The following is a 72089-nucleotide window of genomic DNA, read 5'->3' on the forward strand; positions in this document are numbered from 1 at the left end:
GACCTGTGGTGAGTACAGCCATCTCTCACAGTCACAACCAATCACAAACACAGCTCAGAGGTCACATGGTCTCTCAGAGCCAATCACAAACGCAGCTCAGTGGTCATTGTTTCTCTCAGCCACTACTCACTCACAATCCTCACTCAGGAGTCACATCTCTCAGAACCAATCACAACCCCACCTCAGAGATGTTAATCTCTCCTACAATGTGTACCGGTAGTTTGCTGATTCACAGCGCAGACATCCCAAGTCTCCCGGAAGTTCCGGGAGTCTCCCGCATATTGATAGCGGCTCCCTGACGCCCGCAAATTAGATAAAATCTCCCGGAATCTAGAGTGAGCGATCAAGAGCGCTGCGATGCGAGACCGCATGTGCATCTAAGTGTAGCGCATTACCCAGGGAGAGAGAGAGAGAGGTGGTGCGTGTGTGTCTGAGCGCATCAAAGACAGAGATTATCCTGATTGGCCTGTTTCGCTAAATCAACCAATCAGTTTTCAGTGTAGGCGGGCTTTTATGTCTTTTCTCCCGAACTTAATTAATCAGTTCAGTAGAAACAGGAGCGTCATGGTAGAGTCAGTGCCTCAAAAAAAAGGAAAATGTAAGACCCATTTCAAAGTGTAGGCTACCCTTGTCTCATAAGAGTAAAACATAATGATGGACCTAGTCTTGCACGCTGCACTGTTTGTAAACAGTGACTTTAGCATTGCCCACAGCGGGTTAAATGATTGCAAAAGACATGTTGAGGTGAGTTTAACAAGTGTCAATTCATGTGCATATTATTCAGGCCTATAGCCTACTAGATGGCTAGTTGCCAAGGCTACATGAAAAGACCAAACTACCAAATCTACATATTTTATTTTCACAATTTCTATCTATAGGCCTTCCTTATTTGTTGTACTGACATTATTGTATAGGCTAAAGTTTTTATAGGCTTCGTGATGCCTCCCTGAAATGACTTTTTGCAAGTTGGGATGTCTGACAGCGTAAACATCTCTCTTTTTACCCATCAGAAACTGGACAGATCGTTGTTTACGCGGCTAACTACGGACGAACAGACGCAACCACGTGCCCAGGTGGACCTATTCAAACCACCAACTGTGCTGCCTCAAACAGTCTCTCCATCATGGAAAACAGGTCAGTTATTCCTAGCGTAACTGCCTGCAAACAGTCTCTCGATCATGGAAAACAGGTCAGTTACTCCTAGCGTAACTGCCTCAAACAGTCTCTCAATCATGGAAAACAGGTCAGTTACTCTTAGCATAAATGCCTGCAAACAGTCTCTCGATCATGGAAAACAGGTCAGTTACTCCTAGCATAAATGCCTGCATACAGTCTGTCGATCATGGAGAACAGGTCAGTTACTTCTAGCGTAATTCCCTCAATCAGTCTCTCAATCATGGAAAACAGGTCAGTTACTCCTAGCATAAATGCCTGCAAAAGTATCAACAACTTAGAAGAGAACCATCAAAAGTACACTGTTCAAAAAAAATAAAGGAACACTTCAGTCACAGATTCTTGAAAGTAGCCCAATTGTAGCCACATATACTGTATTCCTTTATTTATGGCCCAAAGTGCAGTGATTAATAGTCCCAAGTTAGCTTCAGAGAAGCCTGACAGAGCAGTGATGCCCAATAGTCCCAAGTTAGCTTCAGAGAAGCCTGATAGAGCAGTGATGCCCAATAGTCCCAAGTTAGCTTCAGAGAAGCCTGATAGAGCAGTGATGCCCAATAGTCCCAAGTTAGCTTCAGAGAAGCCTGATGGAGCAGTGATGCCCAATAGTCCCAAGTTAGCTTCAGAGAAGCCTGATGGAGAATGCTAGAGCAGTGATGCCCAATAGTCCCAAGTTAGCTTCAGAGAAACCTGATGGAGGATGCTAGCCCAGCTCCTTATCCACTACGTTACCACTGTCAGTGTTGGGGAAGTTACTTTTAAAAAGTAGTGTTTGCTCGTTACTCTTTACTTCTCAAAAAAGTAACCCGTTACTTTACTTAGTTACCCTCTATGGAAAGTAACTTATTACGTTACTCGTTACTTTTATGTTACTTTTACGTTGCTCGACTTTGGGCAGAACCCATTATCTGTTCCTAAATGTGTAGGCCTACATAAAGTTCTACTATGGAGGACATAACAGGTATTTATTTTGTGCTCTTTATTATAAAAAATGCCACAAACAGAGCACTTGACAAGAAAACATTGGGCTTATAGGCTTCAACACCACCACTAAGCCCTATGAAACAATATCAAATATAACATAGCCTCGATACATCTTGGGCAAATAGGTGAACACAAAATATATAAGGGCTTATTTTATAGCCTTATACTCTTTCATTAAAGAGGCGCTCCTCCAAAATTTGGTGCAAAACTAGTGCAAATCGTATCAATAGCTGGCAGTTGAGTTAACGGCAGTAGACAAAAAAAAACCAGTGGCGCAAAAAGTGGGTATGCGCTATATGCGGCGCAGCACCATGGGGGCGCCAAAGCGATGGTAAAAATAAATAAATAATATATTTGGTATTTTCTATATGTAGCTACTGCTGTCCGTTTCTAAATCATTATAGAACATTTTCTCAATGTTCTATAACATTTTAGAGGACTAACAGGCTAGAGGACGCCCTATCTCATAAGATTCCATCATAGAATTTTGACATAGAAGAGGGAGTGGGGGCGCCGTCAGCGCTGAGCGAGCAGGGAGGCCTACGAGTAGTGAGGTGCCGTCTATGGAAAATGATGGATACAGCAAAAAAAAGCTGTTGACGACTAAAAATAGAAAAAGAAAGAGGGAAAAGGAGATGGCATGTCAAGGGATGCAACAGCAGTTAAATAAGTGGACGGTGAAAGGCAACAGGTAGGATTTAAAGCGATGACGTCTGTGCTTGGAGGCTTGCAAATATGAATGTTACAGCAGACTAACTAGCGTTAGCCTATTCCATTCAGATAGCTAGGTGGCTACCATGCTCATACTGCACTTTTAATGGCCAACTGCAAACAGAAATGTCACGCTAGCAGCAACTCATTACATGTTTCCATATCCTAACAATGAAGGCTCCTTGTAATAACTTAATATTGCGTTGTCAATGTGGTGCAAACAAACAAGGCTAGTTGGATCAGCCTTATCCATTGTGAACAATAGCTGGCAAAAGGACATTATGAGAACCGTTTAGACAATGCAAGTGGCAATGCACCATTAATCAATACTTATCAAGTATAACATCAAGTTAAGCATAAAATTGGCAGCATTTCTTTAAAAACATATCCAATACACACTAATGCACAATAATAGTGTAAATTATTGGCCTTTTGTTTTGCTTTAGTTGTTTGTGTTTTTTTTTTTTTTTTTTTTTTGACGGGGCAATATTGTTGTTGCATACCCCTTAAAAATGGGTAGCTGCACCCCTGCAGGGGACAGTGTAGGCTAGGCTACAACTACTCACATTCCTCCCCTTAGTTTCAACGAGTTCGAGTAATGTGAATAGGCTACCTCCATCCCTCAGAAGTTAGCGTTGGCTCCGTCTCGTTTGCTATGATTGCTCTTCATTGTCACCAGCCTCTGTCACGTACCATGTGGAGCTATAATTGCATTTCATGCTACCAGCCTCTGTCATGTAGGCTGCCGTGTGGAGCTTGTGCCTATTGCACAAGCACGCAGCTGAGAAAGCAGCGTCACTGTCAAATCTGTCCCTGGGAAAAGTAACGTTGCGCAGATATGAAAAAGGAACTACGTTACGTTACCAAATTTTCAGTAGTAGTGCGTTACATTACTTTTTACTCGAAAAAGTAGTTACGTTACTGTAACTCGTTACTTTGTAACGCGTTACACACAACACTGACCACTGTACAGGCTGCTGGTCCAATCTGCCGCTCTTTTTTCAACAGGTGTGATGGAAAGACTTCCTGCTCGGTGCAGGCCTCCAACAGCATCTTCACTGACCCATGCATTGACACCTTCAAGTACCTGAACATCTCATATAGCTGCATCAATACCAGTGAGTACAAACAAACACACACACACACACACACACACACACAAGCACACACACATGCACACACACCTTAATGTCTCCACAGCTGTGTTTTGTCTGGATGTTAAAACGCCTAGGGGCATAAGGCTGCGTAACTAGTTAACTTAAATAAAGGAGAGCATAAAACAGAAACAAGGAAGTAAATGATTGAGATGACCGGTTTATTGATTGTTTATTAAAATAAAAGTTTAAACAGACAATCACACTAAAAGTAGGAAGATGGCTAGGCCTAAGCCAAATAGAAACAAACAAACACATACACATGCAAACACACAACCTCCCCGCTGGGAGTAGTTTTGCCGAACCCGGCACACCCTGGCCACACTAGGCCAGTAATTTGCTACATCGTAGCCACTCTCCCCACTGGAAATGAGCAGGTCAAGATCACACTCAGAAGCTCAAGCTCAGAACAATACACAAAATAAACACAATACACACAGCCATCCACGGCTCTGGATGCTGGCAGGCTCAAAGGCACTGAACTAACGCCATCTTGGGTCTTTTAAGGGCCGTCCAATCAACCCCAATTAGTAACTCCCTTTCCGGCAATCAGCAGTAGGTGGGACCTAAACAAGGGCAAAGGCAAACCAGAGACAGACGGCCGAAACACACTAGGGCCGTAACAAGCTGCATCAATGCCAGTGAGTACACACAATAAAAACTGATCTGGTCCAGAATGCAGTGGTTAGTGGAAAGACAGGTCTCGCATGTACTGACACAGTGGAGACGGAATGAATTCTACAGCCCCCAGCGCCTGAGCTGATACATTCTACAGCCCCCAGCGCCTGAGCTGATACATTCTACAGCCCAAGCGTCTGAGCCAGATACATTCTACAGCCCCCAGCGTCTGAGCCAGATACATTCTACAGCCCCCAGCGCCTGAGCTGATATATTCTACAGCCCAAGCATCTGAGCCGATACATTCTACAGCCCAAGTGTCTGAGCCAGATACAGCCCAAGGGTCTGAGCCAGATACAGCCTAAGCGTCTGAGCCACATACTTCCGCCCAAGCTTCTGAGCCAGATACATTCTACAGCCCAAGCGTCTGAGCCGATACATTCTACAGCCCAATCATCTGAGTCAGATTAACTTTAGGCACCACAGGGCAGAGGATGAGGATGAGGGACAGACTAGGGCAGTTGGCAGTCAACTCCCAAACACGCCACAGGATCAGTATCAATCCCACAAAGACTTTAGGAAGAGTGGACACATCTCAAACAAAACCTCTATGCCTTCCTTCTCAAGAACACACTACTAGTGTTCCAAAGACACTCCATCAGTAGAACAAGAACACACTACTAGAACAGTGTTCCAATGCCACCCTGTCAGCAGAACAAGAACACACTACTAGTGTTCCAATGCCACCCCATCAGTAGAACAAGAACACACTACTAGTGTTCCAATGCCACTCCATCAGTAGAACAAGAACACACTACTAGAACAGTGTTCCAATGCCACCCCGTCAGCAGAACAAGAACACACTACTAGTGTTCCAATGCCACCCCATCAGTAGAACAAGAACACACTACTAGAACAGTGTTCCAATCCCACCCCGTCAGCAGAACAAGAACACACTACTAGTGTTCCAATGCCACCCCATCAGTAGAACAAGAACACACTACTAGAACAGTGTTCCAATGCCACCCCGTCAGCAGAACAAGAACACACTACTAGTGTTCCAATGCCACCCCATCAGCAGAACAAGAACACCCTACTAGAACAGTGTTCTAATGCCACTCCATCAGCAGAACAAGAACACACTACAAGAACAGTGTTCCAATGCCACCCCATCAGCAGAACAGCAGGGCAGTTAAAAAAAAGAAGAGGGAAACGGTACCATCCATGATTCAATATTTCTGTCACAACAAAATTATGACCGTGATCTGAGTTGTGTGAAATGCCAGTAAGTTGATTGTGATGAATCTTAAATTGTTATAACATTTCAATGATACTCAAACACCTAAAGTAATTCTAACTATTATAATTTACAGACCGTTACTGTGTGTTTTTAAACATTAATGGCTGAAGAAATGCTGTTTGACTAATAAATGGTGCCTTGTCTGTGCACACTCTACTCCAACGGCACCCACGTACTCGCCAACACGTCCCTCAGCACATGTGGCACACAGATGGAGGTGAGACATACACACGCACTCACACTAGAGATGCGCGGATGGGCTATTATTTCAACCGTAACTGCATAGCAAAACTTATCATCCATCCGCCATCCATCCGCATCAACGTTTTTTGACCAATTTTCAAAACCGCACCCGCCCGCCATCCGCTGGTTGTTTTAATGTATATGGGTGATGCGGCGCTGCTGACGTGAGGCTAGAAAGCTCTTGCCTGTTCTAGAAAGACTGATCCAATGCAGCAAATATATTAAAAGGCTAAAGTCCTACATTGGCTATGTTGTAGCCTATCCCCAGAATATCAGCAGCAAACTCTGTCTCGCAAAACAGTCTCCAAATAAAACGCACATCGGCCTGTAGCCTACAATTTCCCCATCCGCCATCTCTGTCCACGCTAACCGCTAACACCCTCCCCATCCCCCATCTCTGTCTTGGCCAGGATGATGGGGAGAGCCTCATCTTCAGTAACGAGGTAGTGTCCTTTGATGACCTGACGGACGTCATCACCAGGAGACACGACGTGGAGATCCAGTTCTCCTGTAAGTATCCGAAGCGCACCAACGTGACAGTCCAGTTCGACGCCCACCGACGCCCCTCACCTTCATGCAGCGTGGATTCGGCACGATCACGTACCGCTTCGAGTTCTTCAGCTCCAACGGCTTCAGCCAGATGCGCGACCCCAACTCCTACCCGCTGGAGTTTGACCTGGGGGACATGATGTTCATGCAGATCGAGTCCATCTCCTCCATCCCCAACACCGAGTTGTTCGCCGAGTCCTGCACCGCAGCTCCCAGCGATGACCCCCAGGAGGCGCTGTCCTACCCCATCATCCAGAACGGGTAAGACCTACTGCCCCCTCTTAGGTATCATATTTTGGGATCATAGGATCATATTTTGGGATTCTACCCCATCAACCAGTAAGAAAACAAATAGTTCGCCACACAAATAGAACTTTACAGTTAAAGGTGTTGTGTAGCAAGACAAATAGAACTTGACAGTTAAAGGTGTTGTGTAGCAAGACTGAAACTGAAACCAACCATATTTAGCAAGATCAGACCCCCCAAGCGACTTTTTTTGTAAAAAGCGACTAGCGACAAATCTAGCTACTTTTATCTAGCTGATAGTCATTTAATCTAGCTGATATCATCACGGGTGACGGGACGGATCTGGTACTGAACTTGGCAGGGGCGGGTCTCCAAAAATGGACCCGTGCAGGACTCTGCTGCCAACATTGGGAAGGCCCATTCATGTGAACGGAACATTGGGAAGGCCCATTCATGTGAACGGAACTTTGGGAAGGCCCATTCATGTGAACGGAACTTTCTGCAGCAGTCTGAAGAGCCATATATTAATTGAATATAATACATGAAACAGAGTCGTCATTTCAGCATAAAATGTGATGAAACTCTTGGTTAAACTTGTTAAGGTCTCTCTCTCCCTAAGTTTGGTTTGTGAAGGTCTGTCTCTCTCTCTCTTTCTTTCTCTCTCTCTCTCTCTCTCTTTGCACACAGGTGTGAGGTGGATGACACGGTAGAGTTCTACTCGGGCCATCAGTCGAAGGTCCAGTTTGGGATGAAGGCTTTTAAGTTCATTGGACTACATGACCATGTGAGAAATACTGCCAGCCTGTTAGTATCGCGCTTAAAGGGTGGTGAAGACACTGGCACCCTCCTGACCAATCAGCACTGTGTATTACCTTTACATGTATCCATTTAGCAGATACTTTCCATCAAATCAGCACAGGCTATTACACTTGTCATCCAATCAGCACGATGTATTACACTTTTCATCCAATCAGCACGATGTATTACACTTTTCATCCAATCAGCATGATGTATTACACTTTTCATCCAATCAGCACAGGGTATTGTCTCTACATGTATCTATTTAGCAGCAGCTTGGGGTTAGGTGCCTTGCTCAAGGGCACAACAGAGGATGGTGGGATTTGAACCAACATCTTTTCAGGTTACTGCATACTAGCCCAGTCCCTTAACTACTGCACTACCACCACCCCAATTCCACTGTGTAATACGAGTCATAATGAAATGCCCTGAAAGAGCAGTGTCCATCCGGAAGCTGAATGACTCACCTGTCAATCATGTGACTCACCTGTGTGACTCTCCTGTGCTCAGGTGTTCATCACCTGCTCAGTGATCCTGTGTGAGGCTGGCGTACCTGGCAGCAGGTGTTCCCAGGGCTGCACCAACGGCTCGGTCTCTGGACACCAGATCCACAAGAGGGACGTCCCTGTCCAGACAGCCAACCACTTCATCTCCCAGGGTCCTCTGCGCCTCAGACGGGCCCTCGTCAACGCCAACAACGGAGCTAACACAGGTGATAGAGTTAACACAAACCAGCTAACACACATCAACCAGCTAACACAGGTGATAGAGCTAACACACATCAACCAGCAAATACAAACCAGCTAACACAGGTGATACAGCTAGCACACATCAACCAGCTAACACAAACCAGCTAACACACATCAACCAGCTAACACAGGTGATACAGCTAACACAAGTGACACAGCTAACAGACATAAACCAGCTAACCCAGGTGACACAGCTAACACACATAAACCAGCTAACACAGGTGATACAGCTACTGTAACACACATCAAACAGGTAATAGAGGTCTCTAAGGTAACACATCTAACAAACTTCACACAGGTAACACCTCACACAGGTAGGAGATTTAACACAGCCAACACACCTCATTCAACTAAAACTGATAACACAACTAATCCAGGCAACACAGGTAAAACACCGCATTCAGATAACACTGCTGACACTGCCAGCAGAGCTAACACAGCTAATCTAATTGTATTTGGGTTCAGTTTGGTCAGTAATCCAGCTAAAACAGCTAATCCAGGGGGTATTCCATCAACCTCGCTAAAGGCCAAACCTGGCTTATTTCGATAAGTCTCGCTAATTTTAGTGAGAAGTCCGTTCCATTAATGAGGTTAACGTGAATCCCAGCTTGGTAACCATGGGAATTTATGCCACAGAACTAACCTGCTCCGTAGCAGGTTAACTTTCAAGCTAAATTAAGCTGTGTTGCTAAAAAAAACAATCAGTCGGAAAACAAGTCCAAAAAGATGGTTCCGTCAACCTGTGCTCTCGTCACCTGTAGCCTACAACTTCAAAAATAGAAGTAGGCCTATAGAAATGTTTTTTTTCCGACAGTGCACCAAGCATGGATTTACACATTCACTACCTCCAAAGAATGTATGAAGATTATACGATTAAACATGTTTTAACTTCACATGCGTGTGGTTCTAGGAATCGTGCTACTCTGCGTCACTACGTTCGGTGGTGGTGTAACGTGCAGCGAGATGGTATAGTAAAGGAATTACATTCTTGCGTGTTCGCAGGTTCGCTTCCCATACGAAGTCTTAAGGCTACATTGTTTATCACCTTGATGATGGCATTTTTAGTTATAATCTTTGATGAAAGACATATCTCTACTGCTGATAAAGGGTCATGCACATTTGGTAAGCTGTTCAGTGACATCTTATATCTGATGCAAGCCAAAGGATAATTATTCTGTAGCCTAGGCAGCGACTAATTAAAACTGCTTCATGTGTCGACGATTGTTCATGAATGTCAAATCAACTGTGTGCCACATAGATCAAAAACTAGGCATAAATTGAATTGAAAGCCATTGCATTTCAGATCATTTTATTTCAAACACTTTGGGACTTATGGGAGACAATAGGCTATTATGTTGATACTAATTTATTTTATGACCACCTACACCTAGACAATAATTTGGAGTGAACTCTTTTAATATAAGAACGTAGGCTATTGGTAGTTTTGAATATATGGCAAAGTTGTTTTTGAGTTACTATTTATTCATTCACTCGTTTTGTTCAAGCATAGACTGTAGGCTATAGTCTATGTGTTCAAGAGTGAAGCCAATCAAACTCACAATTGATTTCAAACCATTAGCATTGTTGTTTTAAATGTATGCTTTCATTATTCTCCAATTTCTGTAGGCAATCTATTTTTTTCTCTCGATGTTAAATTTGATGACTTTCTATGAAAATCCTGTAGATGGCGCTTGCCTATCGAACAGAAATCATCTAGTATTGTCTTAATTTTACGACATATATCGTCTTTTCGTCAATCTACTGTTTTGGTCTACTTTTCTACCTCATGCACGAGCAGAGATGAAGCTGAACTAAACCTCGCTTGAATAAACGAGGCCAAGATGCCGCTAACTTGAGTTAATGGAACGGCTTCAGCCCCAAGTGAAAGTCTACGCTAGTTCATGCCAGGCTATTTCTGTTAAGCGCCGCCTTCATTAGCGAGGTTGATGGAATACCCCCCCAGTTAACACAGCTAATCTAATCGTATTTGGGTTCAGTCTGGTCAGTAATCCAACTAACACAGCTAATCCAGCTAACACAGCTAATCTAATCGTATTTGTGTTCAGTTTGATCAGTAACACAGCTAATCTAATCGTATTTGGTATTAGTTTGGTGACTGAACTTACGCGTCTCTTCTGTTTTCCAGGAGTGGCCAACAAAGGCCTGAGTCTGAACTTGGTGTTCGTTATTGGGGGTCTCCTGGCAGCTGTTGCTATGGTGTGTGGAGTCCTAATCCACAGGAACAGGAGCCCCGACATCAGATACGATAAACTGCCCTCCACTGACATCTGAGATCATCTCTGCTGAGAGTTTAACAATCAATGGGGGATTTCCCCCTGATTTTTGTCGTGTGTCTCCAACCATCCTCCATGAAGTGATTTTTATGATCATCGTGACAATAAAGATGCTCTTAGCAATATTATTGTGTGTGTGAGAGAGAATTGTTCTTCAATAAATATATCAAACACAGCACCCTAAAACATATAGTTCATCACTAGTTCATTTGAATGATATCTTAAACATAATGGCAAAAGTCTAACAGGTAGTTTATCAGCATAGTTAATCAGCATCGTTTGAATGATAACTTTAAAGGGCCGTTCTGTAACTCCAGTTTTCTTTGCTGATTTTTGTTGTTGCATTTTTCTCTACGGAGCTCCCCCTACAGCTTTGGGGTGCATATTTCACAACCGTATTTTCACTGGCTCTGCCATGATGAACATGTAAAAATGAGGCCATCTAATAGCTAGCCGGCATGGCTAACTTGTGCTTGAGCTAGCCGGCATGGCTAACCGGTGCTTGAGCTAGCCGGCATGGCTAACTGGTGCTTGAAGGTGCTCGTCACAACAGGTCATTTTACCATCACAATAATTTCTAAACTGTGTTATTAAGTTGAAAATGTTGCATAGTCAGGGCTCTCAAATTTTGAGGACAGGCAAGAGGGACATTCCCTGTCGATAACTCTGTCAGTACATCACAAACAAAAATTGCAGTGTCTTAGCTTTCCAAAGAGGTCAGGCATTTGATTACAGGCCAAAGTATGTAGGAGCAATGCCCTCCTAAGTGTATGATGTGCAATATTGGGCAAAACAATCAAAATGGGGCATAAGTATAATTTATAATTGCTCAGAATTGCAGAAGAAAATATTTGACACATGACACTGACGATTCAATAATGGGCCTACCCTTTCCCCACCTTCTCTGTGCAAGCATCCACTAACCTGGACTTTTTAGGGGGCTTTCCTCAGGGCAAATGAGAGGATGCTTAATTGCTTTCTACCTAACATTTTTGAAAGACAGATGCAATGATTAATGCATCCATGGCCAGGATATAATTATGATAAAATATTATTATTATATTATTATTATTATAACATATGACAATATTTTAAAAGTGACCTATAACATCGACTATGCAATACACTTTAATTGATTTAGTATTTATTTACTTTTATTTATTTAGTGATAATAAAATGATTAAGCATATTTGGTGAGAGAGAGTTGTTTATAATGCAGGGCTTAAAGCAGGGGTCTCAAACTCAAATGAGCTGGGGGCCAATTCTGCCAACGTCATCTGATTGGAGGGCCGGCTATTTCTGAAAATGCAATGTTCTTTTTTTCAAATACCACACAAAACTGCAAACAGAAAGTGCAAGTGTTTTATCTAGTTTTAGACACCTGTGCTATCAACCTTAGCTTATAAATAAAAATATTTTAACATTTTTAAACCTGGCAAACTATAAGAAAGCAACACCATTGGATTTTTATATCAAAATGTCAAAAGGCCATGGCTTGAAAGTGGTCAGAGATAAAGTCCTACTGTAAATGTAAAAATCTTTGAGTAAAACAAAAGTTTATGAAGGGGGTAAATGTACCCATCTAATTTGCCACTGCATGGCAAGCACCTCAAATTATGCACCTTTCAGTAAATACTGGATGAACATATTTGAGCAGGTTTACTTTCCTTTTTTCATATTACCCACATAACAAATTAACAGGAAAACATCTAAGATGTATACCAACACATAAGATGTATATGGTTTCTAAACCACAAGGCCTACAATAAAGTATTCTGGTCAAATCAGTTCCTATCTTGAAGGGTAATCTGAGTACCCAGAAGTTTGCATCATATTGCGGGTGACTTTGTAGTTTAGAGCCCTATTTCTACTAGCCTTGCTGTCTGTACCACGTCCATTACGGACACTATCATCACGATTACCACTGCAACCTCCAAGCTATGTTGGGCAGAGGGTCGAAATAAGCATTGGTATGCTTAGTGCACAGGACACCGTCGTATAGGCTACATGCAGACGCACCTCCATTCAATAGACGATGGATCATAATCTCCAAAAGGATATTCTTCTTCAGATTTAGAATAGGTGAATAACATAGCCTAAGACCTCATCACACTTAAACGTTTTTCAACATTTGGTGTAGGCCTATTTCTGCTTAATTTCTGCTTCAATTTCTGCAACACTATAGGGAGGGAAAGTGAAAACCAGCGCCCCAAGTGGTTGTGTTCCTATCGAAGAGCAGCTCCAATGTTAAGTCCCATAGACCTATTTTAAAAAAAAATATTGTGAAGCCAAATCAGCCATGTTATCCACCAAAAATATTGTTCAGTGTCTATACAGTAATAATATTCTAACTGTGAAAATGTCAGACCCTATTTTGCCTTATTTAAGAAAATCGAAATTGCTCCTTTTGTTTCATAAACGAACTACAAAAGAAGTCACGTGACTTTACCCTTCAACGTTACTCAAGGTAGCATGGTTTGTTTATTAGCCTGGTTAGCATTGACACTTAACACTTTGAGCTAGCTCTTCATGTGAGTAGAAGCACAACACCAGTTATCCTGAGATAAAGGTTATCACCACGCGGTTTACATCACGATCCGTTATTACAAAAATATGTTAAGCCAGTTAAGCAAATTGCGTATTGATCAGTTAGAGATTAAGCGCCCAAACATGTGGCGTCACATGCAGCTGTAGTTCCTTATCACCGTGTTCACGACAAAACTCAAAACAATTCAACTGATCCTAAAAAATAAGGTATGACCACTTGAAGCAATAGAGGTGACCCCAGTGCCTAACATATGGAAGGCATTAAATTAAGATCCCAATGTGCACCGAGATATATTTTTTCTAAAAAAAAATCCCATCCACTCCGCTAAACTCTAGGAACGCAACCACTAGATGGCGATGAGATTACTTTCCCTCCCTCATTACAAATGCATGTCTTTGTGTTTCTCGCGTGTAGCCTAATACAAGTATTTTCTGAAAACTTTGCGCAGCGATTTTGGGTTTGAATGAAGCTCTGGATGTCTAGCACATAGTGGAGCAGAGTACAAATGAGATTTGTCACCGTACTTGGAACTATCGACTATTTTAATCAGTATCGTTGTTTGTCGCAAATTAAAATAGTCTCAAGGGGCGGATTACATTATTATTTTGACATCGCCGCGGGGCGAATTGGGAGCCGGACGCGGACGATTTTTTGGCCCTTGGGCCAGGTGTTTGAGACCCCTGGCTTAAAGCAATAATCTGTGCCTGAAGTTATCAGACATTTATGAGGACGTCAGGCACGGTTCCTGAACACTTTAAGCCTGATAATGTGACAATATGTCAGTCATCGTGTGATAACGAAAATGTGTTCTAAGCAGGTAACTGTTGGTTAAGTTTCAGACATGAACAACTGATGCTAATTATCTGGGAAACATTCTCTAACAGGAGTCAAGTTGTCATTGTTTGTGTCCAACAAGTTGTGAATTTGTTGTAACACTAAAAGATGACTTCATCTCAAAGTGATGCTCGAAGCTCCATTGCTCTGAGGGTGAACGAAACTTCGGTAGCAGAATCACGTGAACAATTCCAGGGTATGCTTTTTTTCATTGGTTGTTGTGTTAAATCTTACCCAGATACAATAGTACTATTTTCTGATTGGCTATTGTGCAGCCCCTTTCTTTTTTTTTGATTGGCTGATTAGTGGCAGACTCGTCTAAGAACTCCAGGGGAGACGCGCTTGATCCCTGTCTGTTCCACAGTAAGTTCGGCGCAGCCATAGAAATTTTGGGCGCTGCGACATATATTAGTAGTTTTTCTGCGTGAGCAATACAATGTGTGGCGGTAGTGCGTGACTAAAGACCGAAATGAGTGACTGTCACGCTCAATGCGTGACACTTGAGAGCCCTGCATAGTTCTCCTTTAACAGTAGAACATATAGTTTAACTGTGCTTAATCAGAAAGATTTCACTCCCACAGCACACTATAACCATGACATTAGTGAGACAGTTGGACCATCTTTGGTCCCCTTACAGAGAAGAGACGCTGCTGAGCCTTCTTGATCAGGGTAGAGGTGTTCAAGAGAGGTCCTCAGAGATGTGGACACCCAGAAACTTGAAAGCTGGTGACATGCTCCACGTCAGTCTCATGGATGAGGATGGGGTGTGTGACTGTCACAGCCACACCAAGCTCTCCATCAACCACGCCCACTCTTGACTCTACTGAAAACACTGCTTCCCGCTCACTCTCCCGTCTACTAACAGGCCACACCTGCCCTCGTTTGTCCTAATTGCCAGCACTATGTAAACCCCTGTGTTTGTTCACTCATTGTCTGGCTTCACACTGAGCTACACGGACTTCAGCTCCTTGCTGCTTGAATCTTGCAGAGAAGAAACCCACGAGTTAAGTTGACTTTTGTGTTTGCCTTTTGGACCTTTGCATTTCTGTGACATCGTTGGACTCTTGCCTTGTTTCCCTTTGAATTGATCCAGTAACTCCTATGTTTGAAACTACTCCTTCCTCTGAGAATTGAAGAGTCCTGTTTTCAGTTTCTATGTTTGAATTCCTGCAAACCAACAAGTAAAATCTCCGAACTTGACTTCTCTGTGCCTTGAGTCTGTGTCTCGTAACAGTGACCTTTATGATATGATTATATTATATTCAGGGCTTTGAACCGATTTTTTTTTTTTTTTTTTTTCCCCAATCGGTTCGTTCGAACAGAAACGAATTATAACGTTTCCGGTTATGAGTTCCACCAATAAATTGACGTTCCCGAACCGGTTAGAACAAAAAAATACTGTTCCCGGAACGGTTAATTTCGTTCCTGTCAGCTGTTTAATGCTATAGAATTATGTCACATCTTTCTCCTCCAACTTAAACCAAATGTAATAATATTACAACCATTATTAAATAATAATAATTATATTATTATTAATAATAATAAATAGGCTTACAATTATTTGAAATGTGTAGTTTATTGTTAAAAGAGAATTTCCACACAACCGTAACCACGTTATTAAGACACGTGGTTATGCCACTCGGGCAACAACAAATTCCAACTGTCGGGGGAAAGGCCATTTAGCCAAATGTTCACTAGTCCATCATTAACGTGGAGTCGACAAATATAGCTATTGATATTGTGTTTGGAATGAGCGTTTTAATTAACGATGGATCGTAATTTACCTCTTATTTAAGATGTGGAGTGGAGACTTTGTAATCCACCGCTCTCTCTCCATTCAGTCAGCGAATGTCTGATGTGATGTCACACAGGAAGTGAACCACAGCCGTCATGGTAACGTGCGCAGGAAAATAATTGCTTTTTTTTTTTTAATTAATTAGGCAACGAGGAATGAAATAAAACCGGTATTAACCGGTTACCATTATTTTTTAAATAAGTGTTCCTGTTCCAGAACATAAAAAATAATAACGTTTCCGGTTTCGTTTCTGTTCCCTGTAAAATACAAAAAGTTCCCGGTTTTCGTTCCTTGAACCGGTTCAAAGCCCTGATTATATTACATTTACAGTTTTGGCTTATTGTCTTTAAAATCCATAGATGAATAGAAAGAACATTCCCATATCAAATAACAAATTTTTTTACTTTCACAAAATACTGCTGCTGCATAAATTTGAGTGAGAGCAGGGCAGCTGCAGTTCTCTTATCACCACTAAGTGGCGACATATCCCCTGCTCCTGTACCTCCTGAGGAGGCCTGTTTACTGACTCCTCAGACAAGCTCTCTCTGCAGCGGCCAAACCGTCACTACTGATGTGAACACCTCGGAAATCAATGCAAACCATCACTGCTGATGTGAACACCTCGGAAATCAATGCAAACCATCACTGCTGATGTGAACACCTCGGAAATCAATGCAAACCGTCACTGCTGATGTGAACACCTCGAAATCAATGCAAACCGTCACTGCTGATGTGAACACCTCCGAAATCAATGCAAACCATCACTGCTGATGTGATTGTGGGTCTAAAAAAATAGAATATTGTGAAAACGTTATTTTGTCCCCCCAGTGTATTATTGCATTACTTTATTATTTCCCCAGTCCCTCCCTCACACAGCATATTGGGCCAGATGCCAGTCAGTCCCTCCCTCACACAGCATATTGGGCCAGATGCCAGTCAGTCCCTCCCTCACACACAGCATATTGGGCCAGATGCCAGTCAGTCCCTCCCTCACACAGCATATTGGGCCAGATGCCATGTCAGTCCCTCCCTCACACAGCATATTGGGCCAGATGCCAGTCAGTCCCTCCCCTCACACAGCATATTGGGCCAGATGCCAGTCAGTCCCTCCCTCACACAGCATATTGGGCCAGATGCCAGTCAGTCCCTCCCTCACACAGCATATTGGGCCAGATGCCAGTCAGTCCCTCCCTCACACAGCATATTGGGCCAGATGCCAGTCAGTCCCTCCCTCACACTGCATATTGTGCCAGATGCCAGTCAGTCCCTCACACAGCATATTGGGCCAGATGCCACACTCATGTCTGCAGACACCAGAGACGCCCTACGAACTTGTCTGTTCCTCTGCAGTTTTGATGACAATAAATAGAAGGCTGACATTAATGATGTGCTTACCTGCATCTCCTTGCCTTAAAGGGGTGATAGAATGATATAGGGTATTTGGTGCTGGTCCTTAAGGTCTCTGAATAGGGTGTGTAACATTGGTTGGGCTGAAAATGGCATATGTGCTGTTCTATGCGCCCTAATGCAAGCCTGGTTAAAAGCCCTAGAATGAAACGAGAGGTTTTCTTCCTTTATGGTATGCTCATGAATATTTAGATAACCTGCGTGCTGATTGGTTGGTTTACAACGAGTTTAAGTTCGGAACAAAGGCATAAACATGGCCGACAGCCCTCACTGAAACAGCCAAGGTGGAAATACTATGGAGACATAGGTGTTGAACAGCATATTTGAGCCTGAATCAGAGGAAGAATCTGAAATAGAGGGCAACAACCATTAAGCCCATAGATTGGAAATGACTACTTCAGAGTGGTAAGTTTTGTCATTTACTTGAGTTTGCCACACGTAGCCCAGTTAGCTAGCTGTAATACTCATGCGTTAGTGTCGTAGACTAAGCTAAACATTGCATTAGGTTCGTTTTAGCATTGTAAGCAACAGAAGTTATTAATTTGCACACAAACCGATGTTTTACAACTTGTACCCTTGTGCATTTCTTGTCAAGATGTCCAGTTAGAAACTAGCTGCAAAAGCGAAAGGCCCTGTAGCAAACTGACACCTTGGATGAGCGAAAATATCCATGATCTAAAAGATCATGTAGGAAAGCTGAGAGAACATGGAGAAAAACTAAGTTACAGGTTCACCGTGCCATTCTAAAAAGAAAAAATTGCAAATTATAATAGAGCTATTCGGAATGAGAGGGAGGAACCACTTCTCTAAGGTAATTGCTGAAAACAGTAGAAACTCTAGGGTGTTGTTCTCTACCATTGATAGGCTATTGCACCAAACACCTTTGACACACACTCAGTCAGGCATCCTCTCTAAGATCACGAAGAATTTGCAGACTTCTTCAAAACAAAAGTCATTTCTATAAGGGAGGCTATTGGTAACACAAGTAATATGTTTGATAGTACACCCAAAAACAGCCCCCAAAAATTAAGGTCCTTTAGCACTATTACTCAATCTGAGCTTGGTAAAATTATAACTCAAACCGGCTCTTCAACATGTGTTTTAGATCCAATCCCTACTACATTCCTCAAAAAAAGTATATGAAGGCTTAGCTCCTTTTTTCTCAAGGTAATAAATACCTCATTAGAAACAGGTATATTTCAACTGCTTTTAAAACCGCTGTTGTGAAACCTTTACTTAAAAAGTCAAAACTTGACCATACCAATCTGAGCAACTACAGGCCTATATCAAATCTATCGTTTTGAGCAAAAGTACTTGAAAAAGTTGTTTGCAATCAGTTAAATACCTTCCTCAACGAAAACAGTATCCGGAAAAAAATTCAATCAGGTTTTAGATCAAATCACAGCACAGAAACGGCTCTAGTAAGATAGTCAATGATCTCAGACTAGCTACCGACTCAAACAAAGTCTCAATCCTTATTCTTCTGGATTTGAGTGCGGCATTTGACACCATTGATCATAGCATCCTAATTCACCGCCTTGCAAAGTGGGTGGGTCTCTCTGATAATGCTCTAAACTGGTTTCAAACCTACATTACTGGCAGATTTTTTTTATATCAGTCTAGGAGATCATGTATCTGAAAACATGACTTGCCTTTTTGGTGGCCCAGGAGCTGCCTTGGTCCCCTGCTATTTTCTCTATATATGCTCCCATTGGGAAGCGTCATAAGTCAGCATAATGTAAACTTCCACAGCTACATGAATGATACCCAATTGTATCTTTCTGTGGAGCCAACTAACCAGATGGCCTTTGCTCCCTCACTGCATGCCTAACCTCCATTAATCAGTGGATGAGCAAAAACTTTTGAGAAACTAAATGATGACAAAACAGAGGTACTTCTGGTTGGACCAAAACTAAAAGCGAGATATTATTCTTAGTAATCTGGGGAACTTGGCACACCAGGTCAAACCAAAAGTAACAAACCTGGTGTCATCTTAGATGCAGAGTTAAGTTTTAAAGCCCCCATATCAGTAAAGTTACTCAGACAGCCTATTTCCACTTGAGAAACATTGCCAAAGTCACGGCCCTTTTTAACTCAACAAGATGCAGAAAAGCTAATTCCTTTATCACTAGCAGGTTAGACTACTGCAATGCACTTTTCACTGGTCTTCCCAAAAAACATCTAAAGAAATTGGCACTCATACAGAACTCTGCGGCTAGACTTTTAACTAAGACTAAGAAGAGAGAACACATCACCCTGTGTTGGCTGAACTGCACTGGCTCCTATTTCCTATAGAATTGATTTTAAGGTTATGTTAATTACTTACAAAGCTCTGAATGGCATAGCACCTTCATATATCTCTGAGCTTTTAATATCTTATCAACCACAAAGGAAACTTAGATCATCCAATTCTAATCTTTTAATGCATTACCCAAAGTGCTCCACAAACAAAGTGGAGAAGCTGCGTTTATCCATTATGCCCCCAAACTATGGAACACCCTGCCTCTGTACATCAAGCAGGCGAGTTCAGTAAATATTTTAAAAAGATCTGAAAACATACCTGTACAGGAAAGCTTTTAGTTAACTCATCTTATCCTGTAGACTACATTTTCAGATTATTCTACATCTGCTACTATTGGGAGCCAGCCAGAAGCGGATGGGCTCCCCTATTAAGTCAGGTTCTGCTCAAGGTTTCTTCCTGGAATATGGGAGTTTTTCCTTGCCACAGTTGCCATATGGCGTGCTTGTGGGGGTAAGAGGGTTAAGGCTGCCAGTCTTATGGCGTCATTTTCTATATTTTTTTTGATATGTTGCTGAGTATAACATAAACAGCAAAGAAAAAGTGATTGATAATGACTGACTGACTATTATTGTGTTACATGTTTCAAATGTAAAGCACTTTGAGCTGCATTCTGTGTATGAAAGGTGCTATACAAATAAAGCTTTATTATTATTATTATTATTATAGCTGAAAAGTTTGTAGCCCGTCGTGGGCAGTTCAGGCTATGCTGTAGTGAAAGGAGTGCTGCTTGCAAGGAAAGTACTCGTTTTAGTCAGTAAGTATATTCTCCTGGTGAATAGGTCATCTGATTAGGAGTTACATACATTATTGTAGTGGTAATATGCGATCTTACAACAGGACGTCCAGTTAGCTGGGCAGGAGCTCTGTGCAGTTCGTAGGCTATTCACCCCTTGCAGACACGTGACTTATACATGAAGTGAGCTTCCGGATACTTCAGGGCAGTACGTTGGATTCAGACCCCTTTTCGACTGAACCGTGACACATGTTCAGCAACCGCATCCTCCATGGAAGGTCTGTCAAGCTGAGCACACAAGTCCTGGGGCACAGGAATCCGCTGGACAGCATCCTAATAAGGAAGAGGGTCTTTGATTATCTCGAAGAGGACAAGAAAGAGGACTTATTTTGGATACTGTAATACAGTGCATTGTAGGCTGTTTACTGTACAATAAACAAATTGTATGGCCCTGAACTTTGTTTACAGTACTGATGATTTTGACACCAGTAGCATCAGGTCTAAGACAGCCTGTTGTGTGTGAATCGATAAGTTCTTTTTAGTGCCTATACTGTTGCACATTTTGATTTGTTGTTTGTAATAAAAAACATATTTTATTAAACTTACAAATTGTTTGGCAAGTCTGTACATAGTTTCTCATTGGCTGTCTTCTGTTGTGGGTACTCAGCATTCTCATTGAAGTGCATGGCTGCTAGATAAAACCTAAACCAAACAACATAGCACAAGTGAAAGTCACTTTTGCATGCACACACCAAGCTGTTATCTCACAGCAAAAGCATTTGCTAATATTCTAAGCCCTGCAAGATGCCACACTTGGGGCATCTGTTTGGCATGCTGCCGTTCTTGTAATATTCTAAAATAAGAACGTGCAAATAAATCCATTGTATCTAGACAACACGGTTTTCAACATATCGACTAGATATCATTTGAATTGATAACGTGAAGTTGTTTCCACTTCTGACGTCAAAAACGTATGTGTTATATGGGTATGGGTTATATTACAGGTTAGCAACCAAAACTATCGTGTTACTCAGCTTCAGTTAGTTAGATTTATCCGAATGACACACAGGACAATTAAATAGCCTTGCCAATGAACTAAATCACACATTCTACTTGCTAGATACACGTTAGCATGGTTAATAACTGCTTAGCGACAGAATAATACTTACAGCATGCGGTTGTGATGACCTTACGGTCGGAACAGCCCCTCGTTTCAGTAACAGCAGCTTAGCAAATCCTGCTTAACTGTACAAGGTTTTGAAAACTGCCTTCGGTGAAATGTTTTGCAAATTAATAACGGAGTGTCAAACTTTGCAGGGATCTTCTGGTAGAAAAACATTATCCATGCCCCTCGAACTTTTGAATCCTTGGGAAGACTATGGAAAGTCTCAGCTTTATTTGTATTTGCTTTATTTAAGTTTCAGCCTGGAACACTGCATTTACGACCGTGGCTCATTTTCGATATCCTTGAAGAACTGTCTGCTTTATAATTCCTGTGGAAGTAAACCAGAGCCATAGAGAGAAAGAGTTGCGACACTCTTTGATGTCACCGCCAGTGCAGTCACGTGGTTCGTGTAAACTGCTATAGTTCCAAAACATACGCTGGCTGTCATGTTCTTCTATGGGACAGACAGCAGCGATTGCGTTATTTAACGGTATATATATATAACATACACCCTACTACTTTTTCAGCTGACATCGCATGATTGCATATTTGTTAATGTCAGTTTTGCATTTTGAGAGGCAGGGTGACAACGAAAAAGCTGTATATTACTTAGATACGTTTTACATTTTTGGAGGGAAAATTATGTTCATGTTCGCATGGACAGAAGTACAGGCTAGAACGGCTCTAACTTAAGTTTTCTTTTCCATATCATTCATGTGATGACCGATGTCTCATGATTTTCATTTTATCGCAACTGGGCTGTATTATTGGTTACCGTGATTTTGCTTATAAATTCCGATTCAGCCATTAGCTTACCTTCGTGGTAGCGTCTGCCGTTGTCCATTCAGCATTCGCCTAGCAGCTAGCTCACTTCTGATAAGTGGTCACCCCCCGACCACAATGTTAAAACTAAGAATATAATTTTAAGATTAAGCCATTCACATATTATCAAAAGCATTATGCTTATATGTTTGGGTCTATAGGTAAGTGCAGAGCTATTAAGATTTTCTCTACGGCTCTGGGTTAATGCACAGAGTAAGAGTAGCCTAAGGTTAGCTGCAGAGAGAGTGATAGAGAACAGTGACAGGCGACACTCCCATTGGACTCCGTTGTACCTTTTTGCTTTTTTGAGAAAGAACAGTCCATTCAGCATTTACACCCACTTCTTCTGATGAGGCAGGAGTTGACCACACAACCATGATAATTTTAATACTAAGCCATGCACAAAGAATCAAATATATTAAAGAATAACAATTCATTAAGCTTGGATGAATGAATCAAATATTGTTTAATAAAAAATATTGAGTGAGACAACAAGATGTGTGTGTGTGTGTGTGTGTAAATGTGTGTATCTAACTGGAAAAACAAGAACAAAGTGAAGGAACAGGGAGGAATATTATAAGTGATTAATTAATACATTAAAAAAATCCTCCACATACATCAGGCTTCAGAATGCATCAGGGCTGAAAGGAAGGACAACATTCATAATAAAGGTACCTGGCATAAGATAAAAATGAACAGTGTGGAACAAAAAAATGGGAACAAGCATGAACAAGGAACAAGCATGAATAATATCAACAAACATACGTACAGTGGCCACAACAACGATACTGGTGGTCCAGCAAGATCTGTTGAGACAGGGGCACAAATATATTCTAACAAGCCAGTTCACTCAGGATTGCCTAGAAAATACTTTCTCTTGCATACATCAGACTCACACCTGTGGAGTTCCACTATGCACTATGGCCAGTCACTGTAGGGCAGTTCCTCTCGACAACGCATACTAACATCCTCTTCATCTGTGTCCTGGACACTAAAAAGCAGATAAAGCGAAATAGGGCGACAATAGATTCAACAATGGACACTGCAGGTAACACTATATAAGCCGCCAGCACCAGCCACCATTAACAGCAGCAGCAGCCGCCAGCACCAGCAGCCGCTACCAGCAACAGCCACCACCAGCAGCAGCCGCCACCAGCAACAGCCGCCACCAGCAGTAGCAGCTACCAGCAGCAGCCGCCACCAACAGCCGCCACCAGCAGTAGCTACCAGCAGCAGCCGCCACCAGCAGCAACAGCCACCATTACCTGAAGCCACCACCATTACCAGCAGCAGCCGCCATCACCATCCTTCGCCAACACCAGCCAGCTCAAGCAGTCATTGCCTCCAGCAGCAGCCGCCTGCAGCAGCAGTGTTTGGGAAACAAATTAGTCACACTACTGTCTGAGTAATAAACATTTTAAAGCTCATTATGGCTTATGATCATTTTTTGTGTAAAATAATTTGAATTCCTACATGCAATCCAACAGCCCTTTCAAGGGTGTAATTAAACAAACCTTATTTCTACTAGCATCAGATACACAGTACACAGCTGACTAGCTAACACTGCCAGGTTCAGCAGATACAACCTAAAAAAAAACGTCCTTAATCAACCTTAATGATCCTAGTAATCTAACATCAATAATTTACTAAATAAAATATGTCAGAGATTCACTACTGAACTTCATAATTTTTGGTGTAGCGATACCTTCTTCACAGCTCGCAAAATCGAGATAACTAAGTAGCAGGCAATGACTGAAAATCGGTTGTCTACCAAGTTAAGAAAATATATATAAATTGCACTGTGCACATACAAATAAATATAAGCATATGCACCATAAAGGGCCTATTTATATAATATACAGAGTTGACCATTCAAAAGAGGTAGCTATTTAATGAATTTACGCCTGGATATAACGTTAACGTTACCTTTACAGCGGGCGAAGTCAAGCTAACAAACTAGCAGGCAATCGGTGGTCTACCAAGATAAAACATATATATAATTACGCTGTGTACATACAAATAAAGATCAGTATATGCATCATAAAGGGCCTCTGATAAAATATAGACAGTTGACAGTTCAAAAGAGGTAGCTATTTAATCAACTTACCTCAGAAGTTACTCGACAGTCAGCAATGGAAGTGAATGATGTCCAACGCCATAGAATGGCTTTTTGGAACTACGCGAGGCTGCATACCCCGGAAGTAGGCGGCAAAAAGTGTACAACGGAGTCCAATGGGAGTGTCGCAACTCTTTCTCTCTATGGCTCTGAAGTAAACGAGCAGGCAGCTAAACTAGTGTTTGTCTCATCTTCGCTCTCCATTCACGTTCCTGGGCTCAGAGCACCAGTGGGCTGGTCTGTATGTAAATTTTGAGGCGTGACAAATGTACAGGCCAGAGCCAAATAAGGGTACCACCTGAAGTTTCGTAAACTCGCAGCCGTTTTGATTCGCCCGTTTTATGGCGGGAGTTTCGAATTGTGAGATTTGCATAGGAAGGAGGTGTCGGTGGGGTTTTGAAGTTCTCTGTATGTCCATTTCACCCACTGAACTATCACTATTCATCTATGACAAAGTAAACTCGGTTTTGCATTCTATGACCCCTTTAACTTTATAACTAGGCTACCCAGATAACGTGTAGCCTATTTGAAGCTTATGTGATGTAGGCTACTTCCCCATCATTAATGTGTAAATTGCCATGAACACAATCATCTACGATAGGCTACTAGAATAAGGCTTGGTTAATAACTAACTTGTCGAGAACCTAGACCGTTTGATAACATTAGACTCACCCTCGATTACGGTCTTGATTACTGTTTGACTCGTTTGACAGCCACGGTTATGACACCCAGAGCCATACAGGCTCATCATAGTTTGACTGATTATACTACCACTCCAGTAGAGGCGCTAATACGCGATTCATGAAAGAGTAGCGACAAGAACACACGAGCACAGCCAATCAAGCCAGTGTTGCTCTATGTGAAAATGAATGATGTTAGGAACACTGAGTCGGTTTTTGACGTTTGGCACTCGATTCTCCCGGCTCAGTGACACGAACCGGGTTATTTAACCGACACTTCGGCCAGTTCGTCAACACTACCTACTGGACGGGAGGAAAAGCGGCGATGATGAGTTTCCTGCCAAGACGGCTCTTCGACAGCGCGCTCGCCCATGGCCACCTGCTGGCCCCTGCAGCGTGACCGTAACGAAGAGACCTGCCCCCGGCCACAGGAGGAGACGAACCGGGCTGATGGCAGCATCACGCCACTGGAACCCGCTCCACACGGGAGCGATGGAAACCGGCCGGTCCCCGGTGCGACGGCGGCGGTAGAAGGGCGGCCCAGCGTAAAGTTGCCCCACTGCAATGGCGAAAGGCCACTGGCGACATACCTGGTCTAGCCATAGCCGTGGCCTACTGGTTAGCGCTTCAGACTCGGTACTGGAGCGTTGCCGGTTCGAACCCTGACCAGTAGGCACGACTGAAGTGCCCTTGAGCAAGGCACCTAACCCCTCACTGCTCCCCAAGTGCCGATGTTGTTGCATTTCCACAGAATTCTTTTTGGAATCTGATCCCTAAGCCCCCCTCCCCCACCCCCTTCTTTCACAAGCAGTGCAGCTTTCTGAAACGGTGCTTTCTGAAGCTAATGTAACAACAAATACCATCAATATTGTTTTGTGGCAATAAAAGTATCCAGGGTTTGCGCAAGTAATAAATATAAATATATAAATAAATGAAAAAGCGTAGCTCAATGTCCCAAAACGCAAAACAAGTCATTTTACTCCACAAGTCATGTATGCGCTCATTATAAAGAAAGTTTAACGTGTCCCAAAAACAGCTATCAACTAATCACCAAACGTCTTATAAACTCTTGCCAGGATCATCACCTTGTAAAAAAAAATATATAAAAAATAAAAATAGGTCTAGGCCTAATAATGGTTGGAATGGACAGATGTAAGTTATGTTTTAAAAGCAAATGCTCCCGTTACCCCGCAGAAGTTTCAAAGTAGCCTACACCCAGCCTAAGCCTACTTCAGAACACCTAATCGACTGTCTGTAGTAGACTACAACTTCGATTCAATAAAAAGATTTCTAAAGAAAAATGTTGCATCATTACTCCTGCCTGGATTCGAACTTAGGACTGCCTGAAAGAACAGACCTGTTCTGGAAACACGTACATTAACCCACTCGACTGTCAGATAACAGTAGCTGCATCAAGTATTGGGTAGGACTGAAGACTGGTTGCTGTGGCCCAGCCTTGAGTGACCGAATTCATTTTCCTTCGTCATATCAATGCTGTCATTTTGTTAACATTACTGTTAAAGGAGAATTCCGGTGTGATATTGACCTAAAGTGTATTGAAACATGATACCGAGTGTGAACGTATGTCTCATAGCCCATCGCGGCTTGTCCCCCTGCACTCCAAAAATCTGGCTTAGTTAATGATGCTACCAACAGCTTTTTTCAATAGTGGCATCGGGCTAGCCATGCAAATAAATCACTGTTTTACACCCATTTACGAGGCTCAATGTATCTCCACACTTCATTGGTAGACTTCCGAGGGCCCTGACATTTAAAACGAGACATTGAGAACTTTGAAAAAGCACTGGTAGTTTACTTACAAGACGATTTATACAGACAGTATCTTCATGAAGTTTAGCGTTTGCAGCCATCTTGAATTTAGTCACGATAAGTCGAAAGGCGACAGTAAGAATGAACAGGTATGATAAGGGGATCAGATTCCAAAAATAATTCAGTGGAAATGCATGGATTCCAGTTGCTGCTACTGGAAGAAACTGGAATCCATGCATTTCCACTTAATTATTTTTGGAATCTGACCTTTGATTGGACAACTGTGTGAGTCGCATTCAATCGTTACACTATGTTTGACATTATGTACAAATAGGCTACTGTACAGTGGACTAGCATGTTGCAGGGGCTGCTAAAAACACCGACAAACACACTGAAAACTCGGCCAGTCACAGTCGACCACGGAACGCCTCAGCTGACTTATGCTGCCCCCAAGCGGCTGCAGTTGTACTTACATTTCACGCAGCTGCGTGAATCATGTTTTTCGTGAATGAAGTGTCTATTTTTAACTAGTACCCACTGTAGCTCGCAACGCTGTGGCGCCCCTGGTAGTTTGCCGCCCAGGGCAATTGCCCAGAATGCCCATGCCCTCCGCCGGCCGTGATGTTTGCGTTACGAACTAACCCCATACATTTCTATGATTATTTGAGTGCTGTGTCTCCTCATTAGAAAGTCTCTGCCTGTATGGGGTTAGGTGTTTATGAACAGGTGTTCACACATTAGACAAGGTGTTTATGAACAGGTGTTCACACATTAGACGAGGTGTGGATGGCAGAACTTTAGCAAAACTGTTAAAAATGATTAGCTAAGTAATATGGTTAGCATGCTAGCATGTTAGTTAGCATAGTTAGCATGACTACTAAAAATGATTAGCTAGGTTAGCTAAGTCACACGATTAGCATGCTAGCATGTTAGTTAGCATAACTGGTAAAAATAATTAGCTAGGTTAGCTAAGTAACATGGTTAACATAGTTAGCATGTTAGCATGCTAGTTAAAATAGTTAGCATACTTACTAAAAATGATTAGCTAAGTCAGATGGTTAGCATACTTAACATGTTAGCATGCTAGTTAGCATACCTACTAAAAATGATTAGCTAGGTTAGCTAAGTCACATGGTTAACATAGTTAGCTAGTTAGCATAACTACTAAAAATGAAAACATTAGCTAAGTTATAGCCTGGGTGTTCCCATGCTGCCTTGCGCGCGATTTGATTCACGCTGCTAAGGCAGCCTGGAGACCATGGAGCAAATTTTCGCCTGAGATAGGGAACCAATCACAGAACAGGTGGGAAAGCAAGACGATGATGAGCTATGCACAGACGCATTTGATAGACATCCGTGGCACCCAATAAACGGATCTGGGCATTTTTTTCAAATACGAGAAAATGAACGTTTGGTTCCCAGACCACGTCTCATTGAGAAGTGGTGGCGCTAGCCAGGCTAGCTAAGTTAAGTAACTTGGTTAACATTATTATCTTTGATAACATAGTTAGCATAACTACTAGCAAACATTAGAGCCATTCCAACTGTCAGTTATCGTCAATTATCTACCTAAATAATTTAACCATTTAAATTATCCACCTATTTAACCGTTCAATCATTCCAACTATATTAAACCTTATCTACCAAGTAAATCATTTAACTATATAAACTATCCACCTATTTAACTGTTCAGTCGTTCCAACTATATCAAACCTCATCTACCTAGCAACCAATATAGTTTGTTTTTACTCTGTATGATATTTTACATCATATTTTTTGCATTTTCATGCACTGTATTTCCTTCAGGAAATGCTTTTCTAGTTTATATTGTTGGTTGGTTTAATACTGTTACTATTGTCCTACACCATAGGTATGTGGGATAATTTGTATATGTTTCTCACTGAATGTATTATATGTGCTTATTTATACAGATATGTTGTGAAATCTGGTTACCATCCTTTAACTTAGGAATGTTAAGATAACCCCTGTGTTATAACATTAAAATATCATTATCACGAAATAATGTGATACATATCTTGTTAAAACAGGAAAAAGATATTGTTATAACAAGAAACCTTTCACGTAATTATGTAATACTGAGCCTTTTTATTTATTTTAGTGTGGCAGCAATACGCTTCCGTATATATGTGTTTTTTATAACTTTTATTACTAGGGATGAGTCGCGATCTTTGAAAATTCGAATAGTCAAACTGCGTGTGAACTTCGATCTTGAAATATCTTTTTTGAATATAGTTATTATCGCGCAGTTCCAATGGGCTACATAATTCACGCCGAGCCAACTGTCACTTCCCTGTCGCTGACATGAGTGAAACCTGAGTGAAACCCCCCTAGGCTATTGCCCGATCTAGGCTACCTGCGTTGTGTAGGCTACATAGCAAACAAACAACAAAAGAAAAGCATTGTCATGACCTTGTGACTGTTAACTCTGCAGCTTTGTGTGTGATTGATTACAGGATATAACTGAATGCTTTATTACATGTTTTTTTGTGGTTGATTACAGGATTTTTGGGTCCGGGGTTTGCCAAGGCCTCAACCGGAAAGATGTTTCAAGTTGAACTACAAACCACAAGTGCCTCCATCACCAGTAAGAATAAGTATGAATAAGTTGAATTCCAAATTCCAAATAAACATTGCCACCCAGCAGGTTTGATCAGTCTATCTGATTCATAAGAGAACGTCTGATTCTGCATGATGTAAAGCAGCTCGTGTTATAAAGCTGAACATTGAAAACAAAAAACGTAATGGTCCTACATAAATCAAACAGAATGTTTATAAATCAAACTGAATTCATTACAAATCAAACAGAATGTACTACAAATCAAACAGAATATATTACAAATCAAACTGAATTCATTACAAATCAAACAGAATGTTTACAAATCAAACTGAATTAATTACAAATCAAACTAAATTAATTACAAATCAAACAGAATGTTTACAAATCAAACTGAATTTATTACAAATCAAGCTGAATGTTTATGAATCAAATGTTATTGTATTAGTACTATGTTGACTACTGACAGCATTCATCCACCCAACCCAACAGGTTTAGATCAGGGTATTTGCTTGGTAAGAGAACAGTATTACTGGATTGCCATGATAATTGGTACATTGGCGTTGAGGAACCACTGTGAGCAGATTTGTTCTGGAGCAGGTTTAGGGAGAGCTGGGAGCTGTAATCTGGAGCAGGTTTAGGGAGAGCTGTAATCTGGAGCAGGTTTAGGGAGAGCTGTAATCTTGCAGCTGTAATAATCTGGAGCAGGTTTAGGGAGAGCTGGGAGCTGTGATCTGGAGCAGGTTTAGGGAGAGCTGTAATCTTGCAGCTGTAATAATCTGGAGCAGGTTTAGGGAGAGCTGGGAGCTGTAATCTGGAGCAGGTTTAGGGAGAGCTGGGAGCCTTGCAGCTGTAGGACAAATCCAGGTACTTATAGGTGTCTTCACAGTTACGGGGGGTAAAGAAGGTGGAGCTTGATGCTGTGACCTTACATGTAGGTTTTCCATCACACCTGCATTGGCAACAACAGAAGAGACAAATACTGATTATAAATTAACATATATTAACAACATTATAACAGTATATCAACATTATAACAACATTATATCAACATTATAACAACATTATATCATAAACGTAATACACTGCTGGCTGTTTTACTTTTGTTCATCTGAACCAGTTTCTCATAGGACGGATCAGCTAGTTAATGCTATAGAATTCTGAACTGGTTACTCGGGACCTATCTTGGTGGTTCACTTAACATGCAGATGGTCACCAGTTACTGAAAGAAAAAACATCCCATTACAGTATATTTGTATCCCATTACGGTATATTGGTATCTTATTACATTATATTTGCATCCCATTATATTATATTTGCATCCCATTACAGTATGCATCCCATTACAGTATATTTGTGTCCCATTACAGTATATTTGCATATATTTACATCCCATTACATGATATTTGCATTCTATTATATATATATTTGCATCCTATTACATTATATTTGCATCGCATTACATTATGCGCTTATAGCTGGCACATTTATCCAGAGTGGCTTAAAGTGACTTCCTGGAGCAACTAACTGCCCTGCTCAGGGGCAAAATGCAGCAACTAACTGCCCTGCTCAGGGGCAAAATGGAGCAACTAACTGCCCTGTTCAGGGGCAAAATAGAGCAACTACTGTAACTGCCCTGCTCTGGGGCAAAATGGAGTAACTAACTGCCTTGCTCAGGGACAAAATGTACCAACTACTGTAACTGCCATGCTCAGGGGCAAAATGTAGCAACTAACTGCCTTGCTCAGGGGTAAAAAGTCTGGGATCAAACTCACAACCTTCCAGGTGATGCATTTGGAATCCCAGATCCCAACCAAACCACAAGACCAACAGCTAATACTTGGACTAAAACCTGCACTAGATTAGCAGGCTATCTTACATGTACTTGAGTTCAGGTCTAAAACTAGATTAGCAGGCTAGCTTACATGTCCTGGAGTTTGGGTCGGGTTCTGGAGGTCCTGCAGTTAGTGTTGCTGACCGCTTCAACAGGCTGTCCAGCAGAGCAGATGTCTCTGTTTGTGCGCCCATAGTTAGCAGTGTGGATGGATATCACATTTGGTCCTGAGAGAGCAGGACAGGAAGCACATCAGAGGACAAAAAAAGACCAAACATGACCAAATGTGATGTGTTTGGGAAAACATCTAAAGTGCTGTATGTTTTGAAATAGTTAAGACCAAACATGACCAAAAGTAATGTGTTTGGGAAAACATCTAAAGTGCTGTATATTTTGAAATAGTTAAGACCAAACATCACCAAAAGTAATGTGTTTGGGAACCCATCTAAAGTGCTGTATGTTTTGACCAAAAGTAATGTGTTTGGGAACCCATCTAAAGTGTTGTATGTTCTGAAATAGTTGACTGAAATAATAAGCTTTTTGGAATGTTTGTGGGTTAATGTATGCAGCAATGTGTGTGTGTGTGTATGTGCAATACGGTCAGAAGTAATGTGTGTAGTATGTGTATGAAATATGTTCTGAAGTAATGTGTGTGTATGATGCTATGTAGAGTAATGTGTGTATGAAGTAATGTGTGTGATGCTGTGTGTAGTAGTAATGTGTGTATGATGCTGTGTGTAGTAATGTGTATGATGCTGTGTAGTAGTAATGTGTGTGATGCTGTATAGAGTAATGTGTGTATGATGCTGTGTAGTATGTGTGTGATGCTGTGTGTAGTAATGTGTGTGATGCTGTGTGTAGTAATGTCTGTGATGCTGTGTGTAGTAATGTATGTATGATGCTGTGTGTAGTAATATGTGTCTGATGTTGTGTGTAGTAATGTGTGTGTGATGCTGTGTGTAGTAATGTGTGTGTGATGCTGTGTGGAGTAATGTGTGTGTGTGATGCTGTGTGTAGTAATGTGTGTGATGCTATGTGTGTGTAGTAATGTGTGTGATGCTGTGTGTAGTAATGTGTGTGATGCTGTATAGAGTAATGTGTGTGTGATGCTGTGTGTAGTAATGTGTGTGTGATGCTGTGTGGAGTAATGTGTGTGTGATGCTGTGTGGAGTAGTGTGTGTGATGCTGTGTGGAGTAATATGTGTGATGCTGTGTGGAGTAATGTGTGTGATGCTGTGTGGAGTAATGTGTGTGTGATGCTGTGTGTGAGCAATGTGTGTGTGATGCTGTGTGTAGTAATGTGTGTGTGATGCTGTGTGTAGTAATGTGTGTGTGATGCTGTGTGGAGTAATGTGTGTATGATGCTGTGTGGAGTAATGTGTGTATGATGCTGTGTGGAGTAATGTGTATGATGCTGTGTGGAGTAAATGTGTATGATGCTGTGTGGAGTAATGTGTATGATGCTGTGTGTAGTAATGTGTATGATGCTGTGTGTAGTAATGTGTGTGTGATGCTGTGTGTAGTAATGTGTGTATGATGCTGTGTGGAGTAATGTGTATGATGCTGTGTGTAGTAATGTGTATGATGCTGTGTGAGGTTGTGTAAAAGAGACACAGAGCCCTGAGGGTAATGCTACTCACCACAGTCCAGAATGGTGCTGTTACCCTCACATGTCTGGCTGGATACTGTGGAGACAAACAGCAGTTACTGATGTTGGCAGTTATAGATGTGGGTAGTTATGGATGTGGGCAGTTATGGATGTGGCCGGTTATGGATATGGGCAGTTACTGATGTGGGCAGTTAAAGATTTGAGCAGTTAAATATTTGATCAGTGTAATGACAATCTAGGCTTGCTCTTCTGTTGAGGGATGCACTGGTGAGAATCTAGGCTTGTTCTTTTCAGCTTTATTCATGTTTGGGAAGTGGTGGTGACCCACAGTTATACTTGACCACTGTCTGAAGCCAACTTCACCTTTGCAAGGATGCTGGAAACTCATTAATCCTGCTGACTGCAGTTACTTACTAGGAGTGATAGACAAGCCTGCTGGCTGCAGCTACTTATTAGCAGTGATAGACAAGCCTGCTGGCTGCAGTTACTTACTAGGGGGAACGCAGCTGTAGGTAACGTCCAGGTATTTGTGGGTACCAGGGCACGGGTTGGAGAAGATGCTGTTGGACACTGTAATTGTGCACCGTACCTCCCCTTCACAACTACAGAGAAAATATAGATTTGGGGCAACATATTAACCCCATAGTTTATATTATTGATGGTTACACACAAGTACCCCAGAGTTTAGTCATTGATGGCTATGAAGCACATTACTCCATAGTCCCCATAGTTTCATGGTGGACCAAACTATTTCAGCCTATTTATCCGTTTAAGCCATATTGACATTCCTTCCTCTTTTAAAATATTTTAACATTAACATTAACATTAACGTTAACATTAAATTTGTCCCTCCATTTCAGGAACGAGACGTGGACAGATATTTTGTGCATTTTGAGCGTGTGGCAATGTCTTTGAATTAGCCTACAGTAGGTCTGTTTGAGCATGTCTTTGGATTGGTCTATTTGGACTGTTCTCCTCCAGTGTGTGCTGGTTAGTTATCCCATTCTGGTTAAAATACTTAACACAGAATAGTTTACAGCATAAAAATCTCATTAAATATAAATTAACAAATGTAGCATCTTCATTCTCAAAGTGATTCAGATTGATGAATTTAGTTTGTGTTATGGGGGAGTATGCACCTCCCCATAGAGGAGCCAACCCAGGTCCATCCACCGTAGTTTCACAATATCCTATGGGAAATGCTGGTAGACATTAAAGGCTATTAAGCACATTACTCATAGTTTAGTCATTGATACCAGCATATTATGTAATTACTGATCGTATGCTACACTGATCATTGTCTGGGAACAGACACTATGTTGGGTGATTAGCAGTTGGTTTCCTATGATCACTGGAACATACTGTAAGCCCCCATATTAATGTAGGAACACACCTGTTTCTGACAACAGAGAGGGCGTTTGGTGAATAACAGGTGGTGTTGGAGATCCGATGCGCCGGATGTTCTTGAGAACAGATTGTCACGTCTGTACGCCCATAATTGGCCTCGTGAATCTTGATAAAATGGTTGGAACCTGCGTGAGAGGAAAAAGCACAATTATGCATATTACCGTATTTTCCGGACTATAAATTGCACTTTTTTTTTCATAGTTTGGCTGGTCCTGCGACTCAGGTGCAACATATATATATTTATATATATGGTTTTTTCCTCTCAATGACACATTTTTTGACTGCTGAGACTTATAGTCCGGAAAATACGGTAATTAACACCACACAGGAGCTAGTCACAAATACATAGACGACCTGTTGATATACAGGTGGGTCTCAAAAATTAGAATATCATGAACAAGTAACCCCCCAAATTTATTTCAAAAAGTGGATATTTTACATATTCTATATTCATAAAGTGAAATATTGCAAGCCATCGTTAATTTAAATCTTGATGATTACGGCTTACAACTCATACTAATAATCAACTCAAGGCCTTATACCTTTTCTTAAAATAGTTAAATATATAGATATATAGACATTGCACTATCACCATGACACTCATTCACACAGAGCACCTTACCTTACCTTACTATGCACAGAGAATCACAGGCTCAGTCCCTGCCTCAGTCATTGCAAGCGCCTCTGATTGATTAATCACCACTATGTGGATACTATTTTTTAGTATTGATTTAGATTAAGTGTTAGTTAGTATAATTTGTATTTTAGTATATTTAGCATATTCTTTATCTTCTACTGTCCTTATTGCTTAGTTGTGTTTTTATATTATATACTTTAATTACTCTTTCTGCTGTTAAAGAATGTTTTTGTGTTGTCTGTATGCTGCTGAGACCTTGAATTTCCCCTGGGGATCAACAAAGTATCTATCTATCTATCTATCTATCTATCTGAAAACCAAAAATCAGTTTCTCAAAATATTAGAATAAAAATATTATTATACAGAAATGTTGAGCCTTTAATCTCTTAGTCAGGTTCAGTAGACGCAACCACAATCATGGAAAAGACGGCTGACTTGATAGTTGACCAGAAGACACTCATTGACAACCTCCACAAGGAGGGTGAGCCGCCACATTGCTGAAAGGGCAGGGAGATCAGATCTATCAAAGCATATTCATGGAAAGTTGACTGGAAGGGAAAACTGTCCCATACACAAAAAATATATATTTTAAATATATTTTATATAATATATTTTGAAATATATGTAAATATTAAAAATTGGCCCAAAAATATATTTTTGACACTTAAAATATATTTAAATATTTGTTTTCTTCTGTATGTCCATACAGGCCCATAAACTACACAAATATATTGTAAATATATTTTCACTATATTTTCATTTTTTAAAACATACTTCAATATATTATTTTTTTCTGTATGGGGTAGGAAAAGGTGTGCAAGGATGACCGTAGCCTTGAGAGAATCGTCATGCAAAGCCGATTCAAGACCTTGGGGAACTTCACAAGTAGTGGACTGAGGCTGGAGTCTGCATCAAGAGCCACCACACACAGGCGTGTCCAGGAAATGGGCTACAAGTGGCACATGACTAGTGTCAAGCCACTCCTAAGTATATTGATCCCGTGAGGGAAATTTGGTCTCTGCATTTATCCCAATCCGTGAATTAGTGAAACACACTCAGCACACAGTGAACACACACTAATCCTGGTGCAGTGAGCTGCATGCAACAACAGCGGCGCTCGGGGAGCAGTGAGGGGTTAGGTGCCTTGCTCAAGGGCACTTCAGCCGTGCCTACTGGTCGGGGTTCGAACCGGCAACCCCCCTGTCCGAAGCGCTAACCAGTAGGCCACGGCTGCCCCCTCCTGAATCAGAGACCTGGTAAGAGCGTCTTACATTGGCTAAAAAGGGACAGAACTGGACCGTTACTCAGTGGTCCAAACTTCTCTTTTCACACAAAAACTAAATTTGCATTTAATTTGGATATCAGGGTCCAATCAAGGTCCCAAGAGTCTGGAGGAAGAGTGGAGAGGCACAGAATCCAAGTTGCTTGAATTCAGTTTTGATGTTTCTACAGTCAGTGGTGATTTGGGGTATCATGTCATGTGATTAGGCTCGGGTGGTCATTTTCTCTGAAAATATCGCCCCGACATTATGCTGTGGTATGCTGCTATGATGTAAAGATTTAGCTGGGCTACTGATAGATGTCATTGTCTAGCCTACAAAACTGTGTCAAACAATTAAATGCTAGGATCTCACATTTACCAACAGAAGTCTACTCCTCTGACCAAAACTGAGACCAACGGGAACTCGTTGCAGATTGACTGCATAGATGACCTGGCGATACAGGAACTATGTACAGTTTGACCAAATGAATGCCACGGGGATACACGTACCACAGTTTGACCAAATGAATGCCACACGTACCACAATTGATTCTCATTGCGTCTCCTTCACATATCTGGCTTGAATCTGTTAGAAACAGGGGATTTTTAAGACACATACACACACACACATACACACAAGCGCTGGCAACAACACATACATGCTTTATCAATCCCTCATGAGGAAGATAGAATTAACAAACAAGGCAAAAGAAAATCAGGCATTTCACTAGCTAAATACCATAAATACATACTGTACCAAACTCTCATGGTGGATGAGAATAACATACAACCCCAAAACAGAAAAATTTGGGACGTTGTATAAAATGTGAATAAAAACAGAATGTAATAATCTGCAAATCTCTTAAACTCATAATTAATTACAAAAAGGACACAGACAACATATCAAATGTTGAAAATGACAAATTTGACTATTTCATGGAAAATATATGTTAATTTCGACTTTGATACCAGCAACACGTTTCAAAAGAAGTTGGGGCAGGGATAACAAAATGCTGGAGAAGTTGTGTAATGATAAAGAAAACAAAAGGAGGAATATTTCACAACTAATTAGGGTAACTGGCAACATGATTGGGTATGAAAAAGAGCATCCCAAATTTTCATTTTCAACATTTGATATATTTTTGCTGCTAAATATGGGTTTACGAGACTTGTGTATAATCACATTCTGTTTTTATTTACATTTTACACAACGTCCCAACTTTTTCTGTTTTGGGGTTGTAATTTTGTGATAAAAAAATTGTGAGTAACCCAAAGTCCAAAATACAGAATGTGTGTGTGTGTGTGTCTGGGTTGTGCAAAATTCCAGAACTGAATTGAAACTGGCTCTCAAATTCCAATTCAATTCTTGAATTTCCCTTGCATTTCAATTGAGGTAGCAGGAAGCAGAATTGCAATTTTGCACAACCCTGGTGTGTGTGTGTTTGTCTGTTTGATGCCTCCGATGATGTGTTTTGTAACATCCCTAACAAAGCTGTGTCATCTCTGATAATATTTTAATCCTTTCTGTAAAGAAATTTTATTGGCGGATCAAATAGAGAAATCAAATGTGTGTGTGTGTGTGTTCTAGTGTGTGTGTGTGTACACAGACTAAAGTGACATGTAGATCTGCTGACACTTGTGCGGGTGTTTGTTTGCATGTGCATGAAGTTCACATGTTTGTGTGTGTGTGTATGCATTAGTGCATGCCTGATTGTGTGTGTGTGTGTGTGCAGGGGCGCCTTAATACCACCCGAGGCCCCTGGGCTATATGTTTTTTAAGGCCCCCAACCGCAAATATTAATTATGATTAAATGATACCCGGCCCGCGATCTGACCCGACACATAGCGTGCGCTTTTGGTTAATAACGTGCAGTGTAGCCTATCATTATTCATCCTATGTAAAACCTTTACATAAACAGGAACAGAAAGCCCTCGAATCACGTCAGCATGATATCGCTTATCAAAAAGGCTAGCCTACTGCACGAAAACAAGCATTGAACTTTTACAACACTGGCTGTAGGCTAAGTTAAAAGATGGGTACACATATGGACGTTTAAAAACTTTTCAAAAGTGCATGTGTTTGTCGTGTCGGGGGGTTCCCCAGGAGTTTTTTTGAAATTCTGTCTACTCAACACACCAGTTTAACACAGTTTGGGAGGGACAGAAATACTTTTAGCCTACAGAACAAGCTGGCTCATGTGACGTGAACATGGCTACCTTATGCATTATCACTACACAACATGGAGACATATCTCACGTTAACAATGGAGAAAACATAACATAGACTATTATATGTGCGAATGGGTTAGCACAAACTTAGCTGTTGGTGAACGGAGATGCAGATAGTGCTGGGCGGTATGACCAAAAATGTATATCACGGTATTTTTCAAAATTCTTACGGTTTCACGGAATATGACGGTATTATTTTTTTCATGCATAATCAGATGTTCAGCATTTTCTACAGGTTGAGAGAGGAATTGCTGCAGTACATTGACTAAGGATGGTCTATTTTACTGTCATGATGTAGAATAACTCCACACTAGTGGTAATGATGTTTTGCATGGCCCCAGAAAATGATACTGTTTACAAATAGCCACTCATGATTCTAATGAAGAATCTAATCAGAATGCAAAGACAATTGCATTCAAAATACAGAACTTTTACTGTGCAAATTTCACAAACATCTTAAAACCAATACAAAAAGTAGTGCAACTTGCAATAATTATACTTTTTTGAAAATTACAAAATACAATTTAAAACAAAACTTCTCTACTGATATGCTTACTCTGTCAAATAGGCCTATCAGAAACATGCCTTATTGTTATTGTGTGGTTTACATGACGTTAGTGGTAGGCTAACGTTAACTTCATGTGGCCTGCCATGAGCTTCGGTTCGGTTCGCTAGGCAAAACATTAATACAAAAGTTCGTTTTGGTGCACGGATGACAGTCAGGATCATTTCTAACTAGCCAGCTAGTATTGCTCAGTTCCTGCTATTGCTAACGAACGACATCACCTACTAGCCAGCTAGTTACAGCTATTGAACAATCTCAATTGAATTTTCGTGTAAATCCCTTACAATGCAGTATCCCTTAACGTTTTTCCATAACTAAAGAAACAATTTAAGGTATCCTGTGCAACACCCTTAAATAAACCCCTTACCTAAGGAGAAATTAAGCCTTAAAGGTCATACTTAAGGTGTTTTGTGTTTACTATGCCTCGCAGTCGCACCATGCGTGCGTGTGAAAAAAGTCCCTTTATTAAGTCCCTGGTATGGCGGTATATTAAAAATTCATATCATAACGAAAATATACACCAGTATACGGTGTGAATCGGTATACCGCCCAGCACTAGATGCAGATTAATTTCTTTGCGCCACAGCCCATGTTCTGTGTTCACTCCAATGAGACAAGTGAAATACATGTTTTTAAAGCCGTTTCATTTCCAGGCTATTTGCTACGATATTTACCTGCTATGCCTTCTGCTTTCATGGACAGTTACAGGAATCCACGTCATTCGTTTATTGTTGCTTCAATCCTACCCACGTTATCTCCAGACTTTGTATGATAAGTTTGTCAGTCAGTTTCAGCCTCACCTCTAGCTCCTCTACACCCATTGGGATTTATTACGTTTTGTTACATTTTGTTACACTTTAGAATTGGAGAAGACAAAGGGGGCCTCTGCATGGATGTAATTGAGCAGTAGCCTACGATGTGCTCAATTATTTAGGCTAGCTCCAGAGTAGGCTAGCTCCAGAGTAGGCTAATGACCAACGCCGCGAATACGGACATGGCTGTTTATTGTTATTGATTATCATTATTATTAGGAGGCCCCTCATTGGTCGAGGCACCCCTGCATTAAGGCGCCAGTGTGTGTGTGTGTGTGTGTGTGTGTGTGTGTTAGAGAGAGAGAGAGAGAGAGAGTGTGTGTATACTCACTGGAGGTACAACTGTAGGAGATGTTCAGGTACTTGTGGGTACCAGGACACGGGTTGGAGAGCTCTGCGTTTGTAGCCCTCACCTCACATGAGCTCTTCCCCTGGCACCTTCCCAGGTCGGGAGAAGAAGAGAGAGATTAGCTGAGTTAGCTACACACTCTGAACAGTAGCATATTAGAGAGATTAGCATAATCATGATCAGCAATTGAAATGAATGGAGCTCTTCATAGGAGGAGACAGATCAGCAATAATTCCCCCGACTCGGCGGTCATCTTGGTAACACACTCTGGGCAGTTATCAGGCAGCTATGTTCCTATTCAAGTGAATGGAGAGGCATGCAGGAAGGGGCGGGATATGTGTAGACTACTACCATATTGGGTATACGAACTAACCCTTATGCATTTATATGGAGGATTCTTTGAGCACTTTGTGTCCTCATTAGAAAGTCTGTTTAAAGGGGAGTAGAGCTCTATGAGATGGATTCCTAATGCTAATGCTAAACATGGCGGAGTTGTTAACTGAAAGTCCTGTCCTGGAACTTAACGGTGCAGCAGGCCAACACAAAGATTAAAGCTGTAGCCAAGATGACCACCAGGAAGCGAGGTTTCCTATAATGACTATTCATGATGAGGTTTCCTATAATGACTATTCATGATGAGGTTTTCTATAATGACTACTCATGATGAGGTTTCCTGTAATGACTAGATGAGGTTTCCTATAATGACTATTCATGATGAGGTTTCCTATAATAACTACTCATGATGAGGTTTCCTGTAATGACTATTCATGATGAGGTTTCCTATAATGACTATTCATGATGAGATTTCCTATAATGACTAGATGAGGTTTCCTATAATGACTATTCATGATGAGGTTTCCTATAATGACTAGATAAGGTTTCCTATAATGACAACTCATGATGAGGTTTCCTAGTTTCCTATAATGGCTATTCATGATGAGGTTTCCTATCATGACTATTCATGATGGGGGTGTCCTATAATGACTAGATGAGGTTTCATATCATGACTATTCATGATGAGGTTTCCTATCTATAATGACTATTCATGATGAGGTTTCCTATAATGACTATTCATGATGAGGTTTCCTATAATGACTAGATGAGGTTTCCTGTAATGACTATTCATGATGAGGTTTCCTGTAATGACTACTCATGATGAGGTTTCCTGTAATGACTACTCATGATGAGGTTTCCTGTAATGACTATTCATTATGAGGTTTCCTATAATGACTGCTCATGATGTCTGAATACCCTCATGTGTACTCACATTTGCCTCATGTCAGAGAGTGTGTTTGTGGAAAAGCAGCTGGTGTTGTTGACCTGGCTCGGGTTTGTTCCGTCTGCACATGTAGTGCCATCTGTCCGCCCATAGTTGGCCGCTTGTATCTGAATGACCTTTGAACCTGAATCAGTGGAACGCAAATGGTAGTTTAATACTGAGTAAAATTCATGGGGAAAATATATCTTGCAAAGCGTCATCTAAGTCAGTGTTTTTCAACCTTTTTTGTGCCACGGCACACTTTTGACACTTAACTCATTGAGTGCCAAAAACGTAATATTACGTTTTTAGCTTTTTTTTTAAATTACGAAACTAGACACTCTAACACACCTTATATTTGATTTTGGGAACTCTGTGATGAATGGAAATGAAATATATGACGATCGAAAACTCATGAAAACGCACAATCTGGACATTTTATCTGGACATTTTATCATAACTCGGTTGCCGCTTTGGGTCGAATCAGTGACGCATGCACGTCAGCTCAAAACCAGGCCATTTTCATGGGTCTATCACTAGGTGGCAGTCTCGCCAGGTCTCGCTTGGTCACTTCCCGGAACCTTACAGGCAACACTTCATATTTCATGAAAGACGTTATATCCATTTCTAGAAAAAAAACAGCGATTTTGATGAAAACTAGCCACTGTTTAGCTTGGGATTTCTCAGGAACAGAGGCGTGTAGAAATATACGGTTTGCACCCACTGAGAGCTTAAAGTCTCACCTTTCAAACGAGCCATTGTATGTGTTCATAGCTATAACACAGAATATGCTGTGGCTGTACAAAAATCAGCAACAATGGTCTAGATTGCTGGCACTCTAGGACAAAGCTTCCGAAAACAGCTTGGCATTCAATGAGTTAAAATTTCCCATGGCACACTAACATCCTGTGTGAAGAAAAAATAAACATACCATAGCCTAAAACTTCAAATAATACACAGATATGGCCTTATTATGGCTTCTATGCAAGACCTGCTCAATAAAACAAGCGCCCTCTGTTTCATTTGTAGGTGACTATATCTAATTTAATTGTTGTTATGAACTGGATATGTGATGATTCTGTGAATACTGGATATGGGGCCCCCATTGTACAATGCCTGCATGCCACAATGTGCAATCATACAATCAATGAGAGCATGTGGTTATGAATTTTTTGATGCAACAGTTGCTTTTCTGAACCAGTGAGTGACATTTGGGTAATTTTCTGCGGCACACCTGATGATCTCTCAGGGCACACTAGTGTGCCCCGGCACAGTGGTTGAAAAACACTGATCTAAGTAACAATATTAAGCAGCAATACGCACCACATTCCAGACTGCTGTGATGGCCTTCACAGGTCTGGCTGGACTCTGCAATATACAGCAGACATTAATGAGTGAGGAGCTGCGTCCTGCACTCTAGCAAACCAGCATGACCATCTTGCACCAGCTGCTTTCTGCACTCTAGCAAACCAGCATGACCATCTTACACCAACAATGTCAAGCTTGGCAGGCTGGTCACCAGCATGACCATCTTACACCAGCTGTATCCCACACGACAGGCTGGTCACCAGCATGACCATCTTGCACCAGCTGTATCCGACACATGACAGGCTGGTCAACATACAACACACCTGGCTCCAGCAGAAACAAATGAGCGTGCTAAAGAGCCTTCCATGCATAAACCGAGTTGTCATGTGAACAGGAAATGGGTTGAGAAATGCCAAACATCTTAATAATTTTTTTGTGAGAATGAAAAAACAGATCTACAAGGACCTGTTCTAAATCGGCCTTTTAGGGACAGTGAGCCTTGTGTACACAGACTTTGAAGGGAAAAGGTTCTTCAAGCTTAAGCGTGTTTGAGGACAGTGAGCCTTGTGTACACCTTGTGGTCGGGGTTCAAACCGGCACCCTCCGGTTACAAGTCCGAAGCGCTAACCAGTAGGCCACGGCAGCCCACATAAGCGTGTTTGAGGAAGGATTACTGTGATGAGATGCTCCTCGTCCTTACTTGGAGGAACACAGCTGTAGGAGATGTGCAGGTATTTGTAGGTGCCAAAACACGGATCAGTGAAGATGTGGTTGGAGGAATGCACTGTGCATGTGCTTCTTCCTTCGCATCTTAACGAGAGAGAGAGAAGGACTTGTATGTTGGAAAAACACCCCAGAAGCCACTTATAGACTGAACAACACAGACTGAAAGATGTTTTTAGATATGAAGCAGACATTACATCCTGCTTTTTACTTAGCAAGGATACATACACAGACAGCCCTTTACACCTTAACACAGTAGAACTTGTGATAACTAATACTGACCTTTCCCTTATTATGGGGAGTGTTGTGGGAGCATAGCAGTTGGTGTTGCTAAGCTGATGTGCAGGTCGTCCAGAAGAGCAGGTGGTTTCATCAGTCCGGCCATAACTGGCGTCATGGATGTGGATTACGTTTGAACCTGGGTTGGAAGGACAAGCGTTACACTCTGACATGAAAGCAAAAGATGACAGGTACATTTATTTGTTCAAATAATTGAATCTGGCAATTGAGGTTAGGCCAAGCTTGCTACATAGCACCCACACAGCTGTTTAGATACTCTGTTCATTTAAAGGGGATAGCACTGCCTCTATGTAGTAGCCTGTTCTTTTCAAAAGATGGCAGTGCCAACCATTTTCTTTTCAAAAGATGGCAATGCCAACCATTTTCTTTTCAAAAGATGGTTTCAAAAGATGACTGTGCCAACCATTTTTTTTTTCAAAAATGGCAGTGCCAACCATTTTCTTTTCAAAAGATGACAGTGCCAACCATTTTCTTGTCAAAACATGGCAATGCCAATCAGGGGTTCATGGCTATGTGGCTTTAATGGCTAAGTGGCTATATGGTTTTAATGGCTATGTGGCTATGTGGCTTTAATGGCTATGTGGCTTTAATGGCTATGTGGTTTTAATGGCTATGTGGCTTTAATGGCTATGTGGCTTTAATGGCCATGTCGCTATAATATATATATATGTTTTTATCTGACGACTGTTACAAATCTGGTCCAGAAGTCAAACTTTTGTAGGTCAGTGTGTGTATATACAGAGTCAAGCTTTTGTAGGTCAGTATGTGTATATACAGAGTCAAGCTTTTGTAGGTCAGTGTGTGTATATACAGAGTCAAGCTTTTGTAGGTCAGTGTGTGTATATACAGAGTCAAGGTAATAAAATGTGTGAAACACAAACCACATTCCAGTTTTCCTTCGCCGCCTTCACATGTCTGGCTGGTCCTTTCCTCTGAAAGAAAGGAATCTGTGAGTTTATGTAAACGCTCCAGTTATGTGACCTGAGCACATTAAATACTCCAGTTATGTGACCTGAGCACATTAAATACTCCAGTTATGTGGCATTAGTGTTGATCTGTAGGGTGGAGGATGTTAGTGTTGATCTGTAGGGTGGAGGATGTGATGTGGCCTTAGTGTTGATCTGTAGGGTGGATCTAGTTATGTGGCCTTAGTGTTGATCTGTAGGGTGGAGGATGTTATATGGTCTTAGTGTTGATCTGTAGGGTGGAGGATGTGATATGGCCTTAGTGTTGATCTGTAGGGTGGAGGATGTGATGTGGCCTTAGTGTTGATCTGTAGGGTGGAGGATGTGATGTGGCCTTAGTGTTGATCTGTAGGGTGGAGGATGTGATGTGGCCTTAGTGTTGATCTGTAGGGTGGAGGATGTGATGTGGCCTTAGTGTAGATCTGTAGGGTGGAGGATGTGATGTGGCCTTAGTGTTGATTTTTAGGGTGGACTCTAGTTATGTGGCCTTAATGTTGATCTGTGACGCTGGGGGGAGGTGAACATGACATGGGGGAGATGAATGACATGGGGGAGGTGATAATGGGGAAGGTGAACATGACATGGGGGAGGTGAGCATGGGGGAGGTGAACATGACATGGGGAGGTGAGCATGGGGGAGGTGATCATGGGGGAGGTGAGCATCACATGGGGGAGGTGAACATGACATGGGGGAGGTGAGCATTGGGGGAGGTGAACATGACATGGGGGAGGTGATCATGGGGGAGGTGATCATGGGGGGAGGTGAACATGACATGGGGGAGGTGAACATGGCATGGGGGAGGTGAGCATTGGGGGGAGGTGACGCTCTGCTGCGGGTGCTCACCTGGGGAGACACAGCGATAGAGGACCTCCAGGTACTTGGAGATGCCGGCGCACGGATCTGAGAAGATGAGCGATGAAGCCTTCACCATGCAGGTCATCCTTCCATCACACCTTCACAGGAGAGGAGAGGGGGAATAGAACACTGATATCACACCTTCACAGGAGAGGAGAGGGGGAATAGAACACTGATATCACACCTTCACAGGAGAGGAGAGGGGGAATAGAACACACTGATATCACACCTTCACAGGAGAGGAGAGGGGGAATAGAACACACTGATATCACACCTTCACAGGGAGAGGGAGAGGGGAATAGAACACTGATATCACACCTTCACAGGAGAGGAGAGGGGAATAGAACACTGATATCACACCTTCACAGGAGAGGAGAGGGGGAATAGAACACTGATATCACACCTTCACAGGAGAGGAGAGGGGGAATAGAACACACTGATATCACACCTTCACAGGAGAGGAGAGGGGGAATAGAACACTGATATCACACCTTCACAGGAGAGGGAGAGGGGAATAGAACACACTGATATCACACCTTCACAGGAGAGGAGAGGGGGAATAGAACACTGATATCACACCTTCACAGGAGAGGAGAGGGGGAATAGAACACACTGATATCACACCTTCACAGGAGAGGAGAGGGGGAATAGAACACACTGATATCACACCTTCACAGGAGAGGAGAGGGGGAATAGAACACACTGATATCACACCTTCACAGGAGAGGAGGGGGAATAGAACACTGATATCACACCTTCACAGGAGAGGAGAGGGGGAATAGAACACTGATGTTGTGAGAGGTGTTGCTGTGTTTGACCAATCACTGTCATTGGAGGCTGCTGAATGGTCTACCTTGGTTTATTATTTCAAAAGCAACACAATATAGTTATATTACCTTGAACATGACAAAACATGGATGACCAGCCATTAATGTACCCCGGTGGAGTATTTACCTTGTTCTCTGACATTAACACATACAATATGCAGCTTTAGACTGTCAATGACATGCTCAGATGCTTTTCTTTTTTTAGCAGAATGTTAGACTTTTGCCTTCATTATGACAGGAGAGTGAGGAGATTGTCATGAAGTGAGTGGGTGAGACAGATGAGGCGAGATCAGAGAGTATTTGGATCAGACTCGCCGTGGACCCTTGGACCCGATAGTGCTGAGAGCGCCTCCTCCACCTCACTGTGATAACGAGTGGAGGGGGGCGGAGATAACGAGTGAAGTTACTTAATAGTCAAAACGTATCTTCACTGTGTTACTTAAGAGTCAAAACGTATCTTCACTGTGTCACTTAAGAGTCAAAACGTATCTTCACTGTGTCACTTAATAGTCAAAACGTATCTTCACTGTGTCACTTAAGAGTCAAAACGTATCTTCACTGTGTCACTGAAGAGTCAAAACGTATCTTCACTGTGTCACTTAATAGTCAAAACGTATCTTCACTGTGTCACTGAAGAGTCAAAACGTATCTTCACTGTGTTACTTAAGAGTCAAAACGTATCTTCACTGTGTTACTTAAGAGTCAAAACGTATCTTCATTGTGTTACTTAATGTTATCTCCATTGTGTTTCTTAATAGTCAAAATGTATCTTCATTGTGTTACTTAAGTGTCTAATCGTTTTTGCATTGTGTCACTTAAGAGTCATACTGTATTATCATTGTGTGTGTGTGGTGTGTGTGTGTGTGTGTGTATGTGGTGTGTGTGTGTGTGTGTGTTACCGTTTCTTCACTTCTGAGAGAGAGCTGGGGGCGGAGCAGCTGGTGTTGGACAGCTCGTGGCATGAGCGTCCATCAGAGCAGGTGATCCTGTCTGTCCGACCGTAACTGGCCAACTGCACATCAATCAAGTCTGAACCTGATGGACAGACACCAGCAAACAGTGACATGCATGTAATAGCACACACACACACACACACACACACACACAAACACATTATACAAACACCACACACCACACACACACACACATACACACTCACACATACACACACCACACACACACACACACACACACACACACACACACACACACACACACACACACACACACACACACACACACACACACACACAGACACACAACACACACACAAACACATACAAACACACACCACACACACATACAGACACACACACACACCACACACACACAGTATATATACAGTACATACCACAGTCAAGGGAGGTGTATCGATCTTCACATCCCTGGGTATACTCTGAGAGACATACAATATGGTTATACTTCATCTGCACACACACACACACAGCTCATCAAGTTACAGTACACAGATACATGTTATGCATTCATATACAAAATATAACTTTGAATATACATAGGCATTCACACATGTAACCTGCAACCAGCGGTTCAGATATAACCTATAGCCAGCAACCACATATAATCTATAGCCAGCAACCAGATATAATCTATAGCCAGCAAACAGATATAAGCAACTAGATATAATCTATAGCCAGCAACTAGATATAATCTATAGCCAGCAACCAGATATAAGCAACTAGATATAACCTATAGCCAGCAACCAGATATAATCTATAGCCAGCAACCAGATATAAGCAACTAGATATAACCTATAGCCAGCAACCAGTGGGGGGGTGACCTATTTAACAACATTTGATTCTTTCTGAGCAATTAAAATGCTTAGAGATACTGCTGTGTACAATCTAAATGTAGTAAAGTATTTTGTAACATATTGATTAGTATGATGACCGCCGCTAGCGAAGCGCTCATATAGGGACCTTATATCAGGTACTGGTTATTATGACCGCCGCTAGCGAAGCGCTCATATAGGGACCTTATATCAGGTACTGGTTATTATGACCGCCCGTAATAGGCGCCATATAGGGACCTTATATCAGGTACTGGTTATTATGACCGCGCAGCTAAGCGTGCCATATAGGGACCTTATATCAGGTACTGGTTATTATGACCGCCGCTAGCCCAGAAAGCATCTCATATAGGGACCTTATATCAGGTACTGGTTATTATGACCGCCGCTAGCGAAGCGCTCATATAGGGACCTTATATCAGGTACTGGTTATTATGACCGCCGCTAGCGAAGCGCTCATATAGGGACCTTATATCAGGTACTGGTTATTATGACCGCCGCTAGCGAAGCGCTTATATAGGGATTGTCAAAGTTTTTTTTTTTTTTTTCGTCATCTACTTCCTGAATTTTTGGTCAACGATACCCGGGACACCGAACCACGGGGCACATGAAATTTGGTGGGTATGTAGCCCCACTAGACTTTACTGGGAAAAAATTTTGTTTTAGCCCCTCGGGGCCACCCCGTGCTGCCCCCCGAACCGCAAAAAATGCAGTTTTTCCTAAATAACTACCTGAACCATGGCACTGAGGATGAAGAATCTTTTATGGTATGTTGGTCTCAAGGGCCCACATCAACCTGGCCCATAATCAATCAGTTGTGATTTGCACCCCGTAAAAAATGAAAATGCAATATCACTCTGCTTTAATCGCCCCTCTCTTCAGTAAAGACGTTCAGAACTGCACCAAATTTTATGTGTATGATTGACCTGGCATTCTCTGGGGGTATGCCAAGTTTCATAGAATTTCATCCATGGGGGGGGTCTAAAAGAAATTAGGTTATGTGTACATTTAGTGACTGTACACTCATTGGCCTGTAGATGGCGGTGCACACATATACACATGCACACACACACAGGCACCCACATACTATCGGTATTAGAACGGCCAATACATAATTACAAATTCATTAGGATTAAAAGAAAGCCAAAATAAATATTCATCATCATCATCATGGCTGCATTTCCAGTATTGGCGATAAGTAGTCGTTTGTCCACTAGATGGCGCATCGTTGCAGTGAGACGTAATTTTGTTGGAAGTTAAAAGTGGGTTGGAAAAACAATGGACACTTCCTACAGAGAACGTCTAATAAGGATAGGACGATGTTCACATGAAATGTAATTCCCATTTCTTCTTGAAGCCGAAATAAATCTGAGGATGTTTATCGGACATGCTTGGTTTTTACTGCAGGTACGTTAATCTTATAATATCAATAAGGACCTAGGTAATGTTACCGTTAGCGTTGGTAGAGTGATGGAGGCCAATTTGATTGATTGCATTTGTAGAAAACTATAAATGCGGTTATACCAAGCAAATTGATAGCAGCACTGTAATTGTATTTTTCGACTGTCATTTGTTCCACGTGCTACAAAAATCATTCTGTGCAATGGAAGATTTTAAGTGCGTGCAGGGTGTGAGAGGGGAATCAATGTGCTTTGATTCCAGCTTGGTAGTTGTAGTCTGTGAAATTAAAAAGCATGTGTGTGTGAAGTATCCAAACAATGACACCTTCATTTCATTATGGCTGCTTTAGCAACACACCTTAAGCTACTGTGTAGTGGGTCCCATTTAGAAGTGGCTACTTCATCCGCGCTTTCCTTGACTCATGGAGCTGCGTGAATTTTATTGCAACTTTTCGCCACGATATGGCAGTTTAAGTCCGCTTTGATACTGTAAGGCGTAAAGCCATTGGTTTCCAAAGGAGATTTTATTTGTGTCGCCAGCATAGCCTATTGACAATTTATGTTGTAAATAGGCCTACCTTATAAGCCTACCTGTAGCTTAGGGAAGCTAACAGCTTTCTATTAGGATCTAGTTTGTTAGTTACAGTCAGTGCCGGGCCGGCGCTCCGCACACGCACATCACGCACTGCGCGTAGGGCACCAAGTGCCTGGGGGCACCAAAAAATCTGGGTCGTGAAAAATCACCACAATAGGCTACTAGTGTTAATAACAAATAAAATATGTCTAAAGCATGTTAATATGCAAAAGCAATACAAAAGTCATATAGGCCTAGATCAAATTAGTCGAGAAAAAGGTGAATCTCCTGTGCAGCCCTCTCTCCAGTCTCCCTCTGGTGCCCCCCTCCCCCACCTCCCAGTGGTCTGTTCGATTATTCCTCAATCCCAAATTTGACAGAGAGTAGACATCGCCTTGAAAAGGCACTAAGAGTCGGGGGCGGAAAAAAGGGAAAAAAAAGGAGACAGCGGGATGATGCTCGCGCTTGCAGTTAAGACAATGTTTTAAATAAATAAATAAAAAAGGTTTGTAGCCCTTGCGTGTATGCATGTCTATGCTTATGCCAGGTAATACTACTACCGTCAATACACTTTGTAACGTAAGCTCCTACTAGCCATGTTCATGTTCAAGTGTTAGGCCTACATTGCAAATGATTTGATGCTGGCTAGCTAGTTATTATAGTTATAGTTATAGACCTTTTCTTTATTTTCTTATTTCATCACACGTCAAAACACACACACACACACACACACACACACACACACATACCTGACTTTCTCCAACTTTTGCACTCTTTTTATTTATTATTTTTGATTTCTCCTCCATCTACCCATGTCCTTGATTGCCTAGTTTTTCTGCCCCCCCCCCCCCCCCCCCCCCACCCCACCCCCCCATCCCCAATACACACACTTACATCATCACTGTCATCACTTCACATACATACAGCACACTGCTTGCTACAGTAAGCCTCCTCTACATATCTTGCTGCACACTGCCCCCACACACACAGCACATTGTCTTCTTCAGGATCTTCTCCAACACACATCCTCTACATACTTACAGCACACTGCCCCCACCTACCCACACACACACACACACTACACACACACAAAAACACAGTCACTGCTCCACTCCCTCCCGCCCCACACACACATCTTCACTGTCATCGTCACATATATTACATACAGTACTCTGCTTGCAATAGTAAGTCCCTGCCCCCCCTACATACACAGCACATTATTTCATCAGGAAGCTTCTCCAACACACATCCCCAACATACTTACAGCACACTGCCCCCAACACACACAGCACATTGTCTCATGAGGAAGCTTCTCCAACACACATATTGCACACTGCCCTCCCCCACATACACAGCACACTATCCCATCTCCCCTGTCATCCCCCAACACACACACACCAAGACCCCTGGCAGTTGGGTTAGCCCCCTTGAGCCGTGGATCTGCCCAAGGTTTCTTCCTTGGTAAGGGAGTTTTTCCTTGCCCCTGTTGCTCTTGGGTGCTCCTTGTTGGTGCCCTCCACCCAATCCCAATCCTCCCCCACCTTTTTTTATGCAGCCCTTGCCACTTAATCTACTAAACCCCCTCTTCTACTGCACCCCCCCCCCCATTAATGCACAAATAGGCTGACACCAGACATAATTTCACTGCATTTCTTACTTCCAGTAACTATATGCATGTGACAATAAACTTCCTTGTATCCTTGTATTTTACGTTGTGGATATGGATATGGATTATGGGTTATTGAATGCAATTCAACACTTTCCTTTAACGTTAGCAATCGGTGCATAAGACTAGCAATCCTTCCTCAGGTTGCTAGCTAGCAATGCTATTTCTGATTATGCTTAATCTGGGTTTGCTATTTCTTTGAGCCATCAGAGATATAGTCAGGTAACTTTAGCCTATTAGCCTAGTTTGCTTTGCATTTCAGGACGCTTTTTTGGCGTTTGTTATCAATTATGATCAAACGATCTAATTGTGTAGTGAAAAAGTAACGCTACAAGTGACACTTTCACAACGTAATGAAATGATTGGGAACAACTCTTGGTAAGGTGAACTTTGGAAAAACCCTGCAACTGAACATGATATGATTTTGCCAAATTAGACAGCTTTAGATAAATTTACTAGTTGTTGTTCTATGCGGTCATTTCCAAGAGGTTCATACTAGGCCAATAGCGACATCTGTTGGTGAAACTGCAATTAGAAAAAATAAGAAATTCTGAATGGTTTTTATTCCTTTGGTGGTGGTGGTGGTTGGTTGGGGTGTGTGTGTGTGTGTGTGGGGGCACCACGGGCACCACGGGCACCACCAAGCATTTGTGCTTAGGGCACCCAAATGGCTAGCGCCGGCCCTGGTTACAGTTTTGTCATAACTCCCTGATGCGTTTTTGCATTTAGAATAGCCAGAGCGTGGATATCTCAATCGGAAAATTAAACAATATCGGGTGCCTATGGACTAGGCTGGGTGAACCCAGCCTGATCTGCCCGCTATTTTATTTTTGATTTCTTAAAAGATTGAGCTTGGTCTGGTGAAAGCCAGACTAGCCATGGACCTCAGTTACACAATGCAAGGGAACATGAATCAGCCTATATTTGCAATCTAACAATAACGGACAACAGCTCTTCAACTTTGGCCCGCTAAAATGTGTATATGAACAGTCTAGCGACGATTTCATCAAGGCCCATTTGGACATGTCAGTTATTTGCACCACTGGTTAGATGTAAAACAGCATTTCGTTTCAGACTACTGTTACTTAATTTGTGCATTAACAATAACGTTTCAGACTACTGTTACTTAATTTGTGCATTGACAATAAAGTATTACATGAACTAAAGATGACTAAAATCTTATGTAGAAGAAGAAACATTCACAAAAAAATCCATCCATCCAAAATGACCTTTGTTTTTGATAGCTGTTGAAAACGGCATGGAACTGACAGAGATGTTTTTTGTTTTATAAATAAATAAATAAATAAATAAATAAATAACATTATGCTGATACCTTTTGCTTTTCCCAAATACAATGTAGCCTACAGGTGTAAGTGACCTTTCATCAATCCAGTTGCAATGGATGAACTATGATGAACTGCCCTACTTGTGATTGTTTAGAGATTTTAAAGGTTTTATAACAATGCTACATCTTCTTTGGCTATTCTACAATCTATTCACCTTTTCAGCACCAGTAGGCTACTTTCTGTGCAGCCGCACACACACACTCAGGCATGCCAAACAAGCATACACAAAAGTTTCAAGAGTGGGGGATGGAGTAAAATATGGAGACAAATTGAAGTGTGATTTATTTTCGCGGAACGGATATACAGGACTGAGCGGCGGTCATATTTTGTACCGCTATGCGGTACATCTAGTTATTTCTAATTTAATTGCTCTCAGATACTGCTGTGTAAACCGTAAATTGAACCCTTTTGTGCCCCTGGGTGCAGACAGGACAAGGGACCCAGGCCACCTTAAAAGGTGAAAGAAGCATTAATCCCTTGAGGCCTAGGCAGTGTCATGTGTGATTGCAAGGGTCATCTATACCTGCTATATCAGTGTCATGTGTGATTGCAAGGGTCATCTATACCTGCTATATCAGTGTCATGTGTGATTGCAAGGGTCATCTATACCTGCTATATCAGTGTCATGTGCCATTACAAGGGTCATATATACCTGCTATATCTGTTTTTGTGTTTAGTATTTTGTCTGGACAGTCAGGGATTTTTTCCCATCTGGGAAAGTATAATGTGATAATACTGGCACATGTCCCTCATGTCAGCCTTTATATCAAGGAAAACATATTGGTGTTATTGCATTAATGTCACCAGGAAGCATGCCAGCAGAAATAACTTCATTTTTTAGGTGGGACTGTTTGGAATCTAGCCATATAAGAGTCATGATGGTGGGGTATTCTATGGCTTAGCACTTTACAAGAACATACAGTATGTACTAAGTGACATACATATTTTATTAATTAGGCTATGAATTGCTTTATTCATCTTGTCACTGAATGAGGTGTCGTGGGTTTTATGGAAATATATCCTTTAGTTTATATATCTTTTATGTAGTAGCTTTATTCTGTGTAATATCATTGTTTTGTGAAACTGAATTCTGTAGTAAGTTCAGTGTGGGAAAGGAAGACTGGTTTAAGTGAAAGAGCAGACCTGGCAGAAAATGTCATAGATAAGGTTTGGTGCCAGGAAATGTAAGCAAAACCTAAAGAATGGCAAAACCTAAAGATTGTAGGAATAACAGGATGAGAGGGCAAAGGTGAAGTACCATATATTACTTGGTCAGTTATCTGTAAACATAGAGTGTCTTGTCTGGGATGACTTGAAGGGGTATAAAGGCTGGACAACAGCCAGAGGATGTTAGCTCACTTTGCTTAGCTTAGCTTTCGCTTGCTTGCTTCACCAATGCTCCGGAGTGCATTAAAGCCATCATCTGCAGTATACATCCACAGTGTGCGGACTTCTTTTGAGTTGTATTATTTAATTTGGATTTGACACCACAGAGGAATGTCTTGTCATTGGATGGAGAATGTGCCTAATACTCCAGGCACATTCCAACTTTTGAATATTTGATAAGGACCGCAAGTTCATTACTTTGGGTTGTTATCATATTACAATTGCAGACCAAAGACCAGGGGTGGGCAAACGTTTTGGCTCAAGGGCCACATTGGGTTTTGAAAATTGGTTGGCGGACCATGCCAGAGCCCTGGCAGAGCCCTGCCCGTTCCACAGATGATTGACTTGTTTCATTTCCATTTCAGTGCTTCCAACTCAAAGTGGGTTAGGAATAGGATTTCAAGTGATTTAGCAAAAATGGCCAAAAAAGAGAATCCCATACCCTACCTTTAAATAAAGAAGTTAACATAGACTAAACCTTTAAAGAACACAGATCAAAAGAGAATCCCATACCTTTAATATAATTATCATGTCTGATGCACACTCCTACAAACAACATTGTATTGCACGATAGGTAGTATACAATGGCATTGTAGTGCACGATAGGTAGTATAGTGTACAATGGCAGTGTGACTTATTAGTATTGTGTTTAGACTCTGCCATAAGCCTCCTTTATCTCTTATTGTGTTTAGTCTCTGCCAAAGGCCTCCAGTATTGTGTTTAGACTCTGCCATAGGCCTCCAGTATCTCTTACAGGGGTATGTAAACATTTCAAATCTAGCTTTACTGACTTTAAATGTATATTCTGATATTAACCCTTAAAACTCAAGCATTTTTTGCATTTTTATTCATTGTTGCTATTTTTTAATGACTTTAAAGGGGTCTCAGGAATGTTCAACACTGACTATCTTATATCCTTTTTTCAGCACAACTAAGCAATATGATTAAAGTATTGTCATTCCATTTCAACTATAAACACAAACATGAGCGAAAAACATCAAAATATTTAAAATCTGATTTATTTTTCAATAAATTATGGGCAAAAACACAAAGGCATGCAGCGTTTTCTTTACTTCCTGATACATTAAAGGTGCTCTAAGCAATGTTGGGTGCTCTAAGCAAAGTCACTTCTGTTGACGTTAAAACAAAACAAAGAGCTAGTTCCCGAAATCCAAGCAGTTGCATCCAAGCAGCTCCCCCGAATCCGGCCCGAATTATCCCGAAAATTATACGAGAACAGAGTCTCGAGTAGTTATTGTCTGATAGAACATTAAAAACCGTTCATGGTGATTGGCTGCTCTTTGCCTGCAGCAGTCCTGTGTCTTTTAAAAAAAAATGTATGTGTAGTATACTGGAGCTAATTGATGACGCGCATTGATAATGAGCTCATTTTCATTCATTGATAACGCGCATTGATAATAAGCTCATTTTCATTAGTTGATAACGCGCATTGATAATAAGCTCATTTTCATTCATTGATAACGTGCATTGATAATAAGCTCATTTTCATTCGTTGATAAGGTGCATTGATAATAAGCTAATTTTCATTCGTCGATAACACGCATTGATAATAACCTCATTTTCATTCGTCGATAACGCGCATTGGTAATAAGCTCATTTTCATTCACTGATAACGCGCATTGGTAATAAGCTCATTTTCATTCGTTGATAACGCGCATTGATAATAAGCTCATTTCAATCACACACACACACACACACACACACACACACACACACTGCAGCCGTGAGGAGAGGGAGAGTGCAGGCTAACCAACCACACACACACACACACACACACACACACACACACACACACACACACACACACACTGCAGCTGTGAGGAGAGGGAGAGTGCAGGCTAACCACACACACACACTGTAGCCGTGAGGACAGGGAGAGTGCAGGCTAACCACACACACACACACACACACACACACACACACACTGCAGCCGTGAGGAGAGGGAGAGTGCAGGCTAACCACCACACACACACACACACACACACACTGCAGCCGTGAGGACAGGGAAAGCGCAGGCTAACCAAACACACACACACACACACACTGCAGCCGTGAGGACAGGGAAAGCGCAGGCTAACCACACACACACACACACACACACACTGCAGCCGTGAGGACAGGGAAAGCGCAGGCAGCCATAAGGAGGAGTGATTGGTTGTATAAAACGTTCCTGATGTCTGGGTTACACAAAGCTACAACAACATAATCATTGTGTTTCATTAATGACTGTTTAGTTTATACATCAAAACATATTGTGGTACAAAGAAGGCTATGCCTATTAGCATTACAGGTTCTATACGCACTATAAGCGTATGAGTGGGCTGGATTACCAAATGACAGACAGTTGAATATCTGAATGAAAATAAATTTGGTGCAGAGTTTTACAATCCATGTCACACGACGACCGTGTGAATGTGAATAATACTATGACACAAGCAAGTGAATGACTATAAATAGACACTATACCATCAAGGTTCCAAATCCCAGTGCACTGCCCTTCCTCCCCAGGTGCTTATGGTGTGTAGTGTACTGTAACTATTGAAAAGTCTAAAAGTAGTATACATGTATATGTATATATACATATACATATACATGTATATATGTTGCAGACTTTATTTTTGGTGTGAACAACACGTTTTGCAATTTGCTTCATCAGGTTCACGTTCACAGTCAATCTGACACCTGCAGGTGATATTGGTGGTATCATCATCACATGACCACACCTGACCCAGTGAGACTACTCCAACACTCTAACACAGGGGTGGGCAAACTTTTTGGCTCAAGGGCCACATTGGGTTTTTAAAATTGGCGGCGGGCGCAACAAACAATAAAACACACACACATTTTTTTTTTATAATTTAAAGTATAATTTAGTATTAAAAAGTATTTAAATATACTGCTAATTTTATGCTGTTTAACAAATGTATAAATTGTGCAGTCGCTTTAAGACAGTCGCTTTAATTCACGTTTATTTCTCAAGGATCTTCTGCCTGCTCCGCTATGGCTAGTGCTGTACCTACGGCTGGGTCCTCTCACAGTTTTTAAATGGTCAGTAGTGGGAACTACTGTTGCCTTCATGATTTCCTTTTAAAACTTTCTTATAAGGAGATATCAATGATCGACAATGACAAGCCAGCTGGAACCTGCGGCTCTCTCCCTCTCGTGAGTGCAGACGCGTTCCCAATTAAATGGATCGCATAATGTTCACATTAAATCTGCTGCAAAGGAGATAACTAAGAGTTAACTTAGTTTAACATAATGTTCTCTCTATTTAACATGATGTTTTGACATTGACATTGTAAACGTTCTCTAAGGAGAGTGAAAAGCAGTTTGCAGTAAAGCTAACCAACGCCGTCTATCGCAGGAAAAAATAGCGAGCAGCCTGATAACCAAATGAAATGCTCGGCGGGCCAGATGAAAGTGCTTGGCGGGCCGAATCCGGCCCGCAGGCCGCAGTTTGCCCACCCCTGCTCTAACACAACAACCCCGTAACACCGGTCACAACTGCCCCATAACACCGGTCACAACTGCCCCATAACACTCTAACACAACTGCCCCATAACACTCTAACACAACTGCCCTATAACACCGGTCACAACTGCCCCATAACACTCTAACACAACTGCCCTGTAACACCGGTCAGTACTCCAACCCTCTAACACACCTGCCCCATAACACACCTGCCCCATAACACCGGTCAGTACTCTAACACACCTGCCCTGTAACACCAGTCAGTACTCCAACCCTCTAACACACCTGCCCCATAACACAACTGCCCCATAACACCGGTCACAACTGCCCCATAACACTGGCCAGTACTCCAACACTCTAACACAACAGCCCCATAACACAACTGCCCCATAACACCGGTCAGTACTCTAACACACCTGCCCTGTAACACCGGTCAGTACTCCAACCCTCTAACACACCTGCCCCATAACACACCTGCCCCATAACACCGGTCAGTACTCCAACACTCTAACACAACAGCCCCATAACACAACTGCCCCATAACACCGGTCAGTACTCTAACACACCTGCCCTGTAACACCGGTCAGTACTCCAACCCTCTAACACAACAGCCCCATAACACCAGTCTGCTATACCAATTTTTGATAACACGATGCACATTTATTTTGAAAAATAACAACTTTGGACATAATGTGTTATTTATCAGACAGCAATGTGTATGTATGTGTGTGTGTGTGTGGGTTGTGTGGGTTATGTGTGTGTGGGGAGGGGTGTTGTGTGTGTATGTATGTGTGTGGGTTGTGGGTGTGTGTGTGTGTGTGTGTGTGTGTGTGTGTGTGTGTGTATGTATGTGTGTGGGTTGTGGGTGTGTGTGTGTGTGTGTGTGTGTGTGTGCGTGTGTGTGTGTGTGTGTGTGTGTGTGTGTGAAGGAAGTGAGACTTACTTGCTTTAGTCCCCACACTGCAGGCACAGATCACCACTAGAGGAGAGACAGCGTACACAGATGTGACACATATAAACACACACACACACACACACACAGATACATAAACACACACACTCACAATATATACCTGTCACAACATCTCTCTCACACACATACACTATCTCTCTCTCACACACACACACAATATATAACTGATTAAAAAACTTTGTGCAGATTAATCGATTCCTTACTGGATCATTGATTGGAACATTTACTTTTAAAAAACGCCCTGATGGTGTTGATAAAAACAAAGTGTTGAAAATAAAGTCCTCTGCAATGTCTGCAGCAAGGAATTTGCATATCACCGGAGTTCATCAACTCTATAGTCGCACATCAATGCATTCAGTTTTGAATTTATTTCATCAGCATATTAGGTCATATAATAGATTATTATGGCCGTTATTTGAACAGTGAAAATAATAAGAGTTTTTGAACTTTAATGTCACTAATGCTGATTATTCAATGATTTAATTGAATTGAATTTAAATATTTAAAATACTTTCACAGCAAAAAAAAAAAAGTAGATTAATTAATCACAGAGTATGTAATTAATTAGATTATTATTTTTAATCGATTGACAGCCCTAATATATATATACACGCTACGATACACACACACACACACACTGACACACACACACACACACACACACACACACACACACACACACACACAGACACAGACACACACACACACACACACACACACACACACACACACACACACACACACACACAGACACACACACACACACACACACACACACACACACACACACACACACACACACACACACACACACACAGACACACAGACACAGACACACACACACACACACACACACACACACACACAGACAGACTTACAGGAGATGAGAGTGAGCTTGATGGCCGACTCCATGGTTCCTGAGAGGATGAGGGGTCACTCACTAGCATCAGGTTCTTATAGCTCAGAGCCAAGTGCCCAATCAGGAAGCTGGGTTGTTGTTAAGGATTGACTGGCCCAATCAGGAAGCTGGGTTGTTGAGGAATGTCACTAGTTTCCTGCTTCGATATGGTGGATAAGGATCAAATGTGAGGGCACACTTGACTTGATGTGACCGATAGTGAACAGTGAGAGAGAGAGAGTTTTGAGAGAGAGAGAGAATTTGTCTCATCTAAACTTGATTACTGCAATGCCTTATTCACCTGTTTAAATCGTCATTCCATCTCTCGTTTACAAACTGTTCAGAATTCAGCAGCCAGACTTTTGACAAAGTCTAAATTTAGGGAACACATCACCCCAGTTCTGGCCAATCTTCACTGGTTGCCAGTGAGTTTTAGGATTGATTTTAAAATCCTCCTTATTACCCATAAAGCATTACATGGTTTGGCACCTGACTATTTAACAGATTTATTAACCCCCTACTGTCCAGCTCGGCCCCTCAGATCCTCCAGCCTGGGACTTTTAGTTGTTCCAGAAAGTAAACTGTCAACTAGGGGTGACCGATCATTTGCAGTTAGAGCACCCAAGCTTTGGAACAGCCTCCCTTATAACATCAAATCTGCACCATCAGTGGCTGTTTTCAACTCTAGTCTAAAGACCCACTTATATAAAATTGCTTAAATAGTGAATGATTCCACTCATGTCTCTGCTAATTTATTATCATTATTATCATTTGTTTGTTTATTTTGTCTTGGGTACTATACTGTATACCTTTTCTATTTTCTTTTTTATATATATTTAGTTAAGTTTGTATTTGTAGTTTGGTAGTTTACTATTTTATCATTTTTTTTAATTATTACTATTATTATTATTATTGTTGTTATCGTTACTATTGTTTTGTTTTTTGCTTTGTTTTGTTTGTTTGTTTGTCTGTAGAGCACTTTGTGCTTTGTGCTTGAAAAGTGCTATATAAATACATTTTATTATTATTATAGAGAGAGAGAGAGAGAGAGAGTGTGTGTATGTATGTGTGTGTGTGTGTGTATGTGTCTGTGTGTGTGTATGTACCATATGTGTGTGTGTATGTATGTGTGTGTGTATGTGTGTGTGTGTGTGTGTGTGTGTGTGAATGGCCCTTGTAATATGATTGACATACAGTATGTAAGTCAATTATGTATTGGATAAAAAGTGTTTGCTAAATGAAAAAATGTAAATTCATATTCATTATCTTCCATTTACACACACACTATTTCAAGACCATAAATGAGAAAATAATGGTGTTAAAAGCGAAAATATCCCGTTAAATATAATGCTAGTGATACTGCAATTAAAAACAAACATATCCCGTTAAATATAATGTTAGTGATACTGCAATTAAAAACAAACATATCCCGTTAAATATAATGCTAGTGATACTGCAATTAATAACGCACATATCCTGTTAAATATAATGCTAGTCATACTGCAATTAAAAATGCACATATCCCGTTAAATATAATGCTAGTCATACTGTAATTAAAAACAAACATATCCCGTTACATAATGCTAGTCATACTGCAATTAAAAATGACATGTCCGGTTAAAAAAAGTGTCAAAGCTGAGTCCAGGTTTTCAGTTGTTTTGGTTTGAATACTGTTTGCATGAGCACATGAACCTGGTCATGACAGACAGACACAGAGCAGAGGGAAGCAGAGTAAACATTCACATGTTGCACACCCAATCTTTTAGATAAAAAATACATCTGGCTAAACCCTTGCCCATAATATCTGGACTCATTCAATAACAATCCATGGATTAATGTTCATGATTAGTTATGCTTGTAGTTAATTTATCCTTAATCTCATTACCTCAACTGGGTTGTGTAACACTAAAATAAAACATAAACATATCACTGCATCTGGTCATGCATGTTAAAGGAATGCAGAAGTACACATCTGGGTTTTTACCTTTGAAAACCTGCTAAACTTGCTTGTGTCTTGACTTATACAACAGAACGTTTCACTGCTATAATTACGCTTTCTTGGACTTTTACTGATGAGATCCTGGATGTAATGCATATTTCATCAGCTGTGTGAAACTCAACTGTAAATAAGAACACTACCCATGCCCCAGGAGCACACAGGCTAACCTGCATAAAAACACCATCCAGGGCCCAGGAGCACACAGGCTAACCTGCATAAGAACACATCCAGGGCCCAGGAGCACACAGGCTAACCAGCATAACAACACCATCCAGGGCCCAGGAGCACACAGGCTAACCAGCATAACAACACCATCCAGGGCCCAGGAGCACACAGGCTAACCAGCATAACAACACCATCCAGGGCCCAGGAGCACACAGGCTAACCAGGGCCCAGGAGCACACAGGCTAACCAGCATTCTGCACTGGCCTTGTAAATAAGCTGGAGCTCATTTTCATCTGTTGTCCCTAGCCACACACACACACAGTTTCACACACACACAGACACACACACACACACACACACACACACACACACAAACACACACACACACACACACACACACACACACACACAGTTTCTCTCTCTCACACACACACACACACACACACAGTCAGTTTCATGATAGAGAGAGCGAGCCTTAGTGCTTTCCTGTTTATGATCATTTCATCACTGAAGATGATGAAACTGCCTTGTGTTATTGTTGCAGCGTTTCTTATCTTCTTCCTGTCAAAATGACCGTGTTTCTATGAAGAACACAGGCGCACAGGACCTGTCTGTTTAAGAGCAGCCTTGGAGCTGAGGAGGAACCGTCACCATGGCAGCTGTGGTAAGAATGAGTTATTATTATTATTATTATTATTATTATTATTATTATTATTATTATTATTATATTAGCAGCAGCAGTAGTAGTGTTCTGTATTCAGTAGTAGTGGAGGGCAAGCGTAGCAGCAGCAGTAGTAGTGTTCTGTATTCAGTAGTAGTGGAGGGCAAGCGTAGCAGCAGCAGCAGTAGTAGTTGTGTTCTGTATTCAGTTGTATGGAGGGCACATATGTGACAGTAATAATGGTAGTAGCACCATTTCCCAGAGTGCTTTTCATGAACCGTCAGGGTCCCCTTGAGCCATCTAGCATGGTGTCTTGGTGTCATGTTGTCTTGGTGTCATGTTGTCATGTTGTCTTGGTGTCATGGTGTCTTGGTGTCATGGTGTCTTGGTGTCTTGGTGTCATGTTGTCTTGGTGTCTTGGTGTCATGGTGTCATGGTGTCATGGTGTCATGTTGTCTTGGTGTCATATCAAAATGCCCACAGGACTCATGATGCTGCTGGATTATGTTGCTCCAGACACAACTCTGCCCATGACATGGCAAAACCTTGGACCTCCTTCGTCTTGAGTGTGCCCTAGTATAAGAAACCTAGAGGCCCCAGGCAGAGTTGGAAATGCTCATTCATGCCTTCATCTGGTCCCGTATTGATTACTGTAATGCTGTTCTCTATCGTATGGAGACTATCTCTCCACCCATTACATATTCCATATGTATGGGGGATTGATCTACCGGATCGTGTAACGTGGATACTTCTTTAAGACACACTGGTGGCACCGGCCATGCCCTCGATTAGTGTTGTTTAAAACACCTGTGCTGGCGTGAGGTTAGCGCTTTTTTGATCTCCACACGGACGTGCGTGACTCGAAGATAAGGTAAGAATAATTGAAACCCAATTAATGGCACAACAGCCGCTTGCCTGCCGCTGAAGCCGCAGATGAGCAGTGGGAGAACTGGCTTTCTCTCTGGTGGTTGTATCCATTCATTCTCCTTACTGTTGCGACTTTGTTTCCAAACAGGTAGCCAGTCCAAATGACGGATTGCATACAAGGTTGTGTTGCTAACGTGGCCAGGAGCGACAGGTTGCAGGACAGGCATTAGCTTGTTTGTTCTCCTCCGTCTGAACTAGGCTACTATCGGGTAAGTTTCTCCGTAACATATTCAAAGCCTAGGGCTTCGTCTAAATGTAAGAAAGAGCAAACTGGAGCCATCACAGGTCATCAAGTTCCTAGGTACGACTCTGGACTCCAGGGCTGCTCAGATCTCCCTGACTTCGGTGCGGAAGGAGACCATCAGGTCTTGTCTCTCTCTCTTTCACCCTCACAGGAAGATGAGCTGGAGACTATGTCTTCGCCTGTTGGGTCTGATGGCGGCTACTGTTCATGTGGTTCCTCTCAGCTTGCTGCATATGCGGCCAGTACAGCGTTGCTTTCTGAGTCTGGGTCTGAACCCCCAGTCCCCCTCGTCAGCCAGAGTTCGGGTGATGTGGCGTCTCTCCACTGCTCTCCAATGGTGGAGGTACCCAGGGAACTTGAAGAGATGCAGCAGGCTGGGCCCAGTGACGCATCGCCAACTACTGGCAACGGATGCCTCACAAGAAGGTTGGGGGGCGGTGCATGCAGGATTCGGGGTCAGAGGTGTCTGGACCAGCAAACAGTTGAGCCATCACATCAATGCACTGGAACTGACAGCAATTCGCCTTGCACTCCAAAGTTTCCTCCCACGCTTGAGGGGCCACAATGTGTTGGCTCTCCCATCCTAGGACGCCTGGCCCACGAGTTGTGGAGTTGGGCTTACCCACGGTTTCTGTCCCTGAGGGCCACGTACTTACCAGGCTCCCTGAACACTGCGGCAGACTTGTTGTCCAGGGGAGGGCCTCAGCCAGGGGAGTGGAGACTCCATCCAGAGGTGGTTGCGCAGATATGGCAACGCTTTGGGGTCGCCTTAGCAGATCTGTTTGCCTAAAGGGAGACGACACTTTGTGCCATGTTCTTCTCTCTGAGGAGGGACGACCCACCCTTAGGGATGGATGCTCTGGCCCATCAGTGGCCTCTGGCTCTATGCATTTCCCCCCTTCGGCCTTCTTCATCCTCTTTTATGGACGTTTTATGGAGTGTGGACGTAACCCCGAACTGGCCTCACATGCTGTGGTTCTCGGAGATTGTTCTGCTTCTGAATGGCACCCCTTGGGAGCTCCCCATTCGGAGGGATCTGTTGACACAGGCACAGGGGTCCCTGTTTCACCCATTCCCACGGGGCCTGAGGTTGTGGCCGTGGCCCCTGAAAGGGCAGAGTTTCAGGCCTCTCAAATCCAGTAATCCAAACATTGGAGTCGGCAAGGGCATAATCGACCCGTGCAGCCTACGCCTTTCGCTGGGGCAAATTCACATCTTGGTGCGAAACCCATCAGGTGGACCCCCTTGAATCCACTTCACAGCATATGCTTTTTCTGCCAGTGCGTTAAGTACATTTGTCTTGATAAGACTCCTTAAAATAAGTCAAAGTGTTCTCAAATTAAGTCAAAATGATCTTTTGAGAGAGTGCTAGGTACAGAGGGTCCCCGTTAAAAATTGACACTTCATTCACGATAATGGTGATTCACGCAGCTGGGTGACATGTAAGGACAACTGCAGCCGCTTGGGGGCAGCATAGTCCGCTGTGGCGCTCAACGGTCGAACCGGTTGGCGCGATTCGACAGCAAGGGCTGTGATTGGCCGAAGTTTTCAGTGCGTTTCTCTGTTTTAGCAGCCCCTGCAACATGCTAATCCACTGTAGCCTAAGCTTTGTACATAATGTTAAACATAGTTTTGGATTCAGTGGCAAGATTTCTTTGATTGTATAGTGCCTGTCTCTCAGTAATGTTTTAAAATGAGAGCTTCGGCCAGCTGGCAGTAGGCTACTTTGTCGGTAGTCATGAGAAGTTTGCTTGCTAACAGAACATAAAAATGCTGCCCAGAAACCTTGTGAATAGTTCTGACACTAACGAGGTTGAAATATAGCATTTGCCTACAGCATCTCCTTAACAGTAATGTTAACAAAATGACAGCATTCATATGACAAAGGAAAACGAATCCGGTCACTCAAGACTGTGCCGCAGCCGTGGGGCAGAAGACGCTTGGTGGCCGTCCACAACGTTATAAACTTAACCTAAATAGCCGGCTGCTGTAAGCTACAATCGGATTTTATTGTATACCCCTGTTGTCTCAATGATGATAACATCTCATTTCCGACTATATTTCAAAGTGTGCCGTTCATTTGCATTATTAACATAACATCCATTTTTGTCATTTTGGCGTAAGACATGCATTCCGAGATATTGAACATATTTAACATTCTCTAACCATCGTGATTTCGAATTGGTGCAGTTGTCAGCACAAAAAATCATTTTATTCTTTTGCTCTTTTGCATTGCTCTATGCTGTTCTATGGTGCTTTCTGCCTCTAGGTTTGCGACGATGTTTTCGATGACGTTTCATAGAAATCCATATATAATGAGCGATAAAGCGACTTGTTGACGTTTTGGGACGTTAATCTACATGTAGGCTACGTTAAGCTTTAAGGATTGTATGTCCTTAATTTATTTATATAGGCCTATTTAGGCTACTTGCGCAAACCCTGGATACTTTTATTGCCACACAACAATATTGGTGGTATTTGTTACATTAGCTTCAAAAGGCACCGCTTCAGAAAGCTGCACTGCTTGTGAAAGAAGGGGGGGGGGGGGAGCTTGCAGCCAAGTGTCGGAAAAATGCATAGCCTACAACACAGAACCCGCTTCTCACATTAGTCACTGACAGTAGACACGCTTCCAGCCTAATGACTTTCACACATTTTGAATGATTTACAGTATGCCTATACATTAGCGCTCCACGTGTAGAGACTGTGCAAAATACAATGTGTGAATGATGCTCAATGATTTGCCAATAGCCTATAATAGTCTTCTGCTGGGTTGCATGTACTGTAGCCTATAGCCTAGTTTTTACTGTACATTTTTTCAGCCTTTATTGGTTAAATGACCATTTTATTACTTAAAATATTTCTTAACTTCAAAAACACAGTGTCTAAAACTTCGGTGTCATTCAGACTCAACCCTCTTGACGTTTGGTGATTAATTGACAGCTGTTTTGGGACACGTTAAACTTTCTTTATAATGAGCGATAAAGCGACTTGTTGTTTGGGACATTAAGCTTCACGTTAAGCTTTTTTCACGTTAAGGATTGTATGTCCTTAATTTATTTATATATTTAGGCTACTTGCGCAAACCCTGGATACTTTTATTTCCCACACAACAATATTGGTGGTATTTGTTACATTAGCTTCAAAGGCACCGCTTCAGAAAGCTGCACTGCTTGTGAAAGAAGGGGTGGGGGAGGGGAGCTTGCAGCCAAGTGTCAAATGCATAGCCTACAACACAGAACCCGCTTCGCGACTAGTCACTGACAGTAGACACGCTTCCAGCCTAATGACTTTCACACATTTTGCAGAGAAAGCCTCGAGTAGCCGAGAGCAGAGAAAGCTCGAGTAGCCCGAGAGACGCCGAGAATGATGGGTTGAAAGCGGAGGTCAAAACCTCAAACGAGAGCTTCAACAACTCCGAGAGGCAGCCACTTGGAGAGCCACAGAGACATTTTACAGGAGATGAGAGCTGGAATCGGAGAACTTCAGGCGACTTCACGTGAGCAGAGAAGTTATTCGACGCCTGAGAGACCAATCCCCAGGTGCACCTCGACACCAGCTCCAGAAACGTCCTCCTTGCAGATGTCTCCATTGGCCTTCTCCGTCACACTCAACGACAGCATCCAAGTTGACTAGCAAGTTCCTAGTCAACACGCAGAGGCGTGACCTTTGCGTGATGTTGGTCCCAAGACCACGCTAAGATTCACCAACAGAGCTACGCCAAGTGGGCGAATACGGATGCCTGCTCTTCAGGTCCATCGTCACAGAGGAACACTATAAAGCCTGGAGCAAAACCACCAACTGGGATGGGCGAAGGCAAGCGAGCACTGCCGCCAAAATGTGAAAAAACTTTGTGGTCTCAACACTACAACGAAAGTTCCCTGCTATGGGGAGGAGTGAACTGAAGGACTGCATCAATAAGATCAACGAATTCCTCCGCACAACACGCAGATCTTCCCAGGGATTCAACGTGCTTTAAATTTAGACTGTAGAATGTAGAATGTAGACTGTTCATTATTTCAATAAATACGTTTTCTCTGAAGCACTTTCCCGACTTCGTCTTTCTATAGGCTAAGCATATCATGGAGATAGAGTAGAAAACTGGATTTAACTAAACAAATGTAACTAAGTAAACTGATTGTTTACTCTACAGTAGGCTATGTTCCCCCTCTCAGGCTGTACAATAGGCCTATTGAAAGTAGGCTAATGAGCTCAATAGACACGTTAGCGCTTCCATTAGGAAACTTTCGTTGCAGACTTTCACAACTGATTGTTTAGCCTACAGTAGCCTACTGTAGGCCTACTCTACAGTAGCCTAGGCTATAGGTTATGTTCCCCCTCTCAGGCTGTACAGTAGGCCTATTGAAAGTAGACTAATGAGCTTAGACACATTAGCGCTTCCAGCCTAATGACTTTCACACATGAATGATTTACAGTAGACACATTAGCGCTCCACGCAGTGGCGTAACTAGGCCTAGTAGGTGCAGCAAGTGCAGTCGCACCAGGGCCTGTGACCTCCGTCGCTACCCCCGCAATGCAATTGCTGGAAATTTCTATACCGGTCCTTTCTGACTACCTGCGTGCCTTTGGCCAGGCCAAGGCTACAGCGCAGACACTCGCAAATAAATGGGGGTTCAGAGTACATTTGAAAATGTTAGAGCACGGAGAGTGAAGCGTCACTTTGACGAACTATCGGAAGATGAACGCTTAACCGATGCAGAGAGATACTTCAAAGTGCAGGTATTTAATGCAACTCTGGACATCATAATCAGTCAGCTCTCCCAAAGATGTGCAAGCATGCGGAAAACTTGTTATGTGGTTGAGTCTTTACGTCCTATGATCCTTCAACTCGCAGGTGATGATGAACTGCTTGAAAAGGCAGTACATTTGTCAGACCATTATAGCATGGACATTGCACCGACATTCCCAACACAACTCCTCTCATTTAGGTCTTGCTTTAAAGCAAAGATTTCACAGAAGTCATCTATTTTTCAACTTGCCAAAAGGCTGGTGGTAGATTATGACAGTGTAACATCCACATTCGGGGAAGTGTGTACTGCTCTCATGTTGTTTCTACATTGCCGGTGACTGTGGCAACAGCTGAACGATCTTTTTCCAAATGTTCAACAATTGCTGGTGTACAGGCTATAATCAATTAGCTAAATCATTTGTCCAGCTGTTTAAACATTTTTTTGTGTTACATTCAAACGCAAAAGGTGCTTTGATATCTTTTTTGTTTAAACGTCGGCAAGCAGGCATGCTGCGGTTGCAATGAATGAGGATAATTGGTTTTATCTGCTGCGGTGTTATTTTTGCATTTTGAATATGACTCGCCTCCAGCACGTCTACTTTTTTGCACGGTGCTTTCTTAAAGGAGCTGCACCATCTTACAACAATTGCATCTACATTTTCATATTAGAATGTTTTGTCAAGTGTAAGCTTAAACTACCGTGATCAAATTAAGTTTCCGTGCCCCCGCTGAAAGTCTCTTATGCTCTTATGCGCTTATCGTTACACTATCAAATCTATAAGTAACCGTGACAAATAGGGTATAAGATATATAAACTCACGCTATTGTATTATCATATATGTTTGGTAATGGCTCAGCTTTCTCTGATTGTTCTACTGACTTGGAAACTGCATCATGGAAGCAGTAAGTCAAGTCGCATCAAAAATAGTAGTGGCAGAACTCCAAAGTGACACCTTGTGGTTGTTTGTGTCAACTGCAGTTTGTGCCATTTCTGCTGAGAAAATGGGGATTGTGATTCCTGAAGGAACCCGTCCAAACTTAACGGGGACCCACTGTAAGTCTCTTCATACTAAAAACAATACCAAAAGGATGTTCTGATCTTAATATAAGATTAATAACACTTGGTTAGATTTTATTTTTTGCAGTGTGGCAAAATGTTTCAGTCATCTAGGCCTTCAGCGGGGCATTGCCATTTTCATATTGAATGTCAAGTCATCAAGTATTTTTATGCTGAGGTGAACATGCTGATGGTGATGATCTGGGTATTTCAGTAGAAATCTGCACACAGGATGCAGTGGGTGTTTCAGTGCTGCTATGCAGCTGTACAGAGTGGAAATAAGGCAGTTGTTAGTGCAGCGGCCTCTTGTTGTTATCAGCTGTACAGAGTGGAAATAAAGTAGTTGTTAGTGCAGGATCCTGCCTACTCCTCTGCTTATCACTGACATCACTTCCTGTGAAGCTGAAGAGAAACCACATGCACTGCAAAAAACTGCTTATCTAACCAGAGTGTTATTAGTCTTACATTAAACCACTCACCCTATTATTTACCAGCTGAGGGGTAGACTAACTACTCACCCTCTCACTCACCAGCAGGATAGGCCTATCACACATACTGTTAAAGCACTATACGCAGGCTAGGCCTATTACACACTGTTAAATCATTATAAGCACTATAAGCAGGTTAGTCCTATTACACACACTGTTAAAGTGCTATAAGCAGGCTAGTCAAGTCAAGTCAAGTCAAGTCGGCTTTATTGTCAATTTCTTTACATGCACTGGTCATACAAAGAATTGAAATTTCATTTCTTACTTTCCCATGCAGACATAGACATACTTTAGACATAGCCATAGACAATAAAAAATAGTGAATTTCTTAACGAAAATAGAGGTAGTTGTGTTGTATATTTACATAGTCCTAGCGTAACCTTCTGACAGAGTAGTAGTAGCAGCAGCATTGTGGCAGAGTGATAAATAACATTTACATGAAGTTTAAACTTGTGCTTGTGTGTACTGTGTGTAAGGCTGCGCAGTCACAGTGCAGTTCCACAGGGCGGTCCTGGGGAGGTGTTGGGGGAGTGAAGCTACTTGCAAGTCTGGTGGTGCGGTAGCAGGAGGCTGAACAGTAGGCCTATTACACACACTGTTAAAGCACTATAAGCAGGCTAGGCCTATTACACACACTGTTAAAGTGCTATAAGTAGGCTAGGCCTATTACACACACTGTTAAAGCACTATAAGTAGGCTAGGCCTATTACACACACTATTAAAGCACTGTATGCAGGCTAGGCCTATTACACACACTGTTAATTACACACACACTGTTAAAGCACTATAAGCAAGCTAGGCCTATTACACACACTATTAAAGCGCTATAAGCATGCTAGGCCTATTGCACGCATGCACGCACACACACTTGCACACATTCACAAAGGCACACACACACACACACACACACACACACACACACAGGCACGCACATACAAGCACACAGACACACACACACACACAGGCAAGCACACACAAAAGTTGCAAGAGTAGGGAATGGAGTAGGAGAGACAAATTTGCAAGATTTGTTTTTGTGGAGAGGATGTACATGACTGAGCGGCTTTCATATTTTGTACGGATTCTGTGTAGTGTTAATTTCGTCAGACGAGACGAAATATGTTCGTCAAAAACCTTTTTATCCATGACTAAAATGAGATGTTGACTAAAGATGTTGAGCTAAAAATAGCTCTTTGATAACGAAACTGTGACAAAATATTATTATTTATTATTTATTTTCGTTATCGAGACAAAACGGGCTCGTTTAGCTTTGGTGGCTGCTCAGACAACTCACGCCTCCTGCCTTAAATGAGGTCAACCGACGCATTCACATTCCTCCTCCTCTGTTTCTTTGCTCACAGATTACTCGTCATTCAGATATGACACAACACAGAGTACTCGTCATTCAGATATGACGCATCACAGAGTACTCGTCATTCAGATATGACGCAACACGGAGTACTCGTCATTCAGATATGACGCATCACGTAATGGAGTACTCGCCAGCATGCTCCTTTCCAACTTCTGCCTCTCCTGTGTGTGCATCGCTAACCTCCACAACGGTAGTCAGAATGGTGAACTCTATAGACTGCCGTGCTGCAATATTAATCTTATTCGTTTGGCCCTTTCTTGCTTAGATTTTGTAATCGAGAAATAGATACAGTATATTCCAATGACCTAGTTATTGTAACCAGAAAATAAGTGAAGTAATTTGCGAGTTGTCTGCCAGCCAGTTTATGTCATGTCAGCAAGCGAAC

At 42.0% G+C, this 72089-nt stretch overlaps 2 protein-coding genes and 1 long non-coding RNA gene across 4 annotated transcripts in view; 1 reads left to right on the forward strand and 2 right to left on the reverse strand.

Annotated features, from left to right (window-relative positions):
* LOC125291850 (ZP domain-containing protein-like) overlaps positions 1–10944 on the forward strand; it is a 45810-nt gene extending 34866 nt beyond the window's left edge. The window contains 9 exon segments of the mRNA XM_048238772.1: positions 1–8; positions 1011–1134; positions 3874–3983; positions 6011–6154; positions 6591–6741; positions 6744–6990; positions 7663–7759; positions 8284–8485; positions 10669–10944. The exon segment at positions 1–8 is cut by the window's left edge and continues 39 nt beyond it. Of these exon segments, the coding sequence (XP_048094729.1) occupies positions 6068–6154; positions 6591–6741; positions 6744–6990; positions 7663–7759; positions 8284–8485; positions 10669–10814 (930 nt within the window). The 5' untranslated portion in view covers positions 1–8; positions 1011–1134; positions 3874–3983; positions 6011–6067 and the 3' untranslated portion in view covers positions 10815–10944.
* Positions 10945–20372: 9428 nt separating this feature from the next.
* On the reverse strand, positions 20373–21838 carry LOC125291853. Its single transcript, XR_007193075.1, has 3 exons — positions 21605–21838; positions 21042–21137; positions 20373–20768 (listed from the first exon to the last, which is right to left on the reverse strand). It is a non-coding gene; the product is annotated as an uncharacterized LOC125291853 (long non-coding RNA).
* Positions 21839–29495: 7657 nt separating this feature from the next.
* Positions 29496–60136, reverse strand: LOC125291849 (rhamnose-binding lectin-like). 2 transcript variants are annotated; one of them, XM_048238770.1, is made up of 17 exons: positions 60025–60136; positions 59117–59152; positions 47854–47898; positions 47402–47537; positions 45664–45773; positions 44737–44787; positions 43838–43973; positions 43533–43642; positions 42848–42892; positions 41534–41669; positions 40249–40355; positions 36853–36897; positions 34400–34538; positions 33499–33608; positions 33038–33082; positions 31489–31624; positions 29496–30515 (listed from the first exon to the last, which is right to left on the reverse strand). In XM_048238770.1, the coding sequence occupies exons 1-17, from the start codon at positions 60056–60058 to the stop codon at positions 30389–30391; spliced, it is 1548 nt and encodes a 515-aa protein (XP_048094727.1). In that variant the 5' UTR covers positions 60059–60136; the 3' UTR covers positions 29496–30388. The 2 variants fall into 2 exon arrangements, with proteins under 2 accessions (XP_048094727.1, XP_048094728.1); XM_048238771.1 differs by lacking the exon at positions 42848–42892.
* Positions 60137–72089: the final 11953 nt, after the last annotated feature.

This window comes from Alosa alosa, chromosome 3, assembly GCF_017589495.1.
Source record: "Alosa alosa isolate M-15738 ecotype Scorff River chromosome 3, AALO_Geno_1.1, whole genome shotgun sequence".
NCBI lineage: Eukaryota > Metazoa > Chordata > Actinopteri > Clupeiformes > Clupeidae > Alosa > Alosa alosa.

Coding starts and splice junctions, on each gene's coding strand:
- LOC125291849 (XM_048238770.1), bottom strand. CDS start 60,058: ATGGAGTCGGCCATCAAGCTCACTCTCATCTCCT. Junction 40,356..41,533: donor CTCTCTGACATGAGGCAAAT/GTGAGTACACAT, acceptor CGACCTGGGAAG/GTGCCAGGGGAAGAGCTCAT. Junction 36,898..40,248: donor CTCCTACAGTTGTACCTCCA/GTGAGTATACAC, acceptor TGTTTCTAACAG/ATTCAAGCCAGATATGTGAA.